Raw genomic sequence first — 53,592 nt, 5'->3', positions numbered from 1 at the left:
GCTGAAGGTAGCCATCCTCCGTCGAGAGCCTCAAGCGCGGCCTTGATGCCATTATGCCTGTCCGATATAACCAGCAGACTCGGCTGCGGTGTCACGTGCTGACGCAGGTGGGAGAGAAAGAAGGACCAGGACTCGGCATTCTCACCCTCGACTAGTGCGAATGCAACAGGCAGAATGTTGGAGTTCCCGTCCTGTGCAATCGCGACAAGCAACGTTCCCCCATACTTGCCATACAGATGGGTGCCATCAATACTAACCAATGGCTTGCAATGACGGAATGCCTCGATACATGGTAGGAACGTCCAGAACAGTCGGTGAAAATAAGCTTGAGACTCGTCCAGTTGTCCCCCAACTCGAACAGGGCTCGTTCTAAGGATTGCAATAGTACCAGGCATCGTCTGCTGAACTCCTAACACCCACCTAGGGAGCTTGTTGTACGACTCATCCCAGTCACCATAGATGAGGGCAACAGCCTTCTGCTTCGCCAACCAGACCCTCCTGTACGTCGGCCTAAACCCAAAGTGTGCAGCCGTGGCATTTAGGAGCACCTTGATGCTGACGGATGCATCAGCCCTAACCATTGGCATAATGAATGCCGAGATCACATGATAATCCAAACTCCTGTGATCGCTGGAGATGGAGGTCGCAAGACACGTATGCGGTCCATTGTACCGTTTGACCTCCCAAATGCCCTTGCGCTGCCGGAGACTTAGCCAAATCAACCATGTGCACCCATTCCCAAACTCAGAACACTTGCCCACATACCAGCGATAGTCAGACTCCACTACATTGTACCCTCGGCGGATGCTGTAAGTCTTGACACTTAACAAGGCCTCATCTTTATCCTGAAATTGCTGACCAACCTGAAACTCTGTCAAACCTGCAAACCCTTCCGCATCTCTAGTGCCAAATCCAACAGGCTCCCCAGGAACCCCCTCCTGCCTCATGGCATCCAAGTCCAAAGATGAAAAATGTGGAGGGTACTGCTGTGTGCCAGAGCTAGAACCACCTCCCGCCCCTGCAGGCTCACTCGCTCCAATATCATCGCCACTGTCATCAGCAATCATATCCGGCTCCACATCATCGTCCTCTGGATCATCCAAGAATCCATCTCCAACCCCAGCCGGTGCAGCACACTGTAAAGAGGTCGGCACAAAATCCCCTATTCCCACCTCAACGCCTACACTGCCGTTGAGATCAACAGCAAACAAAGGAGAGGCGACAGGCTAGACGGGTGGCTCGTACACAGGGACGAACGAAGAAGCACCGGCAGGTCTGGAGCTAGAACCGGCTACCGTGCCTAAAGTGGGTATTCCGATTCGAACCCCCCGAGTTGGATACCATATCAACCAACTTTGCCAACAGCTCTGGTGTCCTCACTTCGGGAAACTGCCGGCGACAATGAAACATGACCTGCAAGTCCTCATCACTCCCGATCGTGAAACAATCATACTTCACGGATTCTTGGAGCACCGTGATTGGAACGCGATAGAAAAACTTCTTAACCCGTTTCACACCTTCCAGACCAAGTTTCAGCAGTACAGAGTTAACAAGGTCATCATACCTAGTCGTAGGCCTCACGATAATACAGAGAGGATCCTTATCGGTGAACTTCACACCGGAACGTGTTTTCTTCTTAATCGATTCTCTGTGGTGAACCAACACTACAAAACTCTCCTCACTAGCCATTTTACCCCCTCTAATGAGAGTAACTCACGTTCACACCATATATATACAACTCTGCTCCTTTATAATTCGAACCAGCCTGGTTCGAACTACACTTGGTGTAATTCGAATTAACCCACTTCGAATTACGTTGAATGGCGTGCATGGAAGTAGTTCGAATCAACTTGATTCGAATTACATGTTATCTAGATTCGAAGCAGGTAGGTTCGAACTACATGTAAACGTGATTTGGTTGATTGATGAATCAGATTTTGCTTTGGCTGATATGTGTAAAATTGTTCCCCCCTTGGCTTATTTATGTTTTTTGCCCTAATTAAATGTATTCACCTATAATTTTTAAATCTTTATTGATCTGCCTAATTCTTAATTTTAAAATTATGAACTGTTGTAAAGTTTAGTCTATAAATAGTAATCCTCGATCTCCATGATTTAAAATTAAAAGATATATAATCAGGAACGGTTGCATGTGTTAAGTTGTGGCTCCTACTAATAATTTAAAAAAATATAAAAAATATTTGTATAAATATATATATGTATTTCTACTAAAAAATTGTATTTTCTCTCACATTTAAAAAATACATATTAATTTTCTGTCATTTTTTTACGTATATTTTTAAAGTTTTGAAATTAAATTTTAATTTACTATTATTATTATTATTATTATTATTATTATTATTTGAAATTTATTTAAGATCTTTCTTTTATTAAATAGTCCACAACATATATAATGGGATATGAGAAATTTGGTGCATAAATTTTTTTTATAATGTCATTTATCGTACATAATTCATAAAAAAATGTTTCACTTATATTATTAATTAGAAGATAATCTATTTATATCTTGATTAGTTGCATTTACTATTATTATTATTATTATTATTTAATTTATAAAAAATTAATTAATAACTATATTATTACTTATTAATATGTTTATTCTCACTGGTTAAAATTTTTAAATCTGTCACTGTATATTTATAATAAGAAATACCAAGAACAATTATGAGATCCCTTAAATTGCATTTTTTTATATTTATACTTTTTAAACAAGTATTTCTTTGACATCGTTGTTGGTCCTATTTGTTAAGTTTTGATTTTTTTTATCTATTTTTTATTTATTTTCCTTGTATATAGTATACATATTTTTATTTAGAGTTATTTTTAATCTTCGGTAACATATATTGGCTTTTTTAAATGGAATTTGTAGTATCAGTTGTTCATATTAACCTTTTAATCATTTTTGTTATATGTTGGCTTTTTTAAATGGAATTTGTAGTAATATATATGGGCTTTTTTTAATCAGATTTTATAGAATATTATTTTTTTATTTGAGTTTGTAAAATTTTTAGTATGCATTCTTAATTTAGTTTGTATTTTATTTATTGTTATTAATTTTTATGACAATAATTATTTATTTGATTTGAAAGATCTAAGTAAATACAAAAAGAGTACTCACGAAGAATACTAAAAAAATGTTATGACCGAAAGAGTACTAAATTTTAACAACTAAATTTAAATTTTGTATAAAAGAAATTGTAGTTAAATAATACTATTATAATATGATTTTGAATGATAAATTCATATCTTTCTTTATTCATTTTTATGTACATATAAATCTAAATAATATAATCTAAACAATATTTATATGATGTTTGCTATGGTACGATGATAATTTATACGTATCGATATGTTTAAAATATGGACAAATAACAAGTCACGTGAAATTTATTTTTCACATCAACATTTAATTTTTATTTTTTTAAATATATATTATATCACCATTTTTACTAATATACCCCTTTAATTAAATAAAAATAAAAAAAATATTTTTTATTTAATTTTATAAAAAGTCTTAAACATCCTACTTTTATTTGATTAGACAAAAATATCCTTTTAAATTAACGGAATTTTAGAATTCAATTAATCCTAATTTTATAGTTTCAAATAATTTAAACAACAAAACAAAAACATATTAAAAAACAAAAAATCAAAATTTCTTCATCTTCTCCAATTTCTCTAATCCTTCGTGCCCCCCTCTAAGCAAAACATATCAAAAAAATAAAAAATCAATCGTTCTTCATCTTCTCCAATTACCCCTCTAAAGCAAAGCAGTGAAAATCCCAAACCAAAACCCTAGGTTCTTCGCCGCTGCCTGATTATTAATTTAATTTAATAAACCCTAGCAAAGCCCTAACACTGTCTCCCTCTTCAAATTCATTCAAACAAACACAACAGCTATCGGCTCTGCTTTTGCCACTCTTGTACTTCCACACTGCCATCCACTTTAACGCATCCTCATCTAAGTCGCCACCAATTCTGGTTGTGGTGGTTGTTGAGACGTAGTATTGATGCCACCAAGTTTCGGCTTCATGGACTGAGTCGTCATCGTCATCGTTGGGGTTCTCTCTACGGTTGCTATAGTAGTAACTTGCAAGAATAAAAGCGGTGGCCAAGATCCCCACCATGGCAATTATAAGGGGAAAAATTTGGCCTTGAATCAGCTGGTGCTGTTGAAAATCAATGGTTTGGGACTTTCATTGCTTTGCTTCAGAGGGGTAATTAGAGAAGAAGAAGAACGATCGATTTTTTGTTTCTTTGATATGTTTTGCTTAGAGGGGGCACTAATGATTAGAGAAAAGGGAGAAGATGAAGAAATTTTGATTTTTTGTTTTTTTAATATATTTTTGTTTTGTTGTTTAAATTATTTGAAACTATAAAATTAGGATTAATTGAATTCTAAAATTTCGTTAATTTAAAAGGATATTTTTGTCTAATCAAATAAAAGAAGGATGTTTAAGACTTTTTATTTAATTAAATGGGTGTATTAGTAAAAGTGGTTATAATATATATTTAAAAAAACAAAAATTAAATGTTGATGTGGAAAATAAATTCCACGTGGCTTGTTATTATTTGTCCATATTTTAAATGTATCCGTACGTATGAATTTACCATCGTACCATAGCAAACACCTATTTATATTTTTGTAATTTATTTTGATACATAATTACCAAATATAAATCACAATGGGAACATTTTTTTTCAAAAAAAAATTGTAAAATAAATTTACTCGGAACTCATATTTGTAAACTTTAACCCTAAGACCCACCCAAACCCTCTAAAACGATGTTTAGGGTGCATTACGAAACAGGGAGACCAAGCACCAAGTTTGGGCATCTGATGGGATTGATCAGAGTCTATTTTAGAAGTAACAATGCCACGTGATTGCTATCATCCTTGCTCACCGTGCAATTGGTATGAACAGTATCTGGTCGTACAAGACTACAGATAAAAATGCTCTCTTAGTGAACGCCAAAAGTCGGTCGTTAGCAGGAGATAAGCATAGTAAACCTGGTTCCATCATAGAGCAGCCACAACATTCCATTTCTTCTTTTTGTATTGCATTACTTGTGTACAACAAACACGAATCCCTAACACTGCATGTGCCCCTGCCCCACAGTCCGTAGCTGGATCGTGTGGGCTGTCATGGAAGGCTTTGATCCTTTCTTTAATGAATCTCAAGACATTCCAAGCATTTACGGGTAAGGACAGTCTTTGATGAAATTTTATTTTTAGGGGTTCTCTACTAGACTGAAACCCATGACTCTGGTCTATTTACATATTCCGTCATGGGTTTATTTTGTAGGTTGGATGATATCTTCAAATCACCTAGCCTTCAGGAGGTTCCTGTTGAAGAAGGCAACAATGCCATGCCACCTGAGCCAGGGATGAAGTCAGTTGATCTTGAGGTACCCAATATATTGTAATTCCTCCGAATTGGTTATCCTGTTAAACTCCCGATGGTCCTACTAGCCTATACAATATATTTTCAAATTAACTTAGGAATCGTTTATAATGCTTGGTTCTAAAACTGTTTTCTGAATATCAGATAATAGCAGCACAAGAATCACACACGACGATGATGACCACAAAGGAGGCCGAAGATAGAAGAAAGGTCGCCGCTCTCATGAATGCCATTCTAAACTTGTCTCAGGTACCCTTGTACTCATTAGTGTTTGACAGTGGTTCATTGTAGTTGGAAAAAGGTTGACGGAACACCACACACCGCCATAAAATCTAATCCCATGAAGTGTGGCTTGCGTTAACATTGGGTCACACAGACATGTAAAGGGGTTTTGTATTGAGTTTTTTTTCATGTTAAATACATCACCCAATGTGACTTGGTTCTAGGCCCTTGTAGATTCTGTTAACAAAAAGTTTTTAAGACCTCATTTCGGCCACATCTCCCTGCTCGGGGGTAGAAATTGCTATATTTTTCGAAAGCTCATACTAACATACTGATCACTTTTGTTACTATGTAGAGCATAGATCTGAAGCTGGATGGGCCAGATGGTCGCATTGCAATGGTGGAGTCAAAAGTGACAACCTCAGAGGGCATGCTTCTCAACATATTGGATATGGTCCAACGACAGCATGAGAAGAACGATATGATAGTGATGGTCCCTAATACAGAAGTTGTTGCGAACTCTTCCATCATGCCCAACCCAATGGGGGTGAAGGCTCACAGAATGTATACCACCATGTTGAGTGCGGATTGGTCGGCGGATGGTGCCGTGTTAGAGCAACTGATGTCTCCTACTGTGACATCAGCATTGGGAAAGGGCAAGGGCAAGGCCACCCAGCAACAACCTGTGTAGGATTATAGCCTGCTTGATATTGTTGCTCCATATTCTCCAGGGGATGAAGGAGACATTGCTCAAATCGAACAACATGGATGCACTCAAACATGGCCAAACAGTGAATGCAACATGCTGACTACAACAAACACTTATTCCCATTGGTCAATGGGTTCAGGAAAGACGTTATCGGGAGGACTAGTGGGAGGAAAAAGGGTTGCAGATTTCTCTGGAGACTTCCAGGTATGGGTAATAATAAAATACCAAGCTTACTTATGTTACTCACTCATCGACGGTTCCTAACAAGCCATTGTGAAAATATTCAATAGGGGTTAACCACGTAGATTGCTGGGCTCCATAGCTCAACCACACTTACCACAAACAACGCAAAGTTGCCCAAGGTTGATGGTGTAGAGATAACACCCATGGAGAGGCGGCCGATGTTGAACTTGATGCGTATGTTGCCAAATTGTCCAAAGCCGTCGGCACCTAGACGCCCTGTCGTCCGGCAGATGGTGGGAGGACGCAACCGTTGTTCATCTGGCACCGTCGACTCCACACTACCTTCCGTCCCGCAGGTATGCAAATTGTTTGTAAAAGCTCCTTAACTGTGGCTAATTTGGCATGTATAACTGATGTAGTTGGTTTTGGGTGCACTAACGCAACTAGTTCACAACTTACAAAGCCTCAAGATGTACTTCAGGCCAACTTTGGGCATGGGGTTGTCATGGAAGAGACCAAACTTGTTGCATACATCTTCTCCCCAAAGGAAGAAGATCCTTCAGTGCACCTTGGGTAAGAAATTTTTCGATTGGCATTGTCCTCATCGTGTTCACAAAGCATAAGAATGTTTTAATCCCAACTATCCTAATAGTGTCAATAGAGCATAAGAATATTTCTTTGGGGCTGTCAAACTAACATTAAGACAAACACATCGAATAATGATAATATAATGTAAAATCTATTAACAAAGTCAAGAATATGTCATTAAAATTTTAAAATGAGTTATTATTTTGACCCACCAAAAAAGCATCAGAAACACTGACTATGCTTGTTTTTTGAGATTCAACTTGAAACTTCCCAATTTCTTGGTGTGTGACATCAAGTGCAAAATTGAATTAAAATTCAAACACACTCTTCACACAAATAACCGTCCCTTTTTATGGTATTCATTCCTGTTATAAATTAGTCAAGCATGGTTGTTGTACTCCTACTGCAGGGAGGTGCTATACGAGTTGGCTGGTTTTGAGGTGGTACGTGGGATTTTCATCTCTCTGGCTCCTCCATACACACCACACCCAGACGTGAGTAACCGTAACATGGCACTGTTAGTTGTTACCTTTATTTATTTATATCTGCGTAGTGGTCATTCAAACCGCGACTAGCATGAAAAGCCTTGATGTTGCTTTCGCAGGTTATTAACACCACTGCCATGATTGCATCTTTAATGTCTGGCAAAAGCATGGCTCCTGTGACTTGGTACTTTCCATCCGACTTTGCGCGAGATGTACTTTGTGATACACCTATATCGAAACTAAAGAAAAGTTACGAGGGACGGTGGATGCAAGAGACAAATGCACTTGAGCATGTAAAGTTTCCAAACCTATTATTATTGTTAACAATGGCTTCATGCTAATTATGTCCTTATAATTTCTTAAGTCACTAGCACATTCACCCTTCTGGTGCAAGTATTTGTGCCGATTTTGGAGGCAGCGAATTCATGGTACATAATGCTGCTAAACATCAAGGAAGCAAAAAAGTATGTGTTAGATGTGTCTAGGTCCCCGGAGAGCATTGTCAGAAGAGAGGCAAATATGAACAAGATAGTAAGCATTCTACATTCTAACTATTGGTTAGCATTTGGCTTTAGTTGAAAACCACGGACAAAAACAACAAAGGCTGGTATTTTTATTTACAGTGTGTTGTCCTCGGAAAGATGTTCGTCCACAATAGGAACATTATGAATTTCCTGCATGCCTCCCCAGACCCAAGCAATTGGGGTGATAATCTCTACCCAGAAGGACTTTCCAACAACCTGGACAGGTTTCTTTTTAATTTAGCCACTTATGTCGTCATGTTAGGATGTGGGGTATTAAAAAAGAATCAAACGCTGAAGTGGAACTAAAACTGTTTTAAATAGACCAGTTTTATGATGTGAAATAATTAACTGAACCTAAGCACATATATGAAGAACTAAATTTCAGAGTGTTGTTTGCCTGTAAACCTATTGTCATCGCTTTGTGATTTCATTTTAATTGCCTATAAGGTTTTTGCATTTGTCTCTATTTTCACTGCAAAATAACTTATCTTCATAATTGACGGGTTTCTTTTTATGCACCATCCTGTGTTGTCATGCTATAATGTATGGGTCTTTCAAAAATGCCTATAAAATGCCTGTAAGTTAACATAGCTCTTCAACCCTTGTCCCATGTTGTTAACTCATTTTGTATGCTTGTGTCAGTCCAGAATTTGGGATCTGGTGCTTGTCCTGGTTGCAGCACAAGGGAGGCTTCTCTCCAAATATCTTCAACCACATGGTAACTAAAACTTAGTGATTATTCTATTTTTATTGGTGAAACCTTCAATCTGATTTAAGTACGTGAGAGACAACTTCTTTTCTCTACCTTTTCAGGAAAATTCTGACCGTGTGCGCATGAAGACAGCATTGTTCAGTCGGAAACTAACCAGCTTCGCGGTTATGTTAGCACCAAGGCTGACATGGTCTGGAGCCGAATCACAGGTACCAATGACTAGCAGGAGATGACACTATCTATTTCCTGCATTAGATATATATGTTTCTTATATGTAGTGGTGTAGTAAACTGAACCATACTGTGAAGTATTTTTTTAGGGTGGGTTATCCCTTTTGAGACTCGGGTCTTGACGTCAAATCCACCGTATGTAATTAGAAGCAAGGTGGAGTACTACTAGGTATGCATGTGCTTAAGCTGTATATGGATATATTCCTAGACTTGTGCCGTTAGATGAAAATATTCTTTTTTATTGTAACTAAAATAGGGCCACACATGCCTAGGTGGGGTGGCCTAATTTTAGTTGTCAGTGTTATCGGGTTCTTGACATTCACATGACGGTGTGAAACTGTGATCCCTTTTGATGTTATGAAGGCACATTTATGTGATATATAATGTTGTATGTCAACTACATGTTCTAAATTGCATATGAAGGTATAAATACATGATATGTTTTTGTTTTTAAACATATTTCATGTTAAAATAAATATTCTAAAATTAAGCATAAATATAAATTATTTATTCATAATAAATGAAATTTATATAAAAATAAGTTTTAACTTGTCATATATTTTTTAAAATACATGCTGAATAATATAATTAAAAAAGTTTATGTATCCATGATTGTACTCAATCTTCATTAAAACAAATAAAAAAAAAACAAAATCACAAAGTTACCTTCTCTTCTTTGGTTTTTGCCTTGGATACATCTCCCGCAAACACAATAAAAAAGGCAATCGTGAATAAAGTAAAAAGTAAAAATACAGCCTTATTTTACTTCCCTGTATGCCCTTTACAGAATTTCAATTAATTTAAAGTTTCAACTCATTCTTCCCAGAAGAGAAAGAAAAGATAAAAAAAGAAAGAAAAAAGACAAAAAAAGGAGTACATGGAGTTTAAGAGTAACTCATGTGTTGTTTTCCTACATATATGGACATTAGGAGCAAAATGCAGAGCGGGTTGAGATTTTGATAAAAGGAGCCCAGCGGTGCTTCCATAAAAGTGAGTTTTATAATCTGGGTATTTGAGTTTCAATCTTTAATTTCACTTAGTGAGGGTTAAAGTCTCTAAAGTTTGGAATTTTCTCAATTTTGGGTGCTTTCGTACTTAATGGAACATGATTATGATGAAGGAATGTGTATCTGATATCATGGTACATATTTGGCTTCTATAGTTTGATTGGAAATTAGTAGTAGTGCAAGTGTGAAACACAGAAATAGGATAAGAAAATCGCACAAACTATAGACCATAAAAGAAAGAACACACTGCAAGAAGTAAATGTTCATAGCAGAAGTGTCGACAAAAGTTTGTCACAAATTGGAACTTCACACAGAAAACTCAAATTCATATCATAAGAAAATGAAATAAGTCCTACGAAAGCTTCCACATAAACTAAGCTATACATCACCATTTGAATCATCATAACACCCCCAAAAATTCCAACTTGGCCAGCATAGACTTGCAACAAAAATCATAACGAAATTTAAATACATACTTAGCAACACACCACATGACAAAGGAACTGTTTAAACTTGGAAGTTGCTCATAGTATTTTGACCATCACGAGTCTTCCTCAACCTCTGACCATTCTTCCTATTCGTAGAACCCTGCAAATCCATTTTTTATTATGTACACAAATAAGACCCCTACATATCCATCTTTCATTATATACACAAATAAAATCCTATGGATATACACCAAAGTTCCTACTAGCTAGATTTGCATTTTCTAAACTACCGATGTAAATATTGTTTCACCGGAGTCAAGACCACTAATAAAATATGATCCCCTTTGTGGGTAAAAGAAAAGTGGTCACTCCATTAAGGAATGCACAATTTCAATCACAGAATATGACATTTTAAACATGAATACGAACAATAAACCAAACAAATACGACCCACCGTGGCGATTGTCTGTGATAACATCTCTCGATTGGTTTCTTGTGTAGCAACAGTCTCAGTGGGTAACCCGTTCGGACACCGGGTACGTCGATGCCCTAACTCTCCACATGTGCTGCATTTCTGTCTCTTTATTCCCCTGGAACCAAGTGGCTCGTGTCCATGACCAGTGCCCTTTGTGCACACACCAACCGGATCACGCACCACATATTGCTCGAAATTATCGGTTCCCCCACCATCCGATCGTCCTACCCCATTCTTCAGTTCCAACACAAATGTGTCCCTAACCACCTTCTCCAAATACACTTTAAAATCCCCGTCCCTCATAGATGCAACTGCAGCAAACCTCTTACAATGATGCAGGAACATCCCTACTCGACTCTTATAAAGTGCTATTGCATCACCGCCGTCATCCATAATGCTTGGCTCCATGACGTGAGCCTTGGCGGCCTTCGACCACCGTTGAAGAACAAGACTCTTTGGAAGAGAGGCAACATCTAATCGCACCAACACTGCTAGTATGTAAAAACAGGGTAGGCCGAATGACTCCATCCTCAAACAAGTACAGTAAAAGGAATCGGTGCGGTGATCGTGTTCCACATTCCACTTCAACTCCGGCCTATGATACTTTTGTGTTACGTAAACAGATTTTTCCTCCATCTGCTTGCACTCCAAAATTATCGTACGAACGCATCTCTTTAAGGACTCACGGTAAAAATATATTTCCCTCGTGTAATTAACTGCACCAGATTTTTCCAACTTCGGGAATTGAGTCTGAAGAACAGGGGTCCCATACAACAATCGAAAATCAAGCTCCTCCTCGTTATCTCTTAGGAAATCCACACAGCGCTGGAAGTTTGTTACAACCTCCAAGATCCCATACCGACTCTTGATGCGTGAGCATCTTGTCTATCTTTTCCTAGTGAATTTGCATCTAAATTGTTGAATTTAATTAAGAATTAATTATATTTTAGCCTCTACAAATGCTATTTTGAGTTTTGTACAATACTGTTTATTTTAGGTAGCATTTGGCAGAATTTGATGGAGTTTCTGCAGAGAAAGAGAAGAAGCCAAGGAGATGACCAGCGAATACCGACGCGGACGCATGGCTCACGCGACCGCGCGGAATGGAGGAAATCGTAATGACGTGATCGCGTGCCTGACGCGAACGCGTGGACTGGAATCTGCACAAATGACGCGAACGCGTGGACGACGCGGACGCGTCACATGCGCCACATGCAGAAAACGCAGAAAAATGCCAGGGGCGATTTCTGGGCTGTTTTAACCCAGTTTCTAGCCAAGAAAATACAGATTAGAAGCTGCAGAATGAACAAATCAAGTGGTCCCCATCCATCCATTGAAGACTTGATTATTTTAATTAATTCGAATTTAAATTCAAATCTTAAATTAGGAAAAGATATTATTTTAAGTTTAATTTTAAATATTAGATTTTAAATTTATTAGGATTAGATATAAAAAGGGATCTAATGCCATCAGATGGGAACTCGGTACATTTTTACCTGAATCCTTATTTTCTCTTTTCCATGAGCAACTAAACCTCCACTGTTAAAGTTAGGAGCTCTGTCTATTTCTATGGATTAATTTTATTGCTTTTACTATTTTAATTTATGTATGGATTTATAATTTAAGAATTGTTTTCGCTCTTTATTTTATGAATTTAGGTGGAACGGAAGTATGACCCTCTTTCTATTTGAGTTCTTGTAAAACTTGAAAAAGCTCTTTACCTGAACAACAACTTGAAAACTATTTCTCCTAAATTTTAATTATCTGAGTTTAATAGGATAAGTGACATATAATCCTTTTACCTCTTGGATAATTAGAGTTTTTGTGGCATATAAACTAAAATTTGATTATCACCATCTAATTGGAACTAATTGACCAACAAATTGGCAGTTAATGAATTTTAGAGGAGACTAGGAAGGTCTAAGGAATTAGGGTCTAGTCACATACAATTTGCCATAAATTAAATCCTGCATAATTAAATTAGTTAGTAAGAAAAGTTAATCCGGAAAAATAGATAACTCTGAAACCTTAACTATCTTCTCCATATTTTTTCCAAAGTATTTACTTGCCTTTCTTCAATGTTTTTTATATTGTTTAATGTCTTTTATATTGCATCCCAACACTATTTTCTGTCTGTCTAACTAATCCTATCAAACGCTATTGTTGCTTAATCCATCAATTCTCGTGGGATCGACCCTTACTTATGTAAGGTATTATTTGGTACGACCCGGTGCACTTGCCGGTTAGTAAGTGTGGTTGTAAATACCGCACCAAGTTTTTGGCGCCGTTGCCGGGGATTGACTGTGATTAATAACTATTCGTTGTTTGATTACTTATATTAGATAATTTTTCTTTATTATTATATTTTTTATTTTATTATTAATTTTTATTTTGCATTTTTTTTACGTTATTTTTTTCTTTTCTTTTACGTTAATTTTTTTCCTTTACGTTATTAAATGGGAGATGATGATGAGTTTCATACAAGAAACCAGAGCCTCCATTAGAAACTTGGAGGTGCAAATGGGTCAAATGAGCAAGCAATTACCTGAAAGGTCTTCAAATACATTCCCTGGTGATACAGTGGTGAACCCAAGAGAAGATTGCAAGGCTATTCAATTGAGAAGTGGTAAGGTGGCTGGTTCTGAGACCAAGGTCAATGAAGATCTAGTTAAAAAGGAAGCTACAGAGGAGAAGAAGGAAGAAGTAGAGCACGCCCCTCCTAAGCGGGCAGACAACCCGTTCCCTGACTCTCTTGACACGTATCCCACCTTACCAAAGGCCCCTGAATACAAGCCAAAAATGCCATATCCTCAGAGGCTTCAGAAGGCGTCCAAAGAAAAGCAATTCTCTAAATTTTTAGATGTCTTCAAGAAGCTGCAGATCAACATCCCTTTTGCAGAGGCTCTGGAGCAAATGCCTCTCTATGCTAAATTTATGAAAGAATTGTTGACCCACAAGAGGAATTGGAAGGAACAAGAAACAGTGGTGCTAACCAAGGAATGCAGTGCTATTATTCAACACACCCTTCCTGAGAAGATGCCAGACCCAGGGAGCTTTGTCATTCCATGCACCATTGGAGAAGTCGGCATTCAGAGAGCTTTATGTGATCTTGGAGCTAGCATTAACCTCATGCCACTTTCAGTGATGAAAAAGCTTCAAATTGAGGAGGTAAAACCCACTCGTATTTCTCTTCAACTTGCTGATCTTTCTATCAAATTACCTGTAGGTGTTGTTGAAGATTTACTTATGAAAGTAGGACCATTTATCTTCCCTGTTGATTTTGTTATATTAGACATGGAAGAGGAGGTAAAACCCTCTATTATACTTGGTAGACCCTTTTTAGCTACAGGTAGAGCTCTGATTGATGTGCAAAAGGGTGAATTAACCCTGAGGGTCAATGAAGAACAGGTGGTCCTAAATGTTTTTGAAGCCCTCAAACACCCCAATGATTCTGAGGGGTGTATGAAAATATATGTTATTGAACCACTTGTTCAAGAAGTACTGGAAACTGAGGTACTTGATGATGTTCTAGATCCTATTTCTGAGTGTGAATTAGTTGAAGTTGATGATTCACCACCCCAAAAGGAGCTGATGAACACGCCAATTAAGGGGGAGGAAGCCCCCAAGCTTGAGCTCAAACCCTTATCCCCTTCTCTGAAATATGTGTTCTTGGGTGGAAACGATTCATATCCAGTGATTATTAGCTCTTCTTTGAAGCCTGAAGAAGAGGAGGCGCTTATTTCAGTGCTCAGGAGCCATAAAACAGCTCTTGGGTGGACCATTAGTGACTTGAAGGGGATTAGTCCAACTAAGTGTATGCACAAGATCCTTCTTGAAGATGATGCTAAACCAGTTGTGCAACCACAAAGGAGACTCAATCCAACTATGAAAGAGGTGGTCCAAAAAGAGGTAATGAAATTATGGGAAGCAGGTATTATTTACCCTATTTTTGACAGTCCTTGGGTAAGTCCTGTACAGGTAGTTCCCAAGAAAGGAGGGATGACAGTGATCAAGAATGAAAAGAATAAGCTTATTCCTACAAGAACAGTAACAGGATAGAGAATTTGCATAGATTACAAGAGGCTAAACACTGCTACAAGGAAGGATCATTTCCCCCTCCCTTTCATTGATCAGATGCTTGATAGGTTAGCTGGTCATGCTTTTTATTGTTTTCTAGATGGATATTCTGGATATAATCAAATTGCAGTGGACCCTCAAGATCAAGAGAAGATAGCATTCACATGCCCCTTTTGAGTATTTGCCTACAGGAGAATGCCATTTGGACTTTACAATGCTCTAGCAACTTTTCAGAGGTGTATGCTTTCAATTTTTTCTGATATGGTTGAAAAGTTTATTGAGATATTTGTGGATGATTTTTCTGTTTTTGGTAATTCTTTTGAATCCTGCCTTAAACATTTATCTCTTGTCTTGAAACGGTGTCAAGAATCAAACCTTGTTTTAAATTGGGAAAAATGCCATTTTATGGTTACAGAAGGCATTGTTCTTGGACACCGGATTTCAAGTAAGGGAATTGAGGTTGACAGAGCAAAGGTGAAGGTAATTGAAAAATTACCACCACCAACTAATGTTAAGGCAATTAGGAGTTTCTTGGGTCATGCAGAATTTTATAGAAGATTTATAAAGGATTTTTCTAAAATTGCTAAACCATTGAGCAACCTGTTGGTTGTTGATGTTCTTTTTGTCTTTGATTCTGATTGTCTGCATGCTTTTGAAACTCTGAAGGCAAATCTTACCTCTGCTCCCATTATAGCTTCCCCTGACTGGGATTTACCATTTGAATTAATGTGTGATGCTAGTGATTTTGCTATAGGAGCTGTTTTAGGACAGAGGCATGGTAAGCTTGTACATGTCATTTACTATGCCAGTCATGTGTTAAATGATGCTCAAAAGAATTACACAACTACAGAAAAGGAATTATTAGCTGTTGTGTATGCTGTTGATAAGTTTAGGTCCTATTTACTTAGTTCTAAGGTTATTGTTTATACTGACCATGCTGCTTTGAAGTACCTTCTAACCAAACAGGATTCTAAACCAAGATTAATCAGATGGGTGTTGCTCCTTCAGGAGTTTGATATTGAGATAAAAGACAGAAAAAGGGTCAGAAAATCAAGTAGCTGACCATCTCTCCAGAATTGAGCCTGAAGCAGGAGTACAACCACCCATAACTGTGACTGAGACGTTTCCAGATGAACAATTGTTCCTCATTCAGCAGGCTCCATGGTTTGCAGACATTGCAAATTATAAGGCCATGAATTTTATCCCAAGGGAGTACAGTAGGCAACAAGTGAAGAAGCTATTGACTGATGCAAAGTACTACATTTGGGAGGAACCATACCTTTTTAAAAGGTGTTCAGATAGAATTATCCGAAGGTGTGTCCCAGATGAAGAAAAATAGCAGACTCTTTGGCACTGTCATGGTTCTGAGTATGGAGGCCACTTTGGTGGTGAAAGGACAGCTACAAAGGTCCTTCAGAGCGGGTTTTACGGGCCGACTCTCTTCAGAGACTCAAGAGCATTTGTAAAGCACTGTGACAGATGTGAAAAAGCCACAAACCTCCCTGCCAACCATGAAATGCCATAGCAGAGAATTCTTGAGGTTGAGTTGTTTGATGTGTGGGGTATTGATTTCATGGGACCTTTCCCACCCTCACATTCAAACAACTATATTCTAGTGGCAGTCGACTATGTGTCCAAGTGGGTGGAAGCTGTGGCTTTGGCCACCAATGATGCCAAGGTGGTAATGAGCTTTCTTCAGAGATATATCTTCAGCCGGTTTGGTGTCCCAAGGACACTCATTAGTGATGGAGGAAGTCACTTCTGTAACAGACAGCGGGACTCTCTTCTGCATAGATATGGAGTCCGTCATAAAGTGGCAACCCCCTATCACCCTCAGACAAGTGGACAGGTTGAAGTTTCCAACAGGGAGCTTAAGAGGATTCTGGAGAAGACCGTCAGTGTTTCAAGAAAGGACTGGTCTAGGAAGCTTGATGATGCTCTCTGGGCATACCGGACAGCATACAAGACTCCAATTGGCATGTCCCCATATCAGTTGGTCTATGGCAAAGCCTGTCACTTGCCAGTTGAGCTAGAGCACAAGGCTTATTGGGCAATTAGGTATCTGAATCTTGATTCAGAAGCTGCAGGAATTAAGCGGATGCTTCAGTTGAATGAGCTTGATGAATTCAGATATTCAGCCTATGAGAATGCCAAGCTCTATAAGGAGAGAATCAAGCTACTGCATGATAAGAATATTGCCATCAGAGTCTTTGAGTCAGGACAAAGAGTGCTTCTGTATAATTCAAGGCTCAAATTCTTTCCCGGGAAGCTGAAATCCCGGTGGTCAGGACCGTTTGTGGTTACCAGAGCCTCACCATATAGTCATGTGGAAATATAGGAAGAAAATTCTGACAGAAAATTTACAGTGAATGGCCAGAGGTTGAAGCACTATCTTGGAGGAAAGATTGACCGCCAGAGGTCCACTCATCTGCTGAACTAGCAGAACTGATCGTCAAGCTAGTGACGTTAAAGAAGCGCTTGTCGGGAGGCAACCCAATAATTTCGTACCCTTCACTATTTTTCGTAGTAGTTTTCTTAGTTATTTTATTTTTATTGAGTTCTTACTAATTTTCTGATCATGCAGCTATGATCTTCCAGGAACCGAACACCTCAAGCTATAAAAAAAAGGGGGGCACACGACACGTAAGCGTCATTGACGTGAACGCGTCAATCAAGTGTGCGTGAAGATTAAATATTGACAGAGAGTTGCGCGGGAGTGGCGCTGGACTTATGCCTTTCGCACAAATGATCCACGCGAACGCGTGCCCCACGCGTTCGCGTCGCTTGTGATTTTCGCCACCCACGCGTCCGCGTCGCTCACGCGAACGCGTGACCTGCAGAATCGACGTAAAAGGTGTTTTGGCAGAGAGTTATGCTGGCTTGGGGCTGGAAATGTGCTACAAGCACAAAAATTGCCCACGTGGACGCGTCCCCCACGCGTACGCGCCATTTGACCAAACAGCCATCCACCCGTCTGCGTCGCTCACGCGAACGCGTCGTATGAAGATTTGGTTCCTAAGCCATGTGAACAGAAAGTCATGCGGGCGCGCAGCTGGCTTCGTGCGAATCGCGCAAAACCCAGGGTACGCGATCGCGTGCCTGACGCTGATGCGTCATTAAGGAAGTTCCGTGACGCACGCGAACGCATGCTCCACGCGAACGCGTCGCCTGTGCTGCCCAGTTTTCTTTCTCTCTCTCCTAATCCTAATTCTCTCTTATTCTCTTATCCTTTTATTTTTTCATCTTAATTTTTGTCTCTTCTATTTTCAGTTCTTATTTGCTTGAGGACAAGCAAACCTTTAAGTTTGGTGTTGACGCTTCGCGTAAAGGTTTTCTGTTTATTCTTATAGCACCAAAAGGGAGGCGAATCATCTTCGCGAAGAAGCACAACCTGAAGAATAAAGCGACCACTAGGATAATTAAGGTGGTTGAGTTCCTTTCATTTTTATTCCTCCCCTCTTTTTCTATGTTATGTTCCGGTTTCCTATTATTTTGCTTTGTTTGTTGCATGATCCTTTATCAGTTAGAATCCTAGGACTAGTTTAGTTTTCCTATTGCTTTAATTCTGAAAAGATGTCTCATGTATTACTCACTGAGCTTAAATCAAAAATAAAAAAAAATATAGGAGTGATATATTGCATGAGAAAGTGGGTCTATATTGAATAAAGTCTTATTTACTTAAATGTGGTGGTATTTTCTGTGATTCTGAATGCATGACATGAACAGTGCATAATTTTTGATAGTAAAGTTTATAAATGTTAAAATTGTTGGCTCTTGAAAGAATGATGAAAAAGAAAAATGTTATTGATAATCTGAAAAATCATAAAATTGATTCTTGAAGCAAGAAAAAGCAGTGAAAAACACAAAGCTTGCGAAAAAAATGTAATAAAATAAAGAAAAAAACACAAGAAAAAGAAAAAGCAAGCAGAAAAAGCCAATAACCCTTTAAACTAAAAGGCAAAGGGTAAAAAGGATCCAAGACTTTGAGCATTAATGGATAGGAGGGCCCTAAGGAATAAAATCTTGGCTAAGCGGCTAAATCAAGCTGTTCCTAACCATGTGCTTGTGGCGTGAAGGTGTCAAGTGAAAAGCTTGAGACTGAGCTGTTAAAGTCGTGGTCCAAAACAAAAAGAGTGTGCTTAAGAACTCTGGGCACCTCTAACTGGGGACTCTAGTAAAGCTGAGTCACAATCTGAAAATGTTCACTCAGTTATGTGTCTGTCGCATTTATGTATCCAGTGGTAATACTGGAAAACAAAATGCTTAGGGTCACAGCCAAGACTCATAAAGTAGCTGTGTTCAAGAATCAACATACTGAACTAGGAGAGTCAATAACACTATCTGAATTCTGAGTTCCTATGGATGCCAATCATTCTGAACTTCAAAGGATAAAGTGAGATGCCAAAACTATTCAGGATTGCAGTTGTAAACCCCACTATAAGAAGAGACATGAGCTTAATTGAACTCTCATTCTCATGCAAATTCACATCCTAAGCTTATATTAGTGTTGGTTGCTTGAGGACAAGCAACAGTTTAAGTTTGGTGTTGTGATGCGTGAGCATCTTGTCTATCTTTTCCTAGTGAATTTGCATCTAAATTGTTGAATTTAATTAAGAATTAATTATATTTTAGCCACTATGGATGCTAATTGAGTTTTTTACAATACTATTTATTTTAGGTAGCATTTGGCGAAATTTGATGGAGTTTCTGCAGAGAAAAAGAAGAAGTCAAGGAGATGACCAGCGAATACCGACGCGGACGCATGGCTCACGCGACCGCGCGGAATGGAGGAAATTGCAATGACGCGATCGCGTGCCTGACGCAAACGCGTGGACTGGAATCTGCACAAATGACGCGAACGCGTGGACGACGCGGACGCGTCACATGCGCCACATGCAGAAAACGCAGAAAAATGCCAGGGGCGATTTCTGGGCTGTTTTAACCCAGTTTCCAGCCCAGAAAATACAGATTAGAAGCTGCAGAATGGACAAATCAAGTGGTCCCCATCCATCCATTGAAGACTTGATTATTTTAATTAATTCGAATTTAAATTCAAATCTTAAATTAGGAAAAGATATTATTTTAAGTTTAATTTTAAATATTAGATTTTAAATTTATTAGGATTAGATATAAAAAGGGATCTAATGCCATCAGATGGGAACTCGGTACATTTTTACCTGAATCCTTATTTTCTCTTTTCCATGAGCAACTAAACCTCCACTGTTAAGGTTAGGAGCTCTGTCTATTTCTATGGATTAATTTTATTGCTTTTACTATTTTAATTTATGTATGGATTTATAATTTAAGAATTGTTTTTGCTCTTTATTTTATGAATTTGGGTGGAACGGAAGTATGACCCTCTTTCTATTTGAGTTCTTGTAAAACTTGGAAAAGCTCTTTACCTGAACAACAGCTTGAAAACTATTTCTCCTAAATTTTAATTATCTGAGTTTAATAGGATAAGTGACATATAATCCTTTTACCTCTTGGATAATTAGAGTTTTTGTGGCATATAAACTAAAATTTGATTATCACCCTCTAATTGGAACTAATTGACCAAGGAATCGGCAGTTAATAAATTTTAGAGGAGATTAGGAAGGTCTAAGGAATTAGGGTCTAGTCACATACAGTTTGCCATAAATTAAATCCTACATAATTAAATTAGTTAGTAAGAAAAGTTAATCCGGAAAAATAGATAACTCTGAAACCTTAACTATCTTCTCCATATTTTTTCCAAAGTATTTACTTGCCTTTCTTCAATATTTTTGATATTGTTTAATGTCTTTTATATTGTATCCCAACGCTATTTTCTGTCTGTCTAACCAATCCTATCAAACGCTATTGTTGCTTAATCCATCAATCCTCGTGGGATCGACCCTTACTCACGTAAGGTATTACTTGGTACAACCCGGTGCACTTGCCGGTTAGTAAGTGTGGTTGTAAATACCGCACCAACTCTCCACAAACCGCCCTAACTTTGCATGCAATGACTCACAACGGGATGTCCTTAGGCCGGCAAAAAAAACCCATGAATGTACGCGGTGACCCATGATAACTTCTTCCTATACAAATCCTTAACCCACTTGACTTCTCTGACCCCGCACTCCTCCACCATCGCCTCCCATTGCTTCTCAAACTCTTCAACTTCTATGTCAACCAACATACAACTTCTCAAAAGCATTGTGAACCGCGGCTTGCACACATTCACGGTTGCATTCCTCAGTAGGTGCCATGCACACAACCGATGATGTGCTTCAGGAAATACTTTTTGAATGGCTAAGCACATGGATCGATCCCCATTAGTTATTACCGCCTTAGGAGCTTTACCACCCATGCATTCCAAAAACTTTCTCAACACCCAAACATACGACACTTGAGATTCGCACGAGACCATGGCCGTGGCAAACACACATGTCTGGTTGTGGTGCTTGACCCCGGAAAACACAACAACTGGTAGATTGTACTTGTTTCGACCATACGTCGCATCAAAGGCAAGAACATCACCAAAGATCTTGTAATCATCTTGGCTACGCCTGTCGCTCCAGAAAAGGTCACACATATGTTGGTCTGGCCCAACTTCAAACCTCCAGAACATCTTTTCATCCCCCCTTACACATCTCTCAAAAAACCTTAGAGCCGCATTCACATCACCATTCCTTAAGGCACGTTGCCTCCTAACCTCATTATACATGTCTCTCTTTGTGAAAGGAACAAGGTTAAATCCACCTTCTTACGCAGCAATTGACTCATATATTTTTGGAATAGAAATCCCAACTTGCCTCAAGCTGTTCATATGGGCTAGATCGACATCAGAAATCTTCCAGTACGAAGGCAGGTACGGCACAAACTTTGCAGGTAGAAGATCGTGGTTATGATCATCTACAAAGCGTGAAACATACCAAATCCCGCTATCACCTTTTGGCTTTATCCTCATCTCCGCCAAACACCCACATCGCGTGACAACCTTGTGCTCCCGCTTTCGATCCTGCATCTCTAGCCATTTTTTGTTTCTGAAACCTTTTCTGTTGCATAAATACGTGTACCGAACTATTTCCCCCTTCTTATTTTTCAGTTTCTTTCCCTGCCTCATGGCAAAACCCTTCGCCCGGCTATATTGTTCATAGAAATGGGATGCCTCATCAGGGTTGTTGAATTTCATTTCCAATATCTCTGCGGCACTGTACATGACTGGTTCAGAGATGCCATTATCTTCTTCATCGCGATCCTCCAGCGGTTCTCCCTCCTTCTCTTCTGCTTCCATTCCAATATCCAGCGAGCTTTCCTGCAAAATGCAAGCACACCATGAAATCCCTTACTCTATTTCAACCACACGATAAACTTAAGTAAATACCAATTTAAATTTGTTGCAATAATTCTATCACTCTAATTCGATTATTTCTATCATATACAATGAAGAGAAAATGATTATTTCCAGTCGCACAAAAAAAAATTATTTTTTTCCCACACGCTCCTTATTAACTTATTACTAGTTACCAATCCTAATGATTGCATTTACATATATTAATAAAAAAATGTGATATAATATTTTCAATATTATATATTTATGTTTAATGATCTTTCTTTAAATGTCATCTACATATATTAATAAAAAAATGTGATATAATATTTTCAATATTATATATTTATGTTTAATGATCTTTCTTTAAATGTCATCGAATGATTATTCATCTATTGTATTTTAATGATAATAAAAGAAAAATTCTACACACAAATGGTGGTTCCATTATATGGTGTTTCATAGGCAATTATAACATAGAGATGGGCTACTAATGAGTACATGCAAATTAACACAAAAAATTATTCATACCAATGTGTCGCAAAGCCATTCACCACTTCCACCAAGGCCACCTACTGGCTCAACACCTCCAATCTCGAATTCCGACACTGTTCCGCTACATGACCCCATTTCGAACATCACTACCCCACGGCCATGCACCAAGTTGTCTCACTAAGAACCGCATTCAACAATACTAAACAAATCAAGCCAAAAGAGTGAAAATCACAAGAAAATTGTGGTCTAAATTACTAAATTCAAAGAGTGAAAATATTTTTTTACTTAAGTGGGTTCACACTTTTAACTAATATCTTGGAGACTCACTTGCATAGAATAATGCAGATTTATTTCATTTATACATTAATTTGTTTTCATCGTTAATGTTGATCACACAAGTAACTAACACTCTTGTAATATATTCCAACTCATAATTTTGAAATTACAACAATTTTTTATTTTACACACCAAACACCACCAAACAGTACATATGAATTTAGCCTGCAACAGGAACTTTCATAGTTATTCATAATTTATTTTAAATACTGATATTATATGGTAAACATTAGTACACAAGAGGGATAAGATATAAGTTTTCATTCAGCTGTGAACTGGTATTGACTTGATTAACGAACTAAAATCACCAATTTTTTAGAATTCTAAGTCATATATCCAAAGAAGAGTCTTAAACTATAGTTACGAGAAATAATTTACCTGAATTCATATAAACAAAACTGAACATGAGTGATTATGATATTCCTAAAACATATATCAACTGTATTTTAGTGACATATGACTATTTCTAATTCCTCATACAAAATCCATAAAAGATAAAGGAAAAAAAAACCATTACAGCTTCAAATTAAAGTACTCAAAATCTAAGTACCCAAGCTTATCCACTTAATTGAACAATAGCAATATAGAGTTTTGGAACATTTATTTTCATGAGTATAAACAAATTTGCTATAACTTTCCAAAGAGACAATAATAGAGGAAATGAGAGAAAGGGAAGCAGGGCATATATAGAATTTTAATTGGAATGTCACTATACGGCATTCCACAATAATCAATTTGTGTTCAACCCACTTTTATTTGTTTGTATCTTTCATATACAACTTGAGTATAACAATGTTGATCTTTTTATTTGCTTCTCTATACAAGCAAATATATAATAAAGAAGGGCTGAATATGACATTTATGCTGGACCACTTATATTGTGATGCTTACTACTAAGTACTCAGTACTCATAAACATATACATATTTATCCAAATGGCATTAGTAGCAACAGCAAGCTTGCTACAGGCTAGGCTATGGAGTCGAAGTCACTCCAATTCATGGGATACAACCCACACTCCAACAACAAATAACGATAATTATCAATACCAAATTTTCTCACCTCTTATGGAAGCAACAACAACATGCTGGCTTATCCTTCGCCACCGACGACACACACCTCCGTCGTGTTATGGCAACCGGCAACTCCACCCCCAACTCTTTCTCAGATGCTTTTTCACAACACTAACACCACTTTTCCTGCCTCCTGCCCTACCAATTACAACCCTTTTACCTCCAACAATAATTCCGGGCCGACGCACACCTCTGTCGTGTTGAGGCAACGACCCACGCCACCACCCCCAGGTCCTTCTCAGAGTCTTCCACTGACAATAGTTTTCCAGCCTCCTTTTCTGCTTAATACAACTCTTGGACCTCTAACAATAACTCTGGGCCACAACTAAATGGCTCAGGCCCATGCCCTCCATCATTTATTACAAAAACGACTTTAATAAAATAGGAATTCATCAACAGCCTAGAACTGATTATTCTTGTCAATTGATTAAGAGATATAGGGTTATTTTTGCCATTTCATCCTTTACTACATGACAAAATTCAGCAACTTACCTTTTCATGTCCTGAATACCGTGTTCCGATACTTTTGTCCAGAACACTAGATAATTTTTCTATAATATAGAAAAATTATCACGTGTTCTGTTATACTAGCATGGAACATCATGTTCTTTTGTACTGTCCGGTTTCCATTATATATTTATCTTGTAGTGAAGAATTTAAAGATAATTTTATCCCTCAAAGTAAAACTAAAATGACCCATTTGTCAATGGTTGAGTTTCTAAACTCCTGGCTTGGCTACCAATAGAGTGTGAACCAATTTGTTCCACTAAGAATTAAATATTTACGCCATTCTTAAAATACACACCATTAGTAACATATTCTAGCATATTTAGTTTTATATTTATTAACAAATCATTTAGTTTTTTAATAAAAAATTATAAACATATTCACTAGCTACCTTGGTAAAAATAATATTATATAAAATAAGCAAATAATATATATCAAAATGAAATTTATTTTTTAAATATTAACATTACAATTTAAAATATTTAGCTCTTCTTGCTAATTTTTTTTCAAAATCAATTCTTATACTTTTAATTTGTCTTTTGAAAAGCTTAAAAATACAACTCTGACAACATTCTCATTCAAATCTTTTAAAATACTTGTTGGACATCTAATTTTCTAAAAACAAAAATTCGTACTAAGAATATACATCTAATAGATTTAATGACAAAGAAAGAATATTTATTTTTTTAATGGCTTCACTAAGTCTAATCCATAGATTTTGAATTGATTTCAATCGATATATTTTAAATTTTAGTTTTTACGAAAAAAATTTTAGTTCGTAATATAAAAATTTAAATTTAGTTTTCTAATAATATTAGATTTTTCTTATTCTGTTGCCCTATGTATCTAAAGAAAATACATTTGACTGTTTTAATATTAAAAAATTATAATTACAAAATTATCGTAAATCAAAAGTCATTATATATACGTTCTCTTTTATAATTTATATATAGATAATAATATTATTATTCAAAAATTTTATTACTCTACCATGATTTATTAAGAATATTATACTATATTTTAATACGTAAATTGTGGTAAGATAATTGTTTTATAAAAACACAAATAACACAATATCTTATCACTGTTTACTTATAAATTCAATAGTATTCTTTAACACAAATAATAACAGGATAGTGAATTTTTAAAATTGTATATAAAAGCTCACTAAATATGATTTGCTAAAAAAATTATCGCTAAACATGATTCATGTCCATCAAGAATTTCAATAATTTTTCCACCATCACATACTAATAAATTTTATTTTTTTAATACATAATTAAATTTAAATTACTAAAAATGACATTTTTAAATTTTTTAACACTGGCATTCTATGTACATACATTTGGTCATTTTTTCAAAAAGAAATTAACTACCAGTTTAGTCTTCACACAACTAAAGCTGTGTTCGCTTCTTTTTTATGTGTGTTTCGCTTTCTTACGATTCGGGTGCAACGCGAGTTCTGATTGTTTTGTTTAACTTTTTCTTCAAGACTTCTATTAAATTTCTTTTCATATATACCTATGTATGTAATCTTATTTTTAGAAGTCGTAATACTTCACCATTTTTTATTTACGAGCTTAAGCATAAAACACTACATATTAACTAAAGGAAACCGAAATCATGCATTGGCCGATTTTTGTAGCGACCCTCAATTTTAAAAATATAAATATAAATAAGTTATCATTTATTTTATAAAATTAGAATTCCTTATTTTTAGAAAATTATTTTTATTATCAGTAATGGAACTAATTTTATAATAATTTGAATTTAATCAAATCCATATTATTATTATTATTATTATTAGATACAATTGTCATGAGTATTATATGTATTATGAGTTTATATAGTTTTAAATCCTAGTATTATGTATTCATTATTGTTATTATATTCACTAAGTTATTATTATTATTATTATTACTATTATTACGTTGTTTATTATTATTATTATTATTATTACTATTATTAATTATAAAGGATGAAAATCAAAGGCGGTTTATATTTTGGATTAAGTTATATATATATATATATATATATATATATATATATATATATATATATATATATATATATATATATATATATTATCACTATCATTATGCATATATACATACATATAAATATATAATAATAATAAAGAAAGCCAAGGCGACTTATAAGCCTTCATAAGTCATACGTGTGTATATATATATATATGAACATCGTAAGAAAGAAAAAAAAAGAGAGAGAAAGAATAGCGTAACGAAGAGAAAAAAAGAAATAACATAAATCCCTTTGAACTTCTGGCTTCGATTTCTTGCAATTCGTAACTCCAATAAAAAATCTAATCTGGTAAAATTATTTGTATCCTCCTCCTCTACACGTTGGCACCACTTTTGATCGGTGAAAGTTGACGGTGATGTAGCTCCTTTATCTCTTGGGTTTGGCCAACGGGAGTTTTAGGAGGCACAGACGATTTTGGACGTTTTCTTCTTCGATAGCTCAGTCAAAAAGCTTCTCCGGAGCTTTGAATATTTTGATTCCGTACAAAGGTATGGTTTTGGTTTCTCGTAGTTAATATTTAATGTCACGTGAAAACTTACGCTAGAAGACCTTAAGATAGGAATGAACTGAAAGAATAATTGATGGATTGTGTATATGGTATAAAATGTGTGGTTTAGCTGTTGTCAATAATTTGCTGTTGAAATTGGTTGATTTTGGAAAAAGATTTAATATTGATATTTGTTTGATTTTGAAATAATTTGTTATTGGAAGTGATTTGAAGGGCTGAGAGGTGTTTGATTTGATAGTTGGGACCCTTAAAGGGTGGCAGAAATTTGAGTCTTAGAGGAGGTATTGCCAAAGTTTCTATAAGAATTAGAGTTTTGATTTGAGGTGTTATTCTAAAAAGGAAAGAGATTATTATGTGGCTTGTGTATCTGAGACTATTTGTTGACCCTCTGTCGCAAGATGTGACCGGACACTTTAATTCCCCGGATTCCCCCATGGGCATGCATATATATATATATATATATATATATATATATATATATATATATATATATATATATTTGAACTTGGAGTTCGTCTCCATGGAATACTATATTATTGAGCTTGGAGTGTGACTCTATGGAATATTATATTTGAGCTTGGAGTTTAACTCCATGGAATATTATTGAGCTTGGGGATGCGCGCACAGAGAGACTGTCCAATGGTTAACTACCAGGACATGTCGGGTTGGCTGTATAACCGACAGATGAGACTCGTCAGCCATAGGACAGACATACATCATATGCATTTGTTTGTTTGCTTGAGTGTGCATTGTTTTGGTTTGCTTAACTGTTTAATTCTGCTTATCCGCTACTTGTTTTACTTGCTGTAAATGCTTCTCTATCTGTGTTTTCCTTGCTTGAACTGTATGTGTATATTTTCTGAGAAATCCCTCTTGACGAAGGTGTGAGGGGAGAGGGTTGTTCCACCAGTGATTCAGAGGATTTGAAGAGACAGAATGTGAAGTATTCCGTTAAAGTTAGATTCAGGACTTGAATACCTTAGACAACTTACCTAATTTCTGGTTTAGTTGAATTCTTAAGCTGAAATTTGAGTGTCGAAGTTCTAGGAATGCCTCTGGCTCTCCCGAGACCTTTTATATTAACTATGCGGGCACCTTTACCATACTGAGAACCTCCAGTTCTCATTCCATACTATGTTGTTATTTTTCAAATGCAGGTCGAAAGGTATCTCATTAGGTGTCTGGACACCTAAAGCGAAGTGGTTACTGTGTTATTTTGTTGTGCAGTGATGTATATACACGTAGTTAGCTTCCTCTCCACATAACTTATTCTTTTTTATCCTCTTAGAGGTTTATGGAGAGGCAGGATTTTGTTTATGTACGTCTTGGGTTTTGGATATATATATATATATATTCTCCGGTCAGCCTTGACTTCGCGGACTGAGTTAGGAGCTTGTTATTTTGTACCTTTGGCTTTCTATTCCTACTTTTATTACCTTACATTTGATAGTTATAGTTTTCCTCACACGCAAGTTATTCCGTTTTCGGAGCGTGGCACTTTTCATTTTGCGATTTTGTTTTACCCATTTTTCAAGGCTCATAGTCTATTATATTCTTTCTACTATTATAAGTACGTATTTTAATTTTTAGAAGTCGTAATACCTCGCCACCTCTATTTTATGACTTATGCGTAAAGTTTTGGGTGGTAGGGTGTTACATTATGGTATCAGAGCAGTTTGTTCCTGTAGAGCCTGAGGGATGGACTGATTATGCTTCTGGGCATACTCTGGGCGTGTGTATGTGCTATTAGGATATCTGATTGATATATGTGGCATAAATATTTATGAGCATGCATCTGGAACTTAAAGCATTAAACTTGCGATATTGAGACTGATCAACTTAATATCACTTGTTTGGTGTGAACAGGGACCAAATGTCGTCTCGTGGATCCGAACGAGGTATTCAGAGAGGAAATCCCGTGGTTGAACCAATGCAAGGACGTCGAGGTGGAAACCCTAGTGCTAGTACAAGTAACGTAAGTCGATACTATAGGTCTATGACCCTTACTGACTTCCTCAAGAGTGGTCCACCCCGGTTTAATGGAAACACCAATGCCCTGGAGGCTGATCAGTGGTTTTGAGAAGTGGAGAGCTTTTTGTACACTCAGCATGTTTCTGAAGTACATTCAGTGGAGATAGTGACTCATATGTTGGAGGGAGATGCTCAGGATTGGTGGCAAGAGTTGTGTCATAACTTGCAGGTGGAGTTAACGGATATCACTTGGAATAGATTCAAGATAGAGTTTTATGGGAGATATTTCTTGCATGCGTTTTGCACTGCAAAGGAATTGAAATTAATGCAGATGAAGCAAAATGATATGTTCGTTGCTGACTATACTCGTGAATTCGACAACCTGTGCCGTTTCTCAAAAACTTGTCAAAGAAATCCAGCCGATTATGAGGAATGGAAGTGTGCTCAGTATGAGAAAGGACTAAGGAGTGATATCTTTAATTACGTGTATCCACAAAAGCTAACAAATTTCACTGAGTTGGTTAAGAAGAGCCAGCTCGCAGAGGATTGCTCCATGAAGTGGACACTGCTACAGGAAGGCTTTGGTGAGACTACTCCAGAGGAGCCGCGCAGGTACGGACTGGGAATGTGCTTTCGATGTGGAGCACCGGGACACATGTCTAGAGATTGTTCGCGTGGGAGAGCTGCAGATGCGAGTTGGCCACGACAGGATCGAGGTAAATATGATACAAAATGCGTAGGACAGATTTGTTCTGTGTAGAGCTAGGACCTCGCTTTTGTTTAGGTTACGTAACCGGATATGGAAGTTTAGGACTGGAAAGACTGGACGTAGTTTTGGACTTGAATACGGACTAGAAATTTAGGCCGATAGAAATATCTCTTTGATAACCAGTTAGGTGTCGAGAGAAAAAGTAAGTTGTGATAGATTTAGTGTCAGAGGTTGAACCAGTTTCGATAGTATTACATATGATGACACCCACTACAAAAAAAATGGTTAAAATGGCGGTTTTTTAAGGTAATTACGGCGGTTACAACCGCCATTATTGCCAAAAATGGCGCCTCCAAAAAACGCCGGAATTCTGGGCGCCATTCTGGTTATTACGGCGGTTTTCAGAAAACCGCCGTAATAACCAGTGGATAATACGGCGGTTTTTAACCGCCATTTTAACCAAATAAAACGGCGGTTTTGTTGTTTAAAATTGCGGTTTGTAACCGCCATTTTTACCTGGGTTTAATGGCATCCTCCTCATTTAAAATGACGGTTTATAACCGCCGTTTTTACCTGGGTTTAATGGCATCCTCCTCATTTAAAATGGCATTTGTAACCGCCGTTTTTACCTGGGTTTAATGGCATCCTCCTCATTTAAAATGGCATTTGTAACCGCCGTTTGTAACCGCCGTTTTTACCTGGATTTAATGGCATCCTTCTCATTAAAAATGGCGTTTATAACCGCCGTTTTTACCTGTATTTAATGGCATCCTTTTCGTTTAAAATGTCATTTTTTAACTGCCGTTTTTACCGGTTAAAAATGATATTTTTTATCTTTTAAAAATGCAGTTTTTACTATTATTTTTATCTTGCTAAATAAATAATTTTTTTATTAAAATTCCACAATAACAAAATCATAATCCATAGACAAAATATTATATAACTCAAAGTATTAAACATAATATATGATTTTTTAGTATTACAAATAAAAAATAATAACTCTTATACAAAGTATCAAACTAAGAAATATTGTTAGTTCTATTACATTGGGAGTGATGCTCAACAAATTTGCTACAGATCATTCCAACATTTTCATTGTTCATGTCCGTGTAAATAAATATTACATGCAAAAGAAAATTGAACGTTAGAAATAAATAGTTGCTCAAATAAATAGCAAACTGCCAGCATTTTGAAGAATTAAAAACTACACCAACAGTCTCACAAGAGGGACTAGATATTAAAAAATTTATCCATATATATATTCTAAAGGTAAGAAAATTATTCTTGTATGCACATTTTGATTTTTTTAGTCAACTCATCATCATCCTCAAGATTTCTATCTAGACCTCCATTTGCATCTCGTCTCCTTTTTGCAGAATTAGCACTGCCATTGCTGCTTTTATCCAACTTGTAATACTCATTAATAGTATTTTCAATGGTTTCCAGTATTTGATCACCATAATTGCTTACCTTGGCCCTATGTTAAACAGAAACATCTGTGAATGCCGACTCAATTAACCAGTACATTTGATTAATTCGTAGAATGAACTTACTTGCTCATGCCATTGAGTTCAAGGAGTTTTTCCTTTGTTCTTGGTACTTTCTTGCTCATCAGCTGCAACAGAGAATTACTATATAACAGAAACAGCAGCTCATCAGATGCGTAGCATTCAAAGACAAAATTTCAATTAAATTAAACTATTCATAATCCATTACTGCACAAGATTAAATGAGCTCTATACAGAGAACTTGTGTAACTAACCAGAATACGTGGTGAGCTAAGACATTATCTCCAGATTCACCAAGAATAGTTGCTCGCAGCAACCGCAGTGCTGAGTATAACTTTGCTGAAAGATTCTGAAATAAAGTTCTATCAAAGACAATTCAAGACAGATTAGAAAATTGAACAAAGTTGTGATTTTGAAAGTGTATGAAATAGTTTATAAGTTACACCTTGATGAGATGTTTAATTATGAACTAGTAAATTAATTATTTTTATTTTTACGAGTCTATAAAATAAACTTAAAAAACACTTGTGTGTGTACTCTTAACAAATATGTTCTAAAATTTTATTTTCATCCAAATTTTAATTATATTATTAAATTTCTTGAATATATGATTATTTTTATATTAAAAATATATAAAACACATCTATTATGCAACAATCCGTAAAAATAATAATAATAATAATAATAATAATAATAATAATAATAATTACCATTATTTATCTTAAGAAAAAATAATAACAAAGGGCTGGGTTATTCATGGTTTGCAAAGATTTGGTTTTCATAACCATAAGTCAATCAAACTCAGAATAGTCACACACAATATGAATCCAATAAAGAAAATCTATTCATCACCATTGCATATTCCAAAAAGGACCAAAATGAAAGAAATTATTCACCGTATGATTTTCCACTTTGATTGGTGAATAAGCCATGAATTCAGATCATTGTCTCTCAAATAGGAAACACATCTCCCATTTTTTAATAATTAATTAATATTATTACAACATTATTAAAACCTCATTTATTTTTTTATTAATTTTTTTATAACCCTCCAATTTCCATTCACTAGTCATATCAATTCAATCCCAACCACTCCAATTCCCTTTCACTGCTTCCATACTCTTTCATTCTCAGACACAATAAACTTTCTTCATTCATAGCTACTGTGTTACTTACATCAAACACATTGGTCAAATAATTAAAGCCCTCTCTTCCACCCTAGAGTAGTAGTAAAGAAAACCCTTCACTATATTTTCACTGATCATGGCTCCACCTGCATGTAGATCCTACTCTCTACTACTACATGGACTCATCAAATTTCTCACTGTGCTTTTCATGTTTTCCCTCTGCATTCTACCTCCCAAATCAGGTAAAAAAAAATTATTCCGTCAACTGTTCCTATTCCGTTAGAAATACAAGAAGATAAAGCAAGTAAATTCATATATAAATGAATTCTTCAGATTGATCATAAAGCTAGGAGCAGTCAGACAATTATGTCCCAATGATGAAGACAAGAGTAAGGATATGAATATTACCTATCTCTATAACTTTGTTCTTTGATGCATTCTTCAAAGTAGATAAGGCCACTTTTCCTGTATAAGATTTAGTACTCAAGTGATACCCCTAAAATGCTTTTATACAAGCATAAAGCACCTGAATCCTTGTTAGATGCAGTAAATCAAACATGTATATAACAAAGCATATAAATATCTCACATAAAAAATTTTTAATTGTAGGATTTATCTTCTTCATCAGGTCTTCCAAAATGGAAGAATCCCATGGATTAATGCCAATGTTTCCCAACTCTGTGGATCCCTTATAATCAATCTGAAATTAAAAAATAAAATGAAATATATACAAAAGAATTCTTAAACTGTAAATACAGTCAGTGTTAGTAAATCTCAATTCAGGAGACACAACATTGAGGAAATATGTCAATCTTGAGGAAATATGTCAATGTGAGAAATAAAATAAATAAATAATGTGTTTTGCAAAGGCAGTGTTTGATTCATCTACTACTTGAACAAACCTTTGGCTAATTGGGAAGCAATAAATTACCTACCAACAATCACAAAGCACAAAGGCTATTCAATAAAAGAGTATAAGGAAGTTGGTGTTTTCTCTATTTTTATTTATCTTTCCTTTCCTACTAGTTTGGCTCATTTTGCCTAAAGGATTAACTTCTTTGTGAATAGGCATACCTTCTGCCTTTCAGCAGCCTTCCAAGTTTCAGATATTCTCTGGTGACATAATGCCTGTGCCTTCTTCAAGCACTCAATTGGCTCTGCATTCCTATTGAACATTGACCCAAATAACTAAAATTACAGTCAAGGCAACCCAACTTGAAGTATCAAAACAAACAAGTATTGAAGATTCGACTTAACACAGCACTGACCTGGAAATACCAAAAAGAAGTAACGTAAATCATTAAAAGAATAATCAAGTTGCCTCCATATTACCAACATAAAGAGAGAAAATTATTAATCAATTACATCAAAGACTAATTACTTATTCCAGAAATTCAATCATTAAACTTAATGATTAATGAGCAAGACACACAAAGAAAATACTAAAACTTCCAGAACCAAGTCTAGCAAATTCACCAACTAAGAACATGAGAATATGGAGAATAAGACTAATTAGTAAACAACAACTGCATCAAGAATGGTCCCCAAGCTCAAAAACCACAATCTGAATGACCAAAACCCAACAAACCAATTGCAAAGTAACATCACCTACCAAAGACAAGTTCAAATGTTCTGTAAAAAATAAAACTTAGCAAAAGATATGTGAAACCAGCTGGTAACAGCTTAGAAAAACAAATAAGAAGAAACCTTTACACGAGAAACAATAAGAAAGCGTTAACAGCACAGAAAACCAGCAATTCAATTATCACGTAGCAAATGAATTGTAAAAACAAAGTTGAAGATGGAATTAACGGAAATATATCGATGAAAGTAGAATCAGATCGAAAATATTACCCTAAGCGACCAGAATTCAAAAGAGAATAAGTTTCCAGATTTGGGAATCACTGAAGCCCCCCTCTAGTCTTCAAGACTAACGATCTATGAAAAAGAAAACCTACGGAATAGGAAGAAAGAAGATTACAGAGAGATAAAGCTATAATTAGTTTTATAAAATTGAAGAAAAATGTGATTAAGGAATTCTTCTATACCCCTTTTAATTCAATTTCAAATGCTTGCACCTGATATCAATACAAAATTAGTCATATAACTAGTCATATCAAAATCCTAGTAAACAACAGAGCCTAGAGTATACATGTTGTGAACAGCTCAATCAATCACTATATATATATATATATGAACGAGAACAAGGAAGAGATATAATTATTATTAATACCATTATCAAACAGCAGAAACAAAAGAAGAGTATGTGAAGAAATTATACTTTTAAATGTAGTTTACTTTTAATACCTATCAAACGCCAATAGAATGCTTCAACAAAAGACTCGATCGTGGAGCTGCAGAGAAACAAAAATCCCCAAAAATCAGCAACAAAAACAATTTTAAATTAATCTCCAAAGAAGGATTTACCATCGTGGCTTTCTCTTTCTCTCTTTCTGTAAATGAGCGATCTGACTATCTAGCTTTCACGGCCTCTCTGGTACCATGTTTTCGATTTTCTACAAACAAATAAAGAAGAGAGGTCAAACGGTGATAATAATTAATTAATTAATAATTATTAATTGTTGTGAATAAATAACGAGCATGGAAATTGGGAAATCAGGATTTGACGAAACTTCATGCACAGATTTATTGATCAACGATTTAAAATTACAATTTTAATTAGGGATTTTAAAAAATGACAATGATTAACCAACACAAGATATCGGTGAAAACGACGACGATTGCAAAAACTGCGCAACACAGTGAAAATTCAAACGAAAAGAAGAAGAAGAAGAAAAGTTGCACTAGTGGATTTGGATTGAGTTAGGTTGCATGGAGGTGAAGGATGAGAGAAATGGAGAAAGGAAACTGGGTGTGCAGTGTAGAGATCTATGAGTGGCTCACGCCTTGATCGAAATTCATGAGATTTTCATTTAAGCAAACCAAAAATCAGCAAAAACGAAGAAACCAAAACGAAGAAGCTCTCCGTGTAAAGAACTTGAGAGGGAGCTGCAGAGAAACAAATCAATAACTATTTCAGTTTAACTTGAGAAGGAGAGGTACCTAGAGAAATGGTAACCGGCGGAGAGAGGAGAAGCCAGAGAGGGAAGAACGGTGTTGTCGGAGGGCTTCTTTACACGGAGGAGACGAAGAAGAGAGAAGGGAGATCGAGAGTGCTGTCTGGATGTGTTTCGTTTAATGAGCTAGGGTTCCAGTTATTTTGTTTTATATACGTATGAAAATGGCGGTTCAAAAGCACAATAATCACCTGAACCGCCACCAAACACAAAGTTAATTATGGCAGCAACTAACAATGCCATAATAACCGGGTATTACGGCGGTTCTTTAAAACCGCCGTAATATTAATGCCATTTTAAACTCTTTTTTTTGTGACCATTAGAATCAGCAGAACTTAGGAGCTAGATGAAGCGAGTATTAGAAGCGATAAACCCGTCGTTCTAATACCAACCTGCCTTATAACCTTTCTGCATCGAATCTATCTTGTATCTTTCGCTTTGCGCAGACTTTTAAGCTATAAGAATATCCTGGATTTGCAAACTAAGCATGTCAAATCTTTCTGTTTTTCTTTGACATGTTTAAGAAGGGAAGTTACGTTAGTATGAATCTTTTCTATTTTATATCAATTTTCGAGGGCGAAAATTTTTGTAAGGTGGGTAAAATGTAGCGACCCTCAATTTTAAAAATATAAATATAAATAATTTATAATTTATTTTATAAAATTAGAATTCTTTATTTTTATAAAATTATTTTTATTATCAGTAATTGAACTAATTTTATAATAATTTGAATTTAATCAAATCCATATTATTATTATTATTATAAACATTAGATACAATTGTCATGAGTATTATATGTATTATGAGTTTATATAGTTTTAAACCCTAGTATTATGTATTTATTATTGTTATTATATTCACTACGTTGTTGTTATTATTATTATTATTATTATTATTATTATTATTATTATTACATGATCATCATTGCTATTGCTAGTATTATTATTACTATTATTAATTATAAAGGATGAAAATTAAAGACGGTTTATATTTTGGATTAAGTTACATATATATATATATTATCACTATCATTATGCATATATACATACATATAAATATATAATAATAATAATAAAGAAAGCCAAGGCAGCTTATAAGCCTTCATAAGTCATATGTATACATATATATACATATATATATATATATGAACATCGTAAGAAAGAAAAAAAAGAGAGAGAATAGCGTAACGAAGAGGAAAAAAGAAATAACGTAAATCCCTTCGAACTTCCGGCTTCGATTTCTTGCAATTCGTAACTCCAATCAAAAATCTAATCCGGTAAAAGTATTTGTATCCTCCTCCTCTACACGTTGGCACCACTTTTGGTCGGTGAAAGTTGACGGTGACGTAGCTCCTTTATCTCTTGGGTTTGGCCAACGGGAGTTTTAGGAGACACAGACGATTTTGGACGTTTTCTTCTTCGATAGCTCAGTCAGAAAGCTTCTCCGGAGCTTTGAATATTTTGATTCTGTACGAAGGTATGGTTTTGGTTTCTCGTAGTTAATGTTTAATGTCACATGAAAACTTAGCTAGAAGACCTTAAGATAGGAATGAACTGAAAGAATAATTGATGGATTGTGTATATGGTATAAAATGTGTGGTTTAGCTGTTGTCAATAATTTGCTGTTGAAATTGGTTGATTTTGGGAAAAAATTTAATATTGGTATTTGTTTGATTTTGAAATAATTTGTTACTGGAAGTGATTTGAAGGGCTGAGAGGTGTTTGATTTGATAGTTGGGACCCTTGAAGGGTGGCAGAAATTTGAGTCTTAGAAGAGGTATTGCCAAAGTTTCTATAAGAATTAGAGTTTTGATTTGAGGTGTTATTCTAAAAAGGAAAGAGATTATTATGTAGCTTGTGTATCTGAGACTATTTGTTGACCCTCTGTCGCAAGATGTGACCAGGCACTTTAACTCCTCGGATTCCCCCATGGGCATGCATATATATATAAATATTAAATATTATATTTGAGCTTGGAGTGTGACTCCATGAAATATTATATTTGAGCTTGGAGTTTAACTCCATGGAATATTATTGAGCTTGGGGATGCTCTCACAGAGAGACTGTCCAATGGTTAACTACCAGGACATGTCAGGTTGGCTGTATAACCGACAGATGAGACTCATCAGCCATAGGACAGACATACATCATATGCATTTGTTTGTTTGCTTAAGTGTGCATTGTTTTAGTTTGCTTAACTGTTTAATTCTGCTTATCCGCTACTTGTTCTACTTGCTGTAAATGCTTCTCTATCTGTGTTTTCCTTGCTTGAACTGTATGTGTATGTTTTCTGAGAAATCCCTCTTGACGAAGGTGTGAGGGGAGAGGGTTGTTCCACCAGTGATTCAGAGGATTTGAGGAGACAGAATGTGAAGTATTCGGTTAAAGTTAGATTCAGGACTTGAATACCTTAGACAACTTACCTAATTTCTGGTTTAGTTGAATTCTTAAGCTGAAATCTGAGTGTCGAAGTTCTAGGAATGCCTCTGGCTCTCCCGAGACCTTTTATATTAACTATGCGGGCACCTTTACAATACTGAGAACCTCCGATTTTCATTCCATACTATGTTGTTGTTTTTCAGATGCAGGTCGAAAGGTATCTCATTAGGCGTCTGGACACCTGAAGCGAAGTGGTTACTGTGTTATTTTGTTGTGCAGTGATGTATATACACGTACTTAGCTTCCTCTCCACATAACTTATTCTTTTTGATCCTCTTAGAGGTTTATGGAGAGGCAGGATTTTGTTTATGTACGTCTTGGATTATGGATATGTATATATATATATATATATATATATATATATATATATATATATATATATATATATATATATATATATGTAAATATTCTCCGGCCAGCCTTGACTTCGCAGACTGAGTTAGGAGCTTGTTATTTTGTACCTTTAGCTTTCTATTCCGACTTTTATTAGCTTACGTTTGATAGTTATATTTTTCCTCACACGCAAGTTGTTCCGTTTTCGGAGCGTGGCGCTTTTCATTTTGCGATTTTGTTTTACCCATTTTTCAAGGCTCCTAGTCTATTATATTCTTTCTACTATTATAAGTATGTATTTTAATTTTTAGAAGTCGTAATACCTCGCCACCTCTATTTTACGACTTAAGCGTAAAGTTTTGGGTGGTAGAGTGTTACATTATGGTATCAGAGCAGTTCGTTCCTGTAGAGCCTGAGGGATGGACTGATTATGCTTCTGGGCATACTCTGGGTGTGTGTATGTGCTATTAGGATATCTGATTGATCAGATGTTTATTTTCACTGTAAGCATGGATGGTTATCCGTTTGTAGTTGTGTGTGCTTCGATTTGTTATGTTTTAATTTTGACCAAGTTACACTGGATGTTCATTACAGTAACGTATAGGATGTTTAGTTTAGCTATATTAGTGGATGGTTATTGATCACCTATTTCAATATGAACAGATATGGCTAATTTACCAAACAACTTTGATAAATCCGGGATTCTAAGCTGTAAAAATTCATAGATCCTTTTAAGAGTAACAAAACCAATAAATCATTGTAATGTTAGCAAGAAAAAAAAATACATCATGAATCAAATCTTTCTAATGTGGCATAAACAAATACCTAAGCATATCAGCAATAAGTAAAATAATTATAATATGGTAGTTCAATTCACTGTAGCTAAACCTAAGTACGCAAGTTCTTCTTCCCTTTGCACATTGCCCCTTCGGTAATCCTTCCGCACGTTCAATCAATGACCTCGTGCTAGGTGCAGTGTATGGTGAACTAACTTCCTTCTTCTTGTTCCGTGGTGCATTGCGCCGAATAGGTTTAACCTTGTCCTTCAATAATGAAATAAGCTAGTGAACCAATGCATTGTGTGGGCCACAGATAATGTCTAGCATCAAATATTGGCCTAAAAGATAATAAAATATTATGATGATGTATTGAGGCAGATAATAAAATATTGGCCTAAAAAATTATAGCCTTTTTCTTATATCTGCTATGTTATGGACGATATATAAAGATCAAACCTCAAAAATTCCCTTTTGTCACCATCCATAATTAAGATAAAAAAAAACAAATTCATAAAGTCATAGCAGCGAATACAAAATCCAACTGTCCAACCACAAAAATTAAGTAATGATCCAAATAAGTAAGGTCAATGTCTATGATATACACCAACCATCCATTACCCTATTAAAGCGATCATCCAAATTGCGTACGAATATTACTAACATAAAAAGAAGAGGAGCACAGCCGTCTATTACAACCTCAACAATCATCAATGTTAACTACTTTCACACAATCCATCGACTAGGCATAAAAAATAGAAGAAAGAAATACAATGTAACGAAGATATAATAACAGGTTTGCACAAATTAAAATAAACAATTGGGGAGAGATATAGATAGATGATCCTACTGAATTTGTTAGTGTGAATCAATCTATGCGCCCCAAAAGAAACAAGTTAGTGGAGAGGGTGGAAGCGTGCTCAAATCCAAAAAGAGAATAGATGTTTGCATTATTTTCAGGAATCTTTGCCTATATGTTGGCTCTTTTCTTTGCTCAATTAAATTAAATACATCTAATTCATATAAACACAATATTATTCTTTCTTAACTAATATATATACATATATACATGAATGAGCAAGGGAATTAAAAGAAGATAAAGACAGCGAAGAATTAAGGGGTTGTTAAGAAATTAAATAAACTAAAGGAATTCCATGGAAATGGCAATAATTAGAAGGGCATATATACTTCTAGTGGTCCTCAATAATCTTGGTTGTATCAACGCAAAGGAGAAATCCTTCACCAAATGGCATGCGATTAAATGACACAAAAGACACATTCAAGAATTCATTCCTCTTCAGCGACTGGGAGGGTTGCAGGTTGCGGCGCTCACGGTTCTTTGGGGATGTTCAGCGACCGGGAGGATTTTGATGGGGAGGGAAACGGCGTCAACCAGCATCCTTGGGATTTTGGGGAGAAATTGAAAATATCAAAAAATTGAGTGGTGTGGTAAATTAAACAGACATAAGAAAATTAGGGTTATTGATGGGTTAATTTTCTGTTTTAATTTTAATTGGGCTTAATAAACAGCCAATTGTAACTATTGTATACATATTTTATTGTTTTCCTAGCAGGACTCAATAAAATTTTGTGAACATTTATTGTCATAAAATTAATTTTATTATTTTATTCGAGCATAATAAACACAAACTTGATTATTAATTGGTGCAAGATTTCTTTTTGAAAATATTATTGAATCGGACAAAATACGATGTTCACAACTGCCTCTCTTTATTCATTGCTTATTTGATAAAAGGAATAAATAATAGTTTATATCTTATCAAATTAAGAAATGAATATGTATTTTGTTTTATCGAAAAGATGAAAAGATAAAAATAAAATATAACTATGCAAATAATGAGATATTGTTGATCGGAAAAATATTTTTGATGAAGGTGAATTGTTTGAATCGATAAAGTGGTCGAAAACATAAGCAGTGACATGTGTGCAAGCGTTAGATGGAGGTTTTTAATACGGATTCGATTTTGAGATTTCTTGATAAATCGAGCAAGTCAAATCGAATGGGATATCTGAATTGCATATTCAAAAAGTTGATTCGAGTAGTTATAGTAGTGAAAAAGTTAAGGGTTTTTCATCACGAAGAAATTATTGGGAATGTGGACAATTAAAAGGCGGGAATAGTTACCAAGGGAAAAGCATTCGAAATTTCAAATTTATAGCTAATAGTTAATTGTAATTAATTAATTGTAATTAATTGTCAATTACTAAAGGTAGATTATAAATACTAGGAAGTCTTAAGAAATTAGGGTTGAAATTTTGTTTCAGAAATACACTCAAGCACACTCACATCCCCAAAGAATTTTTGAGTATGCATTCGAGTTCAGTTTTTGTAGGATTCCTTCCATATTTTTAATCTTTCATTTACATTTTCTGTAAACTCTATTTTCAAGTAAATTTATCTTTTAAGCAATCTTTAATTTTCATGTTCAATTTACATTTTAGTACCTTTACTTTTTATGTTAAAGCCCTTTGATTCAGTTGAAGGCATTTTATTGTCTTGTTTAATTTCAACGCATTTTTTTTCATTTCTAGTTAATACTTTCTTTTCGAAAACGTTATTTTGTCATCTTTTATTTTAAATTACATAATTTAATTTGTCTTTATTTCCAAATCTCATCTAATCGAAGACACTTTGATGCACTTCTAAAAAATTGGTACCTATAAAGAGGAGTAGGTTTCGCTCCCAAACCATTAGATATCGAACCACTATCGATTTGCTAAAAATCGACAAACAGATATGGAGATAAACTCGTAAGAACTAAATAAAATGAAGCAAAATGAATACTTTTCAGTTTTGTCTTTCTTTTTTTTCTTTTTCTTTTTAAATTTAAATACGAAGATCGAATTAAACACAATGATTTAAAAGAAGGGCATTGCTACTGTGTAGGTGAAAGATTCTTTCTACCTATATAAAGATCATATGTCTGGTATGAAAATAGGACACTTGTATAATATAAAAATGTGTGTTGAGAGTTGAGACAACAGTTTTATGAGAATATAAAAAAGCTGTGGTTTCAGAAATAGTAGGCCCATATATTTTTTAATCAAGTTATAATAAAATCTGTGAAAATTGCTAATGACTAGAATTAAAAAATGAATTTTTATGCAATTATTTAAGTGTATACATTTGTAGCAATACCATTTTTAAATACGTAAATCAGAGTATTGTAAAATTTCAAAAAATTATAAAAAATAATTATTTTATATTCATAATTAACCATACCATTACAATAACTCAACAATAATATTTTTAATTCATCTTATTTAAATTATTATAAATAATAATATTGTAAAATAAGACATAATTATTTACCAATATTTTAAAAATTATATCGTTATTTATTTAGTTTACACAACAAATTAAAATTTGTAATTGGGATAAAAAAAACCCTAACACAAAATGTCATGAATTAAAAGTATATTAACTTTTTATTTATTCTTATTTTGATCTAGCATTATGCAAATTGAAATTATTGTCTATATGAGATCAGATCATTTAAAATTACAAATTGTGAGACAATAAAAAATTAAATAATAACTTCGATTATAGTTTATATTTCATATTTTGTGTTCGCTAAAAATGTTATATTGATTATTTTAAAAAAATTAAACAATAATAACAAAAAATAATTAAAAATAAATCAATAATTTAAATCTAAATACCAAAAGCATCATAAGATTTTACTCTCTATGATGTTAATTCTCTTTAGTTATTGTTCGTTTTTTATTTTGTATCTCTAGACTAAGACTCCTTAATTTCATTCTTTAATTTTTTTTATTTAATTAAATATTTATTTTTATATTTTTAAATTTATTCAATTATTTTGTATTTTATTGTGTTGTCATATTATTGTGTATATTTTTTGTTACATACTTAATAGTTATTGAATAATAAGATTCATTGGTAATTTAAATCTTAAAATATAGTAATATTAACTAGTAACAAATAACAGTTGAAATGAAAAGATAAACCTAAATACATGAATATTTATTGGTGTTTCTTCTTTTAAAATTAGCTTTAATTTTGCTGGTAATAACGATATCAACTGAAAAAAAAAATTTCAATCATAAATATTATAAGGAGTCGAATTCGTAAACTTATGAGAGTATAATTTTTAAATAGTTATTTAGTGACATATATAAAACAAAAAAAATATTTAATTATATTTTAATTTTACAATAAAATCTAAATTATATGTTGCTGTTTAAATTATTATATGTTACTGTATTATTAGTTAAAATTAAATATACCAAAATAAACCAGAATCTTAAATATACTAAGATTTATTTTAACTAATAAACTAAAATACTTGTATAAAATATTTAAACAATAACATATAATTTAGATTTTATTGTAAAATTAAAATACAATTAAATATTTTTTTGGTTTTATATATGTCACTAAATAACTATTTAAAATTCTAGTCTCATAAGATTATAAATTCGACTCCTTATAATATTCATGATTGAAATATTTATTTTTTCAGTTGATGTCGTTATTACCAGCAAAACTAGAGCTAATTTTAAAAGAAGAAACACCAATAAATATCTATATATTTAGGTTTAACTTTTCATTTCAACTGTTATTTGTTGTTAGTTAATATTACTATATTTTAAGATTTAAATTACCGATGAATCTTATTATTCAATAACTATTAAGTATGTAATAAAAAATATACACAATAATATGACAACAAAATAAAATACAAAATAATTGAATAAATTTAAAAATATAAAAACATAAAAATAAATATTTAATTAAATCAAAAGAAATTAAAGAATAAAATTAAGGAGCCTTAGTCTAGAGATACAAAATAAAAAACGAGCAACAACTAAAAAGAATTAATATCATAGAGAGTAAAATGTTATGTCTGCTTTTGGTATTTAGATTTAAATTATTGACTTGTTTTTTAATTATTTTTTGTTATTATTGTTTAATTTTTTTGAAATAATCAATATAACATTATTAGTGAACACAAAATATAAAAATATAAACTATAATCAGAGTTATTATTTAATTTGTTACTATCTCACAATTTATAATTTTAAATGATAAGATCTCGTATCGACAATTATTTTAATTTGCATAAATGTTAGATAAAAATAGATAAAAATTTAATATACTTTTAATTCATGACTTTTTGTGTTAGAGTTTTTTCATATCCCAATTACAAATTTTTATTTGTTGTGCAAACTAAAATAAATAACGATATAATTTTTAAAATATTGATAAATAATTATGTCTTATTTTATAATATTATTATTTATAATAATAATTTAAATCAGATGAAATTAAAAATATTATTGTTGAGTTATTATAATGGTATGATTAATTATTTGCGTATTTAAAAGTGGTTTTACACATATGTATATGCTTAAATAACTTTGCAAGTTTGCATAAAAACTCATTGAAAAGTTTTCACATATGCCAGTAAGTTTTATTGGCACTTTGCTATGTCATACTCATACTGCAGTGCCGTTGAGATATATAATTAAAAATGTTGATGGTGGAGATTTATTAGAAGTTTAGAACTATTATGTTCTAGAATCATAGATGGATGGTGTAAGATGTTCTCTAAACCCGTTGAACGCTTGACCTGAATACCAATAGTGGTATTAACATTGAGGCCACTTGTGGTGTGTTTTGTCAGTTTGTCGAGCCGGAATGTTGAACTCAGCTCACAAGTGGAATCGTTGGAGTGAGTGGGATTTTTTGTCATGGGCCTTTGATTTGTTTTACAAGCAGTGAGATAGATTGGGTTAACTGATATTTAAGTTTTGAAGGTGATTTGGAAGGCATGGGTTATTTTTGTTGGCCGAAAGAAAAGAAGGCTACGTTTTTTGAAACTAAAATAAGATATATATCCAACTTTATAATGTTAAGATAATTAAAATAGTTATTATTTATTTATATTTAGTGTTTAAATAGTCATAAAAAATAAGTTAATTTATGTATCATAATTTTTGAGGGTTTGTAATTAAATAAACGTTTTTGTGAAATTCATATATGTATTTTGACGTAATACTTTTAAAAGATGAAGTTAAAAATAAATACGTATGATATTTAAGTATAATTTATTTTGTTGTGAATAAATAACGTATATTTTGTCTGATATTAAATTTTTTATAAAATTTAATATTATAGTCATTAATTTTTGAATTATTTATTTTTCAATAAAATAGATATATGTTAGTTGTGTACTTTTATAGTTAATGTTTTAAAAGTATTGGAAATTTAATTTTCTAGTGATTTCATTTTCCAAAAAATGATGATATGAATAAGGGCACGATAATATTTTGAAATAATAAAAAAATATATAGTAAACGAATTAGATGGTAAATAATATATTAAAAAACGAAAGTAATTTTATAAAAACTAAAAATCGGTGGAACAAAAATTTTGTATCGATTGGAATTATATATGGAGATCAAAAGTATTTTGAATCTGAATTTTGAAATTTGTTTTAAATCAAATAGAATTGAAGAATAAATTAATAGCTATAACATATTAACATTTATAAATAACTAATTTATAAATAATATGAGTAAATTTATATTGAAATTTTGTACATAATAATAATAATATTGTATTTAAGTTAAATAGGTTGTACCATATATGTGTCAGTTACTCTTAAAAAAAAAAAAACTTAAATTCCACCTTAACAGCAACTCGTATTTTCATATCTCATTTTTATGTATATTTTGAGTAATAGTTATAGAAAATGTTAAGTACGATTTTGATGTCGAAGCTTCGAAGGTGTAGATAGAAAATTTTATTGTTCAAAATCAGTTTTTGCATACGAAATCATCGGTAAGAATTAACTTTAATTTAAAATTGTCATTTTTACTTAAACTTTATAATAATGACCAAAATACCCCTAAATAAAAAAATTATAAAATAAAATAAAAAAGAAAAAAAAACTAGAAAGAGAACGACAAGAGGGAAAGAGAGAATGGGGGGAGGGGAAGAAGGGGGAAAGGCAGTTGGTGACACCGCCTGTGATGGAGAAGACGGACGTCGATGCCAGTAGATCGGCGAGGTAGGATGTTCGCCGTGTCACCATATGGGTCCTCGTCACGAGCGCGCCGTGTCGCTGTTCTGCTCCTCGTCACGCTAGTTTGCCGCGTCGTCGTGCTCCTCCTTGTGCTCTCATGTTGTCGTTGTAACACCCTACCATACATAGTCTTATGCTTAAGTCATAATTCAGAGATGGCAAGGTATTACGACCTCTAAAACAAAAATTTTAGTACTTATAGTAGTAGGAATGATTGATTATAACTAGGAGCCTTTGTAGAAAAAGGAGGTAAACAAAAACCGCAACTCGAAAGCGCAACACTCTGATCGATAACGTAACGAGCAAAGGATAAACTAACGCAAGATCATATATATACAAAAGAGTGTCAAAAACAGGAATATCAAGACTCAAAACCCGGTTGCAAAGATAACCGGTCCGAGCATAGTAATATATACATATGATAGAATAAGAAAACCCCAAAAGAAACCCAAAGGGACACAAATACATAAAACCTATTCTCCAAAATCCCAGATAAGAGGAGTCATCACAGTTTGTATTATTTAATGGAGATAAAAGTATCTAAACAAGACATATAAACCAAAACATAGCCCCGAGAACAAAGGATCTTCGCTAAATCCAGAAGTCTCCAGCATGCCTCAACGAGAAGCCTCGCGTCCTGCATCTAAAAACCACAAAATCCGCATGGGTGAGAACCAGAGGTCCCCAGTACGGTAACAGCTTCCACATATATAATACATAATAATAGAGGAAAGCCGAAGGCAATCCTAGAACTTCCTCCAGATAATATCAAAGCTTATAAACAAGCTAAACCATAAGTGACAACTGACTAAAGATCCTTCAGTCTAACTAATACTTCCTTTTCCAATTCCTTCAGACCTCCCAACCACCAGCAGGAGTATAATATAGCAAACACAGTTATATCAGACAAAAGATTTATAAATAGGAACAAATAAGGCATTTAGGCAATTAGCAAGTAATATGCAGTCAAATAGGCAATCTCAAACAATTCATGTAGTATGCTTATGATGCATGCCTGTCCCTAGTGGCTGATGATATCATCTGTCAGTTATAGAGCCAACCCGACAAGTCCTGGTAGCTAACCATTGGACTGTCCCTCTGTCGTGCATCCCCAACTCGAGTTATACTCATCATAAACTTGATCATAATCATGATCCATATCCATCACCCTCACTGGTGAATATTTATCTATCACCATCACTGGTGAATATTTATGGGGGCGAGCTCATCCAGGCCTTTCACAGTGCCCGGCCACACTTACGACATTGGGTTAACAGAGCTTCGAGTCTCAACCTGGAGCACGTGGTGGCTAGCCACTGCTACTACCCAGGGAAACCCTCATCTCCAATGGTGGAAGTGCAAACATTCACAATTCATTCAACAACATATATGCATTTATACTTATCCATAAACATGGCTCCGCCGTAACACGGCAATAATCTAGCCATCCGGCTCACGGTTAAATCCATAACCAGCCAATTCATTAGCAATTACGGCCCTTCGGCCCATGGCACGACAAGCACTTCCACCGCCATTCTCCGCATCTCAGATAATCAACTTTGATCCTCAATGATCATCCATTTTCCCTTGCTTCACTCGCAAGTTACCACATTCACTAGCCCTTTTTTCTCATGCTAGGCATATCATAATGATTTAAGACATAAGTGGTAAGATCGGAGGCTTAGAAGTATGAAATTTGGCTTTTAAAACTCAAAAATCAACTTTGGGATGAAAACAGGTCCACGCGTACACGCACTCCACGCGCACGCGCGGATGGCCTTAAAAACTTCCCGACGCGCAAACGCGCGGATTGAAAATTAGCCAAACGACGCGCACGCGTCAGCCACGCATACACGTGGGTACTCTTGCGCCCCAGGCACAAAGCTGGCACAACTTTGGCACAACTCTCGGAAAAATGGCTGGGCATTGGGTGCAGCAAATTCGGCGCGCCCGCTCATATCACGCGCACACGTGGATGACGCTTCCTGAAAGAACGGCGCATACGCGCCAAGTGCGCCTACGCGCAAGGGGTCATTTTGCTAAAAATTTTCTAAGTTAAAAGCTGCAGAATTCACAGATTCAAACCCCAATCTTCCGACGGACATAACTTCCTCATTTTAAATCGTTTTTCACCCGTTCTTCGAACGGCATGGACATCCCGAATCCAATTTCATTTCTAAACAGGTTTGGCAGAAAACAGAGATCCGTAGTCCAAGTTATGTCCCGTCAAAGTATGCCCAAAAACCATGTTTTCATACAAAACCACAAAGTGCCATTTTCAAAACAAGCCACTTTCAACTCTTTTCAAAATCAATCAAAGCATGCCAATTTCATCCCTTTACTTTGAAATCAATCAAAATGTACCAAAATCAACATCAAGCCATCCTCAACTCACACATAAACACTTTACCAAAATTTCCAAAATCACCATATAACCATTTTAACACTTCTCAATCAATGGCTAAAGGACAAACACAATATCATGTCATACATCCTCCCTCATCCCAATTTCCAATAATACTATTTCCAATCAACAATCATTATACATAATCAACATCATACTCACCATCAACATGGTACCACCCATCAATTCAACCTCAATCATCCATCAAGCATATATCACAACATGCATTTCTCATATTTCACACAATCAAGGCATCAATATTCATAATCACATATATGAACACATCATATATTTCAACCATTCAACAACACCAACAATTCAATGCCTATCTTAGGGCCTCTAGCCTAAATATTTCCTACCACATTACATATTAGATACGGAAAACCGAAACCATACCTTAGCCGACTTCCCACGCTCAACCGGAGCACTTCCAAACCACTTGTCCACAAGCACTCAAGGTATCAACACCTCTAAGAACAGATTTTATCACACAAGCTTTCCAAAATCACTAATCAAGCTCCAATATTCACACATACACAACCTAAGCCACAATCATCATACCCATTCACAACATCTCAATACCTAAACATCATAGAACAACAAATTACACTAGGGTTAAGAATCTTACCACACCCAAGGTCCAAGGAGACAAGATTAACCTTCTCCTTCAAGAAAGTTGGGTCTTATAACATCAAAGAACCCAAAATCTCAACATTTTTGCTCATGAAACTCGAAATCAAGGGCTGGAATTTCGAATAGTAAAACGTGGCTTACCTCAAGATTAATTGTATGGGTTTTGTAGAGCTCTCCGCGGTGAACGCGTGGCCGCAAACGGAGCGGCAATCGGAGTTCTAGATCAAAAGTTATGGTGGTTTGAAGATCAACCAAGGGAGAGAACTTGAGAGAGTGTTGTTCCCCCCTCCATACCAATTTCAGCGTGTTTAGTGTGTTGTGAGGAGAGAGAGTGCTGAAAACTAGGGTTTTAGTTTAGTTTAGTTGGGCCAAGGGCCCACTTTGGGTCCGGTTGGACCGGTTTGGCCCGTTCGGTCCAATCTTGGTCCGATTTCTATAAAATTGGTACCGAAATTCTCGTCTCAATCTCCTCTATCATATTAAGCCATAAAAATAACATTTTTGGCTTTCTAGAATAAATTCTCATTTATGGGTTAATTAGCCGTTAATTAACCGGGTCTTACATTCTACCCACCTAATTGGGAATTTTGCCCACAAAATTCAAATGCAATTACCTGAGAATAAGTGCGGATAATCCGTACGCATCTCCGACTCAAGTTCCCAAGTGTGTTCCTCAACACCGCCTCGACTCCAAGCCACTTTGACTAATGAAACCTCTTTTCTACGCAATCGTTTGATACTAGTATCATCAATTCTGACTGGAGCCACTGGAAGCATCAAATCTTCCCTTAACTGAACCGATTCGGGTTCTAACACATGGCTAGCATCAGGAGTGTACTTCCGAAGCTGCGACACGTGAAACACGTCGTGCAGGTTCGAAAGATGAGGTGGTAGAGCCATCCGATATGCCACCGGTCCGACCCTCTCCAAGATCTGAAATGGACCAATGTATCGAGGATTCAACTTCTTCGCTTTAATCGCCTTACCTACTCCTGTGGTCGGAGTAACCTTAAGGAAAACATGATCTCCTTCCTCAAATTCCAAGGGCTTCCACCTCTGATCGGCGTAACTCTTTTGGTGACTCTGCGCCGTAAGCATCCTATCTCGGATTTTCTTGACTTGTTCAGTAGTCTCAGCTATCATTTCCGGCCCCAACAAGCCTTTCTCTCCAGCTTCATACCAACATAATGGAGATTGACATTTCCTCCCATACAATGCCTCATACGGAGCCATTCCGATGCTCGCATGGTAACTAATATTGTATGCAAACTCCACTAACGGCATATACCGATCCCAACTCACCGGTTGATCCAAAACACAAGCTCTCAACATATCCTCTAGGGTTTGGATCGTCCTCTCAGATTGACCATCTGTTTGAGGATGGTAAGCTATACTCAAGCTCAATCGGGTTCCAAAAGCTTTCTGAAATGCACCCCAGAATCTCGAAGTGAAACGAGGATCTCTATCAGAAATTATAGTAGCAGGTACACCATGAAGTCTCACAATTTCCTTTATGTATAACCGTGCTAGCTCCTCAAGGGTGTAAATCATCCGAATGGGCAAAAAGTGAGCTAACTTCGTCAGTCGGTCCACAATCACCCAGATAGCATCAAAACCAGTCCTAGTCCTTGGCAATCCCGACACAAAGTCCATTGCAATACTTTCCCACTTCCATTGTGGAACCTCTAAAGGTTGCAACATCCCGGAAGGTCTTTGATGTTCAATCTTTACCTTTTGACAAGTTAAGCACTTTGAAACATATTCCGCCACATCATTCTTCATACCCGGCCACCAAAACATCGCCTTTAAATCATGGTACATCTTAGTACTCCCCGGGTGAACGGAGAATCCGCTTTTGTGTGCCTCCTTTAAGATATCTTGCCTCAAAGTACCAACATCCGGCATAATGATCCTACCCTTGAATCTCCATAACCCATCTTTTTCTTCCGACACTCTCCACTGTTTTCCTTGTTTGATAGCCGGTAACACCTTCCATAACGCTTCATCATTTTCATGAGCCTTTAGGAGCTCGGACTTAAAGTCACTCGAGATTTCTAATCGGCTCAAACACAAGGTTCCAGATACTTCTCGAACACCAATTTTTAGACTCTCGAATCCCTTGAGCAACTTCTCCTCTTGAAGCATCATCCAAGACGCATATAACGACTTCCGACTTAACGCATCCGTCACTATATTCGCTTTTCCCGGATGGTAATTCAACTCAAAGTCGTAGTCCTTCAATAATTCCATCCACCTTCTCTGCCTCATATTAAGCTCTTTCTGATCAAAGAGGTATTTCAAGCTCTTGTGATCCGAGAAGACTTGGAACTTAACCCCATAGAGATAATGCCTCCACACCTTCAAGGCAAACACAACCGCAGTGAGTTCCAAATCGTGCGTAGGGTAACTAACTTCGTGAGGTCTTAACTGTCGTGAGGCATACGCCACCACATTATGATGCTGCATCAGCACGCACCCTAGACCCTTTAACGACGCATCACAGTATACCTCAAAAGGCTCGTTCGGCTCAGGTAACACTAACACAGGTGCAGTGGTCAACTTTTTCTTCAATGTTTGAAAGCTCTCCTCGCACTCAGGAGTCCAAACAAACGGAGTGTCTTTGCGAGTTAACTTTGTCAACGGCAAAGCTAATTGCGAAAAGCCTTTGATGAACCTTCGGTAATAGCCAGCTAAACCCAGAAAACTCCTTATCTCAGTTACTGTGGTTGGTTGCTTCCAATCCATCACAGCCTCTACCTAAGTTGGATCTACGGCTATTCCCTTCTTACTCACCACGTGACCCAAAAACTTCACCTCATCCTTCCAAAACTCACACTTAGACAATTTCGCATAGGGTTTCTTCTCCTTTAAAATCTACAACACGGTCCGCAAGTGTTCCGCATGCTCTTCTTCAGTCTTGGAGTAAATTAGTATATCGTCAATGAAGACAACAACGAATTTATCCAGAAACGGACGGAATACTCTATTCATGTAATCCATAAACACTGCAGGAGCGTTCGTCAACCCAAAAGACATCACAGTGTACTCGTAATGACCATAACGAGTCCTAAAAGCGGTCTTAGGGATATCCTCACCCCTCACCCTTATCTGGTGATAACCGGATCGTAAATCGATCTTAGAAAAAACCCCAGCTCCTTGTAACTGATCCATGAGATCATCAATTCTCAGCAATGGGTACTTATTCTTTATGGTGACCTTGTTCAGCTGCCTGTAATCCACACAGAGTCGCATACTTCCATCTTTCTTCTTTACCAGTAACACTAGAGCACCCACAGGGAAACACTTGGTCGAATAAAGTTCTTACCCAACAATTCCTCTAACTGAGACTTTAGCTCGGCCATCTCTAACGATGACATCCTATAAGGAGCACTTGAGATTGGTCCCGTCCCAGGCACCAACTCAATAGCAAACTCGACCTCTCGGTTAGGTGGAAATTCCTCAATATCATCGGGAAACACCTCCGGAAACTCACACACTACCGGAATCTGATCCAACCTTTGATCATCACCCGAAACACCAGCGGTTAACAACAAGATACCCTGACATTCGATTCCAGAATAGTTCACCATCATCGAATTCAAGTAATAATTATTCACCACGACTGGCCCTTCTGTATCTTCCGGCATAAAGTACACCGACTTTGTAGAACAATCAAGCAGGACATGGTTCTCAGATAACCAGTCCAATCCCAAGATAAGGTCAAGACCGATCATCGGTAAGCAGATTAAGTTATGGACAAAATCACGCTGCTTGAACCTAAACGAAACTTTCGGGCATCCTAGCCTAGTTACCATGGCTTCATGGGTAGCATTATACACTTTTAAGTCATAACCTAAGGTTACGATCTTCAATCCTAACTCATGGGCTTTCTCAAATGCAATAAATGAATGCGATGCTCCCGAATCAAATAAAACATTTAAAGTTTGACCAGCCATTTCACAGTTACCTCGAATGAGTGTCTCAGATCCCTCTGCACCCACAGCTGAGGTGGTGAACACCCGACCAGTCTGTTGTGCTTTTCCTGCACCTTGCTTCTGCTTCTTCGGACAACTTGTGGCTTTATGCCCCGCCTTTCCACAATTGTAGCACAAACCCCATCCGGCCTTGCATGGTACACCCGGATGGTAACTTCCACACCTAGTACAAGCTTGATCATTCTGAGGCTGCTTCCCAAACCTTTTCCCTTGGGAGTTGTT

The 53,592-nt window shown here is 35.5% G+C and overlaps 4 protein-coding genes across 35 annotated transcripts; 1 reads left to right on the top strand and 3 right to left on the bottom strand.

Annotated features, from left to right (window-relative positions):
- Positions 1-4,910: 4,910 nt before the first annotated feature.
- LOC140179837 (uncharacterized) lies at positions 4,911-9,475 on the top strand. Of its 3 annotated transcripts, XM_072219596.1 has the most exons (12): positions 4,911-5,222; positions 5,327-5,429; positions 5,570-5,674; positions 6,003-6,560; positions 6,647-6,895; positions 7,021-7,112; positions 7,537-7,621; positions 7,732-7,905; positions 7,977-8,143; positions 8,236-8,360; positions 8,779-8,854; positions 8,950-9,475. In XM_072219596.1, exons 1-4 carry the CDS (start codon positions 5,122-5,124, stop codon positions 6,336-6,338), a joined length of 645 nt encoding a protein of 214 aa, XP_072075697.1. In that variant the 5' UTR covers positions 4,911-5,121; the 3' UTR covers positions 6,339-6,560; positions 6,647-6,895; positions 7,021-7,112; positions 7,537-7,621; positions 7,732-7,905; positions 7,977-8,143; positions 8,236-8,360; positions 8,779-8,854; positions 8,950-9,475. The 3 variants fall into 3 exon arrangements, with proteins under 3 accessions (XP_072075697.1, XP_072075695.1, XP_072075696.1); XM_072219594.1 differs by having other exon boundaries at positions 5,005-5,222; positions 6,959-7,112; positions 7,732-8,143; XM_072219595.1 differs by having other exon boundaries at positions 5,012-5,222; positions 7,732-8,143.
- An 11,292-nt stretch (positions 9,476-20,767) lies between these two features.
- LOC112758947 (protein FAR1-RELATED SEQUENCE 5-like) lies at positions 20,768-24,659 on the bottom strand. Its single transcript, XM_025807741.3, has 3 exons — positions 24,255-24,659; positions 22,894-23,056; positions 20,768-22,347 (listed from the first exon to the last, which is right to left on the bottom strand). The coding sequence occupies exons 2-3, from the start codon at positions 22,999-23,001 to the stop codon at positions 21,796-21,798; spliced, it is 660 nt and encodes a 219-aa protein (XP_025663526.1). The 5' UTR covers positions 23,002-23,056; positions 24,255-24,659; the 3' UTR covers positions 20,768-21,795.
- Positions 21,073-21,756, bottom strand: LOC140172858 (protein FAR-RED IMPAIRED RESPONSE 1-like). The gene has a single exon (XM_072220634.1). It carries the CDS (start codon positions 21,754-21,756, stop codon positions 21,073-21,075), a length of 684 nt encoding a protein of 227 aa, XP_072076735.1.
- Positions 24,660-30,955: 6,296 nt separating the features above from the next.
- LOC112754774 (ATP-dependent DNA helicase Q-like 4A) lies at positions 30,956-35,956 on the bottom strand. 30 transcript variants are annotated; one of them, XR_003178708.3, is made up of 11 exons: positions 35,702-35,956; positions 35,066-35,154; positions 34,946-34,992; positions 34,687-34,716; positions 34,493-34,592; positions 33,713-33,906; positions 33,227-33,338; positions 33,047-33,164; positions 31,766-31,873; positions 31,557-31,634; positions 30,956-31,480 (listed from the first exon to the last, which is right to left on the bottom strand). XR_003178708.3 is itself a non-coding variant. In XM_072221002.1 (11 exons), coding segments are annotated over exons 7-11 (444 nt in total). In that variant the 5' UTR covers positions 33,229-33,338; positions 33,713-33,906; positions 34,493-34,592; positions 34,687-34,716; positions 34,946-34,992; positions 35,066-35,154; positions 35,702-35,956; the 3' UTR covers positions 30,956-31,281. The 30 variants fall into 30 exon arrangements, 5 of the variants coding, with proteins under 5 accessions (XP_072077103.1, XP_072077104.1, XP_072077105.1 ...); XR_011874451.1 differs by having other exon boundaries at positions 31,766-31,860; XR_003178710.3 differs by having other exon boundaries at positions 33,047-33,142.
- Positions 35,957-53,592: the final 17,636 nt, after the last annotated feature.

The sequence above is a fragment of the Arachis hypogaea genome, chromosome 16, assembly GCF_003086295.3.
Source record: "Arachis hypogaea cultivar Tifrunner chromosome 16, arahy.Tifrunner.gnm2.J5K5, whole genome shotgun sequence".
NCBI classification, from domain to species: Eukaryota; Viridiplantae; Streptophyta; class Magnoliopsida; order Fabales; family Fabaceae; genus Arachis; species Arachis hypogaea.
The sequence above is the reverse complement of the archived record's forward strand: the minus strand, read 5'-3'. Positions and strand labels throughout refer to the sequence as shown.

Excerpts from the sequence above, each read along its gene's own strand:
- LOC140179837 (XM_072219596.1), top strand. The coding sequence starts at position 5,122 with ATGTGCCCCTGCCCCACAGTCCGTAGCTGGATCGTGTGGGCTGTCATG. Across the intron at positions 5,223-5,326 it reads GACATTCCAAGCATTTACGG|GTTGGATGATATCTTCAAAT; the intron begins GTAAGGACAGTC and ends TTTATTTTGTAG. Across the intron at positions 5,430-5,569 it reads TGAAGTCAGTTGATCTTGAG|ATAATAGCAGCACAAGAATC; the intron begins GTACCCAATATA and ends TCTGAATATCAG.
- LOC140172858 (XM_072220634.1), bottom strand. The coding sequence starts at position 21,756 with ATGTATAATGAGGTTAGGAGGCAACGTGCCTTAAGGAATGGTGATGTG.
- LOC112758947 (XM_025807741.3), bottom strand. The coding sequence starts at position 23,001 with ATGTTCGAAATGGGGTCATGTAGCGGAACAGTGTCGGAATTCGAGATT. Across the intron at positions 22,348-22,893 it reads AATGGCTTTGCGACACATTG|GAAAGCTCGCTGGATATTGG; the intron begins GTATGAATAATT and ends TGCATTTTGCAG.
- LOC112754774 (XM_072221002.1), bottom strand. Across the intron at positions 31,635-31,765 it reads TTAGCTCACCACGTATTCTG|TAATTCTCTGTTGCAGCTGA; the intron begins GTTAGTTACACA and ends TCTGTTATATAG. Across the intron at positions 31,481-31,556 it reads GAACTCAATGGCATGAGCAA|GGCCAAGGTAAGCAATTATG; the intron begins GTAAGTTCATTC and ends TGTTTAACATAG.